The sequence below is a fragment of the Myodes glareolus genome, chromosome X (genome assembly GCF_982192425.1).
Source record: "Myodes glareolus chromosome X, mMyoGla1.1, whole genome shotgun sequence".
Classification (NCBI taxonomy): domain Eukaryota; kingdom Metazoa; phylum Chordata; class Mammalia; order Rodentia; family Cricetidae; genus Myodes; species Myodes glareolus.
In genome coordinates this window covers 89,658,431-89,730,519 of record NC_142053.1, presented here as the reverse complement: position 1 = coordinate 89,730,519, position 72,089 = coordinate 89,658,431, and the positions used below count along the sequence as shown (strand labels likewise).

General features: G+C 41.4%; 1 protein-coding gene across 1 annotated transcript; it reads right to left on the bottom strand.

Moving 5' to 3' along the window:
• Positions 1–30,368: 30,368 nt before the first annotated feature.
• Positions 30,369–37,352, bottom strand: LOC125410318 (melanoma-associated antigen D1). The gene is made up of 13 exons (XM_048449816.3): positions 37,129–37,352; positions 36,505–36,578; positions 35,115–35,816; positions 33,852–34,520; positions 33,692–33,755; positions 33,425–33,504; positions 33,169–33,260; positions 32,871–32,950; positions 32,736–32,778; positions 32,440–32,502; positions 31,817–31,931; positions 30,787–31,172; positions 30,369–30,577 (listed from the first exon to the last, which is right to left on the bottom strand). Exons 2-12 carry the CDS (start codon positions 36,547–36,549, stop codon positions 30,795–30,797), a joined length of 2,331 nt encoding a protein of 776 aa, XP_048305773.1. The 5' UTR covers positions 36,550–36,578; positions 37,129–37,352; the 3' UTR covers positions 30,369–30,577; positions 30,787–30,794.
• Positions 37,353–72,089: the final 34,737 nt, after the last annotated feature.

The following is a 72,089-nucleotide window of genomic DNA, read 5'->3' as shown; positions in this document are numbered from 1 at the left end:
TTGGACATGGCAAACCAAGAGAAGGAAAAGAGCCCAAGAAAGGATACAGGTATCAGAGAGCCACTCATTCGTATCTTCAGGAATCCCGTGAAAACACTGGAAGTCAAAATATACACACGGAGGACCTGGTGCGGACCCGTGCAGGTCCTGGGAATTCTGTTTCCATTTCTGTGAGTTCATATGAGTGTTTACCATGGTTTAGAGGCCCTTGTTTTCTTGGTGTCCTCTATCTTCTCTGGCTCTTACACTCTTTCTGCCACTTCTGTGGGGGTCGCTGAGCTCTGCGGGAAGGGATTTGATAGAGACTGCGTGTTCTATGGTCTCTCACTCTCTTCATAATGTCTGGCTGTGGGTCTCTGTGTTTGTTCCCATCTGCTGCAGGAGGAAGCTTCTCTGATGATGGCTGAACAAGGCACTGATCTCTGAGTATAGCAGGATGTCATTAGGAGTCATTTCAATTACTACATCCCAGTATGGTTTGGTTTTTACCCTATGTCCCTGAGCTATCTAGTCTCAGGCTCTTGGTCACCTAAGTAGTATCAGGTACGGGTTCCTCTTGGAGAGTAGGCTTTAAGTCAAATCAGATATTGGTTGGCTACTCTCACAAGCTTTGTAATCACCATTGCCCTAGCTTATCTTGCAGGCAGGACACCGTTGTACATCAAAGGGTTTGTGGCCGGGTTGGTATTTATGTTTTTCTTTTGGTAGGGTGGAGTGTAACTTTCTGTTTTTTGTTTTTGTTTTTTTTCCGAGACAGGGTTTCTCTGTGGCTTTGGAGCCTGTCCTGGAACTAGCACTTGTAGCCCAGGCTGGTCTCGAACTCACAGAGATCTGCCTGCTTCTGCCTCCCAAGTGCTGGGATTAAAGGCGGGCGCCACCACCGACCGGTGGAGTGTAACTTTCTGTACCAAAGATGCTAGAACATAGGAATGAAGGCTCTACATAGGCACCGGCTTGACTTCTCCATGTTTGCAGACCTGCGTGTGTACTGTCTTAAGCAGTGGGGTCTTCCCATCAGTTTTTGGACAGCAACATATAGTCTTGGCAACGGCCTAGATTGTTTAGTGATCTCCATGGGACTCCTTTGGCCAACAACTAAATTACATGTAACAATCCTGGTACTGGAAGCTTTGGTAACAAGACCTGGCCAGCTGGAGCTCTGTCTTCTCCATTATTTGATGATTTCATTTAGATCATATTAATACACACACACATATACACACACACGTGTGTGTGTGTGTGTGTGTATGAAGTTTCTACTGTGTTAAGTTTCCATGCTACCTCTCAAATGCCCCTTCGTTTTAGTTGTCTTTCCCTGTATTTCCTCTCATGACCCCTTATCCCCTTCCCATAATACTCTGCTGGGAAGCACAATGAGATGCAGAACTAGAAATTCCCTAAAACAGCCATCTGCAAGAATTTGAGGCACTGCAATGAACAGCCAGCTGCTCTCACTCACGTGCCAAGGCCTCCGGCTTCTCCACAGCTGCTTTTCTTGATGACGTTAGAAGGTGCACAGAGGTCAGGACAGCTACCGGAATGAGCTGATAGGCAAACCTCGGCTTCTGTTCTCTGAGTCTGCTTGTCACGGCTGAGTCTGCCGAGATTGGGCCTGTGCTGAGTGTTCACATCCTGAAACGTGGTGACTAACAGGTCTGGCCGGCAGGGTGGTGGGGGAAGGGTCATTTAAGAAACCAGCTGCCTTTCTACCATACCTCTCTGAGAGTTTCTAACCAGATGGGACAGCTGCTACACTAAATACCTACTGAGCGCCTTGTCAGCTCCAACTTTGCGATAAGGAAAGCTGGAAAAAGATAACACATTAATGAGGACGGGTGCCATCACTAACTGAAAGAACACCCCACTCATGAGTTGACTATGTCATCTTTGCTTTTGCCTGAATCTAGTCATAGACTGCTTTTGTGTATGTTGGAGGAGTACGGGGAGTGAGGGACGGAGGGAGGGAGGAAGAGAGGGAAGGAGGGAAGAAGAGTGCAACTTGCATATTACAGGATAGTCTATACTGGGGTTTGTTGCTCTCTCACAGAAACCCCGAAAGGCAGAGATCAGCGCTCTCATTCTACTTGCTAAGAAGCTGAGTCACAAATGCAATGTATGACCCCAAAGGCTACTGAACCACTAAGCAGAAAAGACAAAATGGGAGTCCGGATCTTTTGGCCTGCGGTTCACATATTCTACTAGTGCTGGTCTGGGGAGTAAGACACCCTCACCCACCACTGTATTGAAGCCACTGATTCCCTTACCCCAACATGTGCCCAAGTAAACCTGATTTTTGTTTTAGGGGGCCTAACCCATGCTCTGAGATGTATGTGGGCCCATCTAGATACGAGACTCCTCCTTTGGGATCTATTCTGCTCCCAATGACTAGCATCTTTCTAAGGAGTAAGAATGTCACGCTGCCTTTTAGGACTTCCGGGTGCTTTCTGAAGCTGCCAGAATCATCAGGTGGTTGTGTCTCAGCCACAGCGACCTCTGAGTCAGAGTAATTATCTGTCCATGCTCCCTTCAGCTCTACGCCTGAGGCAGCAATAGATAGGACTTAGCTGGGCTTCCAAGTTCCAGGGAAAGAATGCCTGTCTTATCTGATTGCTTGCTCAAGTCATTTGCCTTCTCTGAGCCTGGCTTACTCCTTACACAAAGTAAGAATCACAGAAAGTGGGTCCTGTCCAAGGACACAGAACCTGCTGTGTTTCCAAGATGGCTGAAGGAACAAACGCAGGAAAAAAAAAATGACACCCAGATACGAAGTGACTCAAACGAAACCCATACGGTTCCAAAATCCAAGGCAGCTTTGAGCGCATTTCCCATTTATTCTGGCGTCAGCTCCTGCCAGGAGCCTGCATATGAAAGAGGGCTAATGCTGGGAAGGACTGCAGCATTTAGTCCCCAAGGGCCAACATCAATTCTGCCAGGCTGGATGACTTCCCTCATCTGTTGCATAGCAACCTCCTCTGTCAGCTGCCTGTTTTTCCTCAGCACTTCCTCTGTAAAGCGTCTGCAGTGGGACGTGATCAGACTCGGGAAAGGAGGTCTGAGGTGCCATTTTATAGAGTATCTGCTTTCATGTCTGTATCTTCAGTCATGACCCAGACTCTGACTTTTACAGACTCCTCTCCCACTGCCCCCTCCCTTCTCCAGCTGGATATCTCCCAGTTCTCTGCAAATTAGCATCTTAGAATGTCTTTTCATAATGTATTCCTCTTACAAACGTCATGCCTTCTCTCACTTGATTTTTTTTCCACCTCAGTAAATACTACTAATATGTATTCTGATTTTTGAGTCAGGAACTTCTGAGTCATCCATCACCACCCCCTCTCCTTCCTTTTCTAGTCTGAAAGCACCACACTCCTGACTATGCTACCTCACCGTATCCCAACATCTTTTTCCCAGCATCCCTGCTTTGTCTACTATTGTCTCCCTTCCAGCGCACCCATGGTCTGGCCTCCCTCTTCAGATCTTTCTCCCACTACAGTAAGCTCTCGACTACTACTAAACTAATCTGAAAGTCTATAGCAAGTCGTCCTACCTCTCCACTTGTCTCGCCCATGTCTTTGAATGATGTTCACAATCAGAGTCATCCTCTTGACCCTGGTCACGTACGACTTGACCAGAACTTTGACTAATTGTTTTCTTCTTTCCTTTCCCTCACTGTTACTTTATTCAAACACTGTTAATATCATTATGGAAATGAGTTAATGTTCTTGAGTAGTCATAAGCATCTTTGTGAAGCAGTGATATTTTGTTGGCCTTTAACATGCATTTATAAATGAAATATGTACGCTTGCTTAGAAAAATAGAAATAGATTGCTGCAAATGATCTGTTACAACCATGCCAGTCTAAATACAAGGCCTCTCATCCCAGCATCCCTTTGTCACATCAGAAATTCTGGAAACCTGCATATTTGATACCTGCCTCGATCTGACTCTTCTCTACCAACTCTTCCATCCTCGAGCCATGTGTCACCGGTCTCCCTTCTCTGGTGACTAGAAACTTCTCTCCTCTCCTTTGACAGCCTCTGTATTCTGAGTAATTCTGACTGTCACTTGATTTTTCCTACTCCTCACCTAGCCAACTCTTAACCATCCCATAGAAGCGAATCTAATGGCGCTTGACCAGAGTGGTCGCCCTTGCCCATGGTGACCTGTTTACACTGGGACCTTTTCTTAGCCAGAGTGACTCATTTCCCAGTTTTTCTAGATAGCACTGGTCTGTACTTAGGTCATTAGTAAAACCACAAGGCTAGCACTTCAATTTCTCTCCACAGTGACAGGTCTAATGGAGGTCCTTTGTGTTCCAGAAAGCAGTAGACATGAGCAGACAATAGGAGGAAAGGAAATGACAGAACAGGGCAAGACGACACAAAAGTAGGAAAAGTGGAAGAATGCAGGCAGAGAAGCGATTATCAAAGATAACGATTGAGAACTTGAGAGAATAGGTTAAATGCAGAGAAAAAATGGGTTAGTTACTTTTCTATTGCTGTGCTAAGACACCATGACCGACCTAGGCAAATTACAGAAGGAAGGGTTAATTTAGGCTGCTGTTCTGGAAGGATCAGCGGCTCCCATGGCTGGGAAGTGTGGCAGCAGGCGTAGTGGCTGAACAGCTGAGAGCTCATGTCTCAAATAACAAGCAGGAAGCTTAAGACGTGCACTGGGAATGACACAGGGCTTGGAAACCTCAAAGCCCACTCAAAAGGCATATTTCCCCCAGCAAGGCCACACCGCCTATGCTTCCCAAACAGCTCTATCAGTTGGTAACCAGGTATTCAAATGCCCAAGACTATGGGCAACATTTCATTCAAACCACCACAGCAAGGCTGAGAAACAAGCGCAACCATAGGGAAGAGGAATAATAGTTGAGGAAGTTATATCTTTTGTTTAAATTTCTAAAATTTTACATACTAGCCCCAGTTCTCCCTCCCTCCCCTTCTCCCACTCACCTTCCCCCATCCCACCCCCCATCCACTCCTCAGAGGAGGTAAGGCCTCCCTTGGGGAGTCAACGAAGTCTGGTAAAGCAACTTGACCCAGTACCAAGCCCCTTTCCCCTATAGCAAGACTGAGCAAAGTATTTCACCATAGGGAAGAGCTCCAAAAAGCCAGCTCATTCACCCGGGATAAGTCCTGGCCCCACTGCTAGGGGCCCCCGACAGAACAAGCGACACAACTGTTGCCCACATTTAGAGGGCCTAGTTTGGTCCCATGCAGGTTCCCCAGCTGTCAGTCCAGTCAGTGAGCTCCCACTAGCTCGGCTCAGCTGTCTCTGGTTTTCCCCATCATGATCTTGACCCTCCCTTTGCTCATGTGATCCCTCCTCCCTCTCATCAACTGAACTCCAGGAGCTCGGCCCAGTGCTTGGCTGTGGATCTCTGCATCTGCTTCCATCAGTTACTGGATGTAGGTTCTACGATGACAGTTAGGGTAGTCATCAATCTGATTACAGGGGAAGGCCCTTCAGGCACCCTCTCCACTATTGCTAGGAGTTTTAGCTGGGATTATCCTTGTGGATTCCTGGGAATTTCCCTAGTGCCCGGTTTCTCCCTAACCCCATAATAGCTCCCTCTATCAAGATATCTCTTTCATTGTTCCCCTTCTCTATCCCTCCCAAAACTCGGCCATCTTGAGCCCTCATAGTCCCGTCCCCCATCCCCTCCCTTTTACTCCCCTTCTCAGTTTACCCAGAGATCTTAACTATTTCCCTTTCCTAGGGTCCTCCATGTGTGTCCCCCTTAGGGTCCTCCTTTAACCTAGCTTCTCAGGGTTGTGAATTGTAGCCTGGTTATCCTTTGCTTTATGTCTAACATTCTCTTATGAGTGAGTACATGCCGTGTTTGTCTTTCTGGGTCTGGGTTACTTCACTCAGGATGTTTTTTTTTCTAGTTCCATCCATTTGCCTGCAAATTTCAAGATGTCATTGTTTTTATCTCTGAGTAATACTCCATTATATAAATGTACCACATTTTCTTTATCCATTCTTCAGCTGAGGGGCATCTAGGTTGTTTACAGGTTCTGGCTATGACAAATAATGCTGCTATGAACATTGCTGATCAATGTCTTTGTGGGATGATTAGAGGATGTCATATCTTAACTGCGATGATTCCATTAAGGATTTACAGTCCGTTGGAAAGCAATCACAAGTATAATAGAAATAAGGCACTGTCCAGGACCTTAAGAGAAAATCACAGCCATAAATTGGCAAAGAACAATTCTGAATTGATGTGCGTGTGTTAAGAGGAGAAGACAATGTTTATTTACTTATTTTGATTTTTGAGCCCCAGTTTCTCTGGAACCCCCTATGTAGACCAGGTTGACCTTGAAGCCACATAGATCTGCCTGCCTCTGCCTCCTGGATGCTAGGGATAAAGGCGTTCATCACAACCCCTTGCAGAGCTGAAGGTAACCCTTAGGAGGACAGAGATGGGGATGTTAGGGAAATTCGGTCAGGATACATAAAGTTTTGTTACTTGTTTTCAATTTTCATGGATTGTATTTTTATTCTATTGTTTCCCATCTCTCCCCTCCCAGGCTCTCCCCACCTCCTGACCCATCCAATTTTATGTTCTTGTTCACTCTCTCTTTTAAAAGAAAAAAAAAACATGAAAATCAAAACTTTAAAAAAAACAAGATGAAAAATACTAAAACAAAGGAAAAAGACTGTGTGCAATCATGCCCATGTGTGCGCACACAAAACTCATGAAGTCTATTTTATGTTGGCCAACAACTTCTGGTCATGGGGCCTGGCCTGGAGTGTGCTTGATATACCCAGTGACATTCCACTGGAAGAAACAAAATTCTCTTTCCCAGTGGGTATTAATCGTGAGTAACTTCTTGGCTAGGGGTGGTACTTTATGTCCACTCCTGTCTCAGATTCTGTCTGGATCTAAGCACTGGGGGTCTTGGGCCTGCTGCCACAGTCTCCATGAGTTCATAAGAACATAGAAAGTTTTTAATCTTTATTTTATCTAAATAACATTTTTCATTTATTTTACATTCCAACCGCAGTTTCCTCTCCCTCCTCTCCTCCCAGTACCCCCCTCCACTTCCCATCTTCTGTTCTCTCCTTCCACTCCTTCTCTGTCTCCACTCAGAACGAGGCAAATCTCCCATGGGTTTGAGAAAAGCATGGCATGTCAAGTTTGGAAAGTCACATTTTATTTTTTTCTGTAGGTAATTATTGAAGGATATTTTTATATTTTATATACATGTTACTATATACAATAATAGGTTTCATTATGACATTTTAATACATATATATGTATTAAATTAAAAACTTTATATATATACATATTCATATATAAAATGGACTTTAATCATGTTTTCCCCACTGTTACCTTCCCTTGTCCCCCTCCCACTCTGGCTGATCTTCTTCTTTCCAAGTAGTCCCTTGCTGAAGAATGAATATTTGCACTAAACTAATGCTGACGGCACCATAGGAACTGACAACAGTAGTAAACGCCTCTTCTCTCACGTAGTGAATAGCAAACTATGGCACTTGTCACTGCTAAAATGTTTCTGTTGGGAATATTTTTCATGATGACATATCCATGTCCTTTTCTGAGATGCTGGCATGTCTGTTAATCCTCCCTCTTAGAAAACTATTTATGCTTATATTTTAATTCATTGAAAAAGGAATACATTAAACGGGGAATTTAGATGTAGGAATAATCAAAACACTACACTTCAGGCACAAATATATACTTATCACTCTGCTCTTTAAATGAGATAGCCTGGACACAAAACTGAAAGATGGCATTTATGTTTGCATGTTGTATTATAATTCAGCATGATCTACTATTATGTACACAGACTGGTAAGTTTCAAAGCTAAAAATTTCAGTATTCAAATGAATTAAAATGGAAAAGTACATCCTATCCTGAATCTATTTTACTTCATCAATTTTAACTGTGCCATGGGATTTTTTTAAATTCCTTTTTCCCTTTTCTAAGTGTGTATGAAGGAATTTTTACTTTTTGGTCATTCCAGTAGGGCTCATATTGAATGATAGTACAATGTGATGTGGGGTTTGGTCTTAACATCTGGGGATGGTAGAGGAATACAACTTTACTAGAGTTTATGGGAACACAGAATTGATTTTCCAGTGGTAGAGAAAATTTTATATAACAAATAGTTGAAGAATGATTACTGGACTATAAAGTAGACTACCTGCTCATAGGGGGGAATATTTGGAAACTGACCACCATATATAAATCTAATAATCCCATTTGATTGTGCTTATAATGTACATGACTTTCAAGAATGTGAATTTTTGTGTGAGAAAAAATGATAGCAGTGTTACAGGACAGAATTTCAAATAGATAACCTATTCAAAGATGAAAGACCCTTTTTTTCAAGAGGTTAGAAGATAGTCCTTATTTTAATGAAACTGTAAAATATGACATATATGAAATAACATCGTGTGCAAGAAAAACCAGTAATTAGGTAGATGATAATAATTATGAAAGATAAACTGAAATGACCAATTATAACTGCCAGACAAATAAGGAATGGAAGAAATCAGCAATTTTCTCTGGCATGTACTCAGTGATTTGGATGCTTGTCAAAGTCAAATTTGCAAGAGATAAAATGATATCTAAATGAATACAAATTGCTCACTGAAAGAACAGAATAGAACCAGAAACTAGTTTCAGAAACTGGTTTCAAGATGCAGAGTTCCAAGAAACACAAAAGGAAAAACACAGAGTTGGAAGGCTGCAAGAATTAAGGTTTCCTGTTAATCAACAGCTCATCCCTCTTTCTACTTACCTTGTTAGTAGATTGTTTTTGGGTCATCATAAACAAGGCATAGAACAATGGATTACTTCCTGATATGAAATCAAAAAGCCCAGAATGGTCAAAGAGTACAGAACTCCTAATGAGTGAATGAGCAAGAAGCAGAAAATTAAGAAAGGAGAGATGATTCTGCACATAGGTGAAATAATTAAGAAACATCGAAACTTACGTCGGTACACAGAATCCACTAATCATGCCTGCAAACATTCAGTGCTAATTTTGGATAGGGACTTTTCAAAACCTCAGGATATATTTATCTGAATCTGTAGTAAGAGAGATGTCAGTATTTGTAGTATTAGTAATGGGAACCTAGCAGGTGTTGGGTTAACATTTGTCTAGAGGTCCCAAGAATACCTCACTCCTGCCCCACACAGTTCTGTCACTCTGATTCCTCCAAGAACTTTCCATAAAGGATACATATACACAGGAAACATATTGATTATATTCTCAGCCGATTTTCAGTACCCCTTCAATATAGAGGCCTCGGGTCTAGCTGGGTTGAAGCACAGGCTGAGGCAGGAGAATGAAACAGAGTCTCTGATTTAGGACAGAGCTTCAAATCCCCAGTGAGAAGAATAAAAGACATGCCCAAGTCTTGACTTAACAGGCAGCATTGGTTTATCATATAATTTTGTATATTCCTTGTACCATTATTCTCATTATCCCCAAAATGGCTATTTCATTGTTATATATGCAAAGGAGATGAAATTTCCACCTTGTAAAGATATCTGCGCTCCTATCTTCCTTGTACCATTATTCCCATTATCCAAACTTGTTATGTCATTTAAGTAGCTGACAACTGTCAAATGCATAAAGAAATGCATATAAACAATATCACTAATACATATGCAAATTTAAACCTCAACATATTGGAACAATTAACATCACACAAACCATATTGTCTTACCAAAAAAAATAGTAACAGAAAATCAAATGGAAATATACCCATGCTTGAAAATTAAACAGCATAATTTTACACAGTCTGTGAATCTAAGAAGATATCTTAAATGAAGGAAAATGAAGTCAAAATATCCTAATGGGAGTACAATGCAAAACAGTGATGAAAGAAATGTTCATAAAAATAAATTCTTGTTTAAAAAGTAAAGATCTAAACCAGTTGTCTAAGTTACCATCTTAAGAAAGTTGAAAAATAGATCAAAGCAAAGAAAACAATAAAAATAAGGAAACAAGGATAAGAAAACTGTAATATTGAAAATAGAAAGTCAATGCAACAAGTGATTGTTAATATCAATTTTATTCACATTTATACTTCATTCTTATATCAATTAAATTGATAAAAGTATACATATATATGTAAACTGATAAAAGTATATATAAAATATAATTATAGCTCCTTCATAAAATATAACAAAGAATGTGACAAGTTAATGTTCATTAAATCTATACCTTAGGGGAAAATGGGTCCGATTTGGGAAACACAAGTCACCAAAAATCCAACTAAGATAAGAGAAATAGATAACTATTTGTAGAAGTGACTGTAACTTAAAGGCTCTTTAAAGAGAAATCTATGGGCCCAGATGGCTTCAAATGAGGCTATAACTAACTTTTCAAACAACTAATGCACATTTTACACACTCTCCTTTAGATCATGTAAGAATAAAAACCACTTTCAAGCTAATGATACGAGCCAACCATTTCCTTTAAGATCAGGAATAAGACAAAAATACCTCCTCCTCCAATCCTACATCTTCAACACGGTGTTAAAAGTCCTAACCAGGGCAACCAGGTAAAACCAAACCCAAACAAAAAGTAAAAGGCATCGGTACTGGAAATCAACAGAAATATCTTTTATCTTTCTTTACATGCACATTCTTATATGCAGAAAATTCTAAAGATCTCTCTCTCTCTCTCTCTCTCTCTCTCTCTCTCTCTCTCTCTCTCTCTCTCACACACACACACACACACACACACACACACACGAGAGAGAGAGAGAGAGAGTCCTGTTGTGGGTCAGAAATGAGGAGTGTTTAGTAGTGCATGCCTAGCATACACAGAGTCCTAGCTTGAATTCCCAGCATTGCATTAACCAGGCATGGTGGCACAGCCTGGAATTCCAGCACTTGGGAGGTAAAGGCAGGTGCATCAGAAATTCACAGCTAAGGCTGTCTTCAGCTACAAAGAGACTTGGAGGCTTGTTTGGCCTATAGGAGACCCTGTGTCACAAAACAAAACAAACAGATCTACTGTACTGGCCTAAACAAATTAATTAAAGTTGCAGGATACAGAGCCTATATATATATATTACATTTTTAAGTAATAACAATGAAAAATTAAAGAAATTAATAATTGCATTTATGGTGCAGAGAAAATAAAGTACTTAGGTTAGTCCTAATCAAAGTAGTGGAGGAAAATAAAAAAATATTAAAGAAATGACAGATACACACCAATGATGTTTTTCATGTTCATAGATCAAAAGAGTTAATGAGCTGGGCGGTGATGGCGGCACACACCTTTAAACCCAGCACTCAGGAGACAAAGGCAGGTGGATCTCTGTGAGTTCGAGGGCAGCCTGGTCTATAAGAGCTAGTTCCAGCAGGACTGGCTTCAAAGCTACAGAGAAATCCTGTCTCGAACTGCCCCTCCACAAAGTTATTGCATTTTTCCTTTTTTTATTTATTCTTTGTGTCTTTCTTGAGTTAATTAATGTATTTTCAGTGCTTTTAGTTTTGTCAAGTTCTTCATTAGTGTATATTAATTATACTTCAGTGGGGTTTATTCATGTTGCATTTTCAGATGTACATAAAATATAATTTGATCAATTTGACCCTTTCTTTCCCATGTCTCCCTTCTCTTCCCAAATAGTTCCCTTCTACTTTCAAATAAAAAAACAGTCAACAGATTCAACATAATCTCAACAACATTTTTTGCACAAATAGAAAACTATCGTTTTAAAAAACATGTGGAAATTCCAGGGACCTGAAACAGCCCAAGTGTGTGAGTGGCGGGGGGGGGGGGGGGGGGGGGGGGAAGCGGGGACAAAACAGGAAATCAGCTTTCCTGAATTCAAATGACTGCAGAAATCAGTGTTCAAGCAGGCAGGACAGTAGATGTCCAAAATCCCAGTACTTGGCAGGCACAGAAGAGGGCATTACAACCTCAAGGCTTTTCAAGCCTGTCTCCAAAATCTAAGCGCTGGGAATGCAACCGATGTTGTACAGTGTGGTTATTTAACAAATTCAAGGCCCCCGAGGCCATTCTCCGGAATCAGAAAAACACAAACACAGTGTGGTACTAGCGTGACGATAGACGCGCAGACTAAGGACACGGGTTAAAAAGTTTAATCACACTGTGGTTAAATGAGCCATGACACAGTGCTAAGATCACTCCGTAGAGAAAGCACAGTAGATACACACAAACGGGAAGTGGATTCTAATCCATACCATAGACAAAGTGGGTTAACAATGTAAGGGTGATACTTTAAAACGAAAAAAGCTTCGTGACTTTGGGTTTTGCAGTAAAGTTTTGGTTATGGTACCAAAAGCATGAGCAACAAAAACAAATGCTACTACACTGAACTTAAATATCTTTGTTCATGAAAGGACAAAGAACACAGCAGATCATCAACATAAAGAATGGAGAAATATACTTGAAAATCATCTATTGAATGATAGAACATATAAGGAAGTCCTACAACTCAGTCACAAGGTAAAATAAGCTGACTTAAAAAATGAACAAAAGATTTAAATATACATTTCTACAAAGAATATGCAAATGCCCAAAACATATTTAAAGTTGTTCAGTATCATTTATCTTCAGCAGAATGCAAATCAAAGCCACAGTGGAATATCACCTCATGTTCAAAAAAAGAGAAACTGACGAGGGAAGGATTGGAGCTTTTACTCAGCACTGGTAATGCTGCAAGTACTACGGAAAACAGTTTGATGGCTGCACTAAAACATTAGAATACAACTACCATGTGATTAAATAGTCTTGCCTCTTGGACATATTATTCACAGATGAATGGGTAAAAATGCAGTTTGTACATGAAACAGAATGTTGTTAATCTTTAAAAAATAATGGAATAATATTCAGATTTGGAAAATAATGGGGGATCAATCATTCAAGTTTTTAAAATTATTTTTGAGACTACCATAAAATGTGACCATATCTAGCCCCCATTTGGCCTTTCCAATTCCCTACATATTTTCCCCAAGACGTTCCCCCCAACTTCTTGTCTTTTTCTTATAACCGACTCAGTTCAGTTAGTGCTGTGCATGTGTGCACAGGTGTGGACACAGGTAAGCGATCAGTGGACACATCTTTGCAGATGATCTGATGGTGTGTGGAGAAAAATTCCAAAACTACTGCAAAAATACCTTGGAAAAAAATAATCAATGACTTAGCAAATTCATGGTATTAGATCAGAACCTCTGCTACTTCGGGGAGACTTGCAGACTCAGCCCCAACCACCCTCAACCTTTACTTTCCCAGATGCTCAGGCGCTGCTCTGTGTAACTTTCCTGATATGAGCATACACACTCGCTTTCATTCTGTCTTTCTCTTCTCACGGCTATCAAAGAGCTAACTGCTGCCTCCCTTCTGTGGCAGGACATTTCCAGACAGCAAACCCCAAATGGATGAGGGCTGCAAACATAGCAATCTCATCACATAATAGCTAGGCCCATTGTTCTTTCAGATTGCTCTATCTCCATGCACGCCCTTGGAACTCTATAAATGCCCGTTTCACCCAGAAGTACAATAAACATTATATCTCTAAGTCTGATTTGGTGAGGGAAGCTAACCTTGGACCTATTTTCTGGGTACAACGCCTTCTTCTGTCCTATTTTCTCCCAAGGGAACTTAACAGAAGTCCTTTTGCTCTGTCAATGTGTTAAAGTCCTTCCCTTACCCTGCTCTGGTCAGCTCTCTAATAAACCCCTTTCTAAAGGGGCTCTAGCTCTGCTTTTTTCTTGTATCCTCTTTCCCCTAAAACCTAACATTTTGCTACCCAAAACCCAGGAGAGAGATATCATTGAAATGGATCTGTCTGTGGGGTTTCTTCAGTCTTGCTTCTTCTCTCTCCATATCCAACACCACACCTTTGTCCTCCTGCAACACTGGACTTCAGTCCCTCTCTGACACTGGATCTTTGTCTTCCATTGCGTATTTCTGAGTTCTCTGCCTGATCCCCAAATCCTAGACTTGGATCTGTTTCCTTGGTCAGATCCGTCAAGTCCAGGGACAACTGTCATCAGCTGTGGTCCATTGTCAGTGGCCTCTCCATACTTCCAGAACAAAGCCAAGGAACTTCCTTTCTCTGGACCTGCTCAATTCACCAGGCTTCATGATGGGGAACACTCAAACTTACCCACAAACTCACTTCATCTCCTAATCTTCCCTAGAAATTAAGGAAGAAAATCTCCAAAAAACCTATAGGATCTCCCAATCCCTTCAGAAAGACTTCATTAAGTCACTCTTTAAGGTTTTTAATAGTAGAGACAACAAAAATGGAAAAGAGATCAGGTCAAATATCAATTAATTGCAGCCACTTTTAGGACAGTTGAAGAAAACGTATCTCTCCTGACAGGATTCCACCAGTATCTTGCTCAAGTGTGGCCAAGAGCAATACCTGACCAGAGCTTGCTCAAATCCACAAATTCCACTGGAACGCTGCCCAATATGTAAGGTTAAGGGACGTGGGACACCTGGCTATCCTCAAGCTATCGGTGGGGCCCCATTATTCTTAACTTTGAGCTGGGTTTTTCAATGCCTGAGCCCTCAGGATTTAGCCCTGAAGATTTATGCTCTGTCTACATTCAGAAGCTTCCATCAGCATCCCTAATGCCGAATCCATGGTAAACATCACAGTTGCAGGTGGGCTGATTGATTTCCTTTTAGGCATGAAACAGTCCAGTTTTGCCTTAAATGAATACCGAAGACCAATGTTCCAGTGTCCCACTTCTGTTACTGGGGTTGATGGCTTTATCCACAAGCTCGTTCAAAACCAGTCACTTTCCTATTGTTTTAGAAACACTAACCCCTCTCACTCCTACTAACTCTTCCTCCCTGACTCCACTTCTGGGATGATACGTTCTAAACTCCTTTCTGCCATCTCTGTTTACCTGCTCACAAGGCAGATAGGAGCAAACTCTCCTCCTCACTGTCCTGGCGCCACCCTCCCCAGCCCTCTCATCTCTAGCCCTGTTAACCGTCCAAGTCTAGGGGTACTAGATATCCCTTGATAGCCTCAAGCCACTCTTCTGGTAAAGTTGACCCAATAGCTCCTCTTCCAGGGCCTCCAACCAATCCACATTCCTCAACTCCAGACTTCTCAGGCCAGTCAGTTCCCAGCCCCCATAATAGGCCCAGCCTAACTAAAAACCAGAGACAAAAAAGCTGACAGCTGATAACTGTGCTTCCAGAGCTCGGGAGCACTAATGAAGCAGTTTTTACAAACTGGGTGTGTGGTTCCTAACCCTTTGCTCTGTCCCTGCCCAAGCTTCTCACTTTACGATGACTGACCTTAACGAGGCTTTCTTTCTTTCTTTCTTTCTTTCTTTCTTTCTTTCTTTCTTTCTTTCTTTCTTTCTTTCTTTCTTTCTCTCTTTCTTTCTTTCTTTCCTTTCTAAACCATTCTACCTGAGCCTTCTTCACAAAGCATCTTTGCCTCCGCCTGGACAGAGCTTCTACCAGGATGGCTCAACAGCTGAAAGGAGAGACCCTTCCTCAGAAGTTCTAAATCAGAACCCGCATCTTTGGGCAAGCTTAGGACTTTCCTACAGCTCTCTGACTCCTAGCGCTCACCTACAGAATTTTGGTGACCTTCCTAGCAGCCCCCTCTCCTCCCTATGTCCTGTGCTGCCCCCGTACCTAATTTCTTTTCCCAAGAAAGGATAAAGAGTTTCCCTTTTAAAGGGACAATCCCTTAAAACTGGAGTTATTTCATGGAGTTCCACGTAAAACCCCCTCACTGAGCCCTCACTCTGAAAATGGAGACAAGTGATTGCAGAAACACCTTCTCTCCAAAAGGAAACTTCTTTTTTCCTTATTAACTTTTGTGCCCCTGCATTTACAATTTCGGCACCCTCATCAGAACATAAAAGCAACTGGCCTCAGAGGACCTCACAAATCGCTTGACCTTGCTGTTCCTAACAGAGGGCTTTCTCGCTCCTTAGAAAAGATTGAATTTCTGCCTTTGCGCTCACTTTGTCTGGCCCATCTTAACTATTTAATCTTTCAATACATGCTCAAAGGTCTATCCATTGACTTCTGAGATAATGGCATGACCCTGATATGAGAGTGAGTATATGTTTTTCCACACAATTAAGACAACCCTAGGATGCTCTCCTTGCCTACAAAGTCTAGAGGCAAAAGCCCATCTGATCCATCTGATCCAAGAGACTTTTAAGCTGGTCTCTACCCACCATGACTGTAGGTCTCATACTTTCTAGGCTCTTTTGACTCACAAGAGATCTGATCCCTGTGGCTTCTCCTTCCTGCCTCCAGGCTGTCTGTGCCGCTCTCCTGCAGACTCTTGAGTCTCTTTCATCCAGGTCCCTTCCTTCTACCCATATCTCCCAGACCAGAAAACTCCTTCTCAGGATTTCTCTGAGAGATTGAATTAGTTCCTCTTTCCTAATCTCCCTGATTCCCTCTTTTCTGGTCTAAACCAAATATAGTTCAGATGAGAGTTCAGCCAAAATACAGGAATCCATCTGAACAGGATATGCTATAGTCGTCACATCAGACTACTTTCTCCAGGTGGGGTCCCTCCCACCTTTGAACACTTCACAGCAGGCTGAACTAATTGCAGGAACCAGATCATTAACCTTAGCCAAGGGATCATCAGTAAATATTTATACTGCCTCCAATTATGGCTTCCGCATTATCCATTCTTATGCTCCCATTTGGAGCACAAGAGCTTTCTGACATCTAAGAGGCTACCTATCATTAATAATACCTTAATCCTATAACTTACAGACTGCCTCCCAAACTCAGCAGGCAGCTGCTCTCCCTTGTAATGGCAACTCAAAGCAGGACTCCCTTATTGGCCTAGGAAATCACAAGGCTGGCAATGAGCCTAAATTCTACATTTTCTCTATGTTTTTACCATTTAACTCTTTTACTCATCTTAAGAAAAAGAAAAACTATCTCAAGAGAGTGACACCTTAACCAGGATTGATTCACAAAGGGAGAAAGATAACTTTACCTAAGAAAGAAAAGTTTGGCATCTTAACAATGCCTCGTGATTGTTGGCCATCACCCAAGAGCTAACCTCTTTCAACAAATTGAAGACGCCTTTCTTATCAGAGATCTCCAAGACTGTTACTCAATGCTGCCACATACATCAGAAGTTTTCACCCTGATGGCACACTAAGGCTTTGTTCTTCCAAACTCATCAAGCCAGAGGACAAATCCTGGCCAAGACTCACACATTGACTTGCCCATTAAGAAGACAAATATTTATTAGTCTTAGTAGATACTTTTTTTTGCATGGGTAGAGGCTTTTCCTGTATATCTGAAGGGGCAGGTATGAGAATTACATTTTAATCAAAGAAATAATACCAAAATTTGGACTTTCCACCTCCCTATAATCTAACAATGTGTTTGTATTCCTATTTAAAATTATATAGGGATCTTCAAACCCCTTTGTATCACTGAAAAGTTAAGCATCTTTTATAGGCACCAACAATAAGATAAAGTAGAGAAAATAAATGCCCTTATGAAAATCGTCTTACCAAATTAGAGACACAAACACAAGGTAACTGGATTAATCTTTTCCTTATCGCTTTTATGAGACTTTGTTCACTATCTCAGGTCTAAGTCTTTTTGAATTGATGAATGGAAAGGTTTTTGTGTCAGAAAATTTTTCTTTGCCCTCCAAAATCCTAGGTAATTATATCCCAGTTCGCTTCCACACACCAACATTCATTAAGACATTTGCTGGGTCTGGGGTGGCTCAGTGGTTAAGAGGCTTCTTTTCCAGATGACCTGGAATCAATTTTTAGCACACACGTGGTGGCTCACAACCTCTGTAACTCCGGTTCCAGGGGCCCTGATGCACTTTTCCGGCCTCTACAGGCACCAGGCATGCATGTGGTGCACAGACATACATAAAGACAAGACACCCATATACATAAAAAGTATAAATAAATAAAAAATTAAGACACATTGCTAATAAACTCCCATTAAGGCATCCCTTTCAGTCATATCTCCAAGTGTACCCAGGAGATTTAAAAACCCTAACCCTCAAACTCTTCCAGCTTCTGTGGTCCAGACACCTCCTGGTCTTTCTCATCATCCCCACTGCTGTTAAACTGCTGGATCTCAGCTCTTGGATTCATTTGTATAGGCTAAAGTCTGCTCATAGATTACAAGGACCTCTCTCCATACTTAAACCAGATACTGGCTCAACCCATAATCATCCCAGAGGATAGGACTTAGAGAGTCACTCTTTGGGCAATTCCACCCACTCTCGTGACCTCCTGGAGGACTTCAAACATCTATTCAAAAAACAACCAGTTATGAGCAGTTCCTTCGTTGTTCCCCAACCCCCGCCTCTGAGGTTGCTGTGTCTCAAGGCAGAGGACCTCCTTCGGCTACTTTCTCAATCCTCTTTTGCAACAAACTTCAGGCACCACAATTCCTGATAAAGGAGGACCTCACAGATTCCACATAACTGAGTTGAGTTCTTTGCATTTTTTGATTCTAGTTTTTTCTGACTGATAACATGTACGTTCTATTTCCTGATTTTCCTTCTCTACTCCGCTTTGCCTATTCAGCTCCAATGAGAGAAGTTTCTAATCTCTAAATTTCTAGAATATTTTTTTTGATTCCATCTATCACTTAATTAATAATCCCAACACCTCTGACCAAGACCTGATGGCTATCTTTTCCTTTCTGCTCTGCACATACTGAAGTCCCTACATCTCTGCTGGGTTGGGTCACTCTGGACCCCTCGACTTGAGGGACATACTTCCTTAATAGCATCATTCTTTATTGATTCTTTGGGAAATTCCCATCAGGCATCCTAGTCCTGCTCACTTCCCAATCCCTCCATATCCTCCCCTCATCCCTGCTGTATCTCCTCAAAAATGATTCCCAAATCAATTAAAAGCAAAACAAAGCAAAACAAAACATAAAAACCACTCCTTTCCTGTCTTTCCAACACCTCTTCATTCATCCTAGAGGCCTCAGCAGCTGTGGTGTGTCACACACACTTTTTGTCCAATCAGCCCCACCTGCAAAATGTTCATTGCAGTGAGTCATTGGTCTGGGTCAAGGGCTCTGGCACTCCATCATCACTGGACCCTCCCTGAAACTCCTCTCAGACATCCCACTGTTGCCCTGAATCATGAGATCCTTCTGCTATTGTTCCTCAGGACCAGTTCCTTCACACACTCCAGCAGGTCACAGATGGGGTAGGTGTGCTTTTACTGACAGGACAGACTCCACTACTCTGACAGGGCTTTCAAATTTTAAGGTACATACATCCAAAATATCTCTACATTTTCTAAACTTATGACATAGGATTCCCATCATTAGCCCCTTTACTATACCTCCTTGGTAACAGAAATCTCTGCTGTATGACACGGTCTTTACAGGGGACATACCAATGGGACAACTAGATCTAACTCACTGTGCAATTTCATCATGACTTTCAGACCCACCTCTGATAAACTCCCCTACCGTGTCAGCTGCTAAATCTTGCCCACTGCAAAAGGAAATACCTCCTACCAGTTCTTCCGTCGGGCCCTATGCCTACCTCACCATCCATCGGCATAATCAGGTTCAACCATTGACCTTTGCTTTTGATCATCAGTAAATAGAGTATCCACAAAAGCTTGGAAAAGGGTCTCTTCCCTCTCTAACACCTTGCACTGACTGGTTTTGTGTCAACTCGACATAAACTAGAGTCATCAGAGAGGAAGGAGCCTCAGTTGAGGGAATGCCTGCATAAGGCATTTTCTTAATTAGTGATTGATAGGGGAGGGCCCAGGCCACTGTGGGTGGTGCCATCCCTGGGCATCCTGGGGTCTAGAAGAAAGCAGGCTGAGCAAGCCATGGGGAGCAAACCAGTAAGCAGCACCCCTCCTTGGCCTCTGAATCAGCTCCTGCCTCCAGCTTCCTGTCCAGACTTCCTTCAATAATGAACAGCAACATGGAAGTGTAAGCCAAATAAACCCCTTTATCCCAACTTGTTTTTTGGTCATGGTATTTTGTCACAGCAATCAAAACCCTAACTAGGAACACCTCTTTCATTCTATTGTCTAGATGCATACATTTCCTGTTTCTCCAAGAAATTGCAAATCCCAGCCCCGCTTTCCTGCTTCTCTTTCAGTGTGTGAAATTGAACCTAGCAAAAAACGAGCAACTATTCCATCTCTCCCCCCTCCACTTTAGTACCTGTCTGTTCAAGTAGGGTGTCTTTCTCAATGGCACCCCAGCCTACCTGTGTCTTCCCACCGACTGGATTGGTATTCGTACCCCAATACACTTATGCCCAAACGTAGACGTGGCTCTCAATAACTGAAGCTTTTCAGTCCCCTTAATTGGTCACACATGCAACCAGATAATCTCCCTTCTTATCCCTCTACTTGTGGCTTTGGGGATACCAGCAGGCATTAGCACAGGAAAAGGAAGCTTAGCTGTATCCTTAACATACTATCATGTTTATCTCAGGATATACAAGAAAGTCTTGGTGAGATCTCTCAAAGCCAGATAAGAATTCAGGATTAGGTAGTCTCGTCAGCAGTGCTTATGATCCAAAATATGAGAGGCCTAACTCTCCTGACAGGAGAAAAGGGAGAACTTCGTCTCTTCTTGGAGGAGGAATGCCAAAGGCGCAGCAAAAATGCCAGCCAGCCTTGCTTTAAAAAGTCAGACAGCAGGCATCAGAATCACAGGCCAACGGCTTCAGAGCTTATCTTGGACTTTACAGTTCATGTCTATTGTTACCTCCTTGATATTAATGCTGATTCTTATATCCATGGAAACCTCCACAGTCTGCGCGCAGATCCCATTCATTTAGACTGCTGTCCAGCATGCTGTATGACTCAAATGCACAACATCCTCTGAACGGCTGCACTCAGATACCAGCCTCTGATGCAAACGCCAACTTCTGACTACTCTTCAAGCAAATTTAGGGAGGGGAACTCCTAGCTGAATAATGCCTTAATCCAGTGCAAAGAAGCCAGACTGGTTAATCCTTTAGGGCCCTCTAATCCCCCTTTCTATAAAAATCATCCCTCAGTCTTGTTTTTGTTCTATAAACAAAAAAACTAGAAATGTTAGGTAAAACAATTTCTCTAGCTGCGCCTCACTGACTCAGTGTCTCTCTGTCTGTCCGTCTCTGTCTCTCTCATGTGCTTCCAGGCAGGCTACCACAGCCCTCTGCAGTCTTCCTTTCTCCTTTCACTGTTCCCACAAGAGCACAGTGTTCCACCTTCCTCCTCCTCTCCTGACTGGGCATTTTCAGATAACAAACCCAAGGCGAAGGAGGGCTGGGAACAGAATCGCTTCACTGAATAATAACTAGGCCCATTGTCCTTTCAAGCACTTCTTATCTAGGGATGCCCTTGGGACTTCTTAATACCCATTTTAGTCAGAAATGCAAAAGTTATAATGTTTTAAATCTAACTCGGTGAGACGAGTCAAGCTTGGGCCCATTTCTTTGGGCACAACCTGCCTACTTTCGCTTGAGGGACTTTGAAAGAACTACCTCTGCGCTCTTTGAGCAGGCAAGAACTCTCTCTTTACCCCTGAAGCTCTGCCTGGCTCTCTACTAACTCTTTACCCAAAGGTTGCTTCTACTTGGCATTTCTTTCTTGGAACTCCTCCATGAAACCTAACAGACATGAAGCAAATTTTGTGCACAAAATCAACCAACTCATATGTAGAAATGGAAACCAGGAATGCAATATCATTTACTGTCAGTTCAAAGCAAAGGGAATAGTGAGGCAGGAACTAATAAATCATGCATATGTACATGGCAAAACTGTGAAATGTATCTGAGAAGATCCAAATAAATGGACAGAATGGGAGGAGGAACACTGTAACGATATACACCCCTTCAGATGATCTCTGGGTGCAGTGCAAATTTACATCTAAATCTAAGCTTTTTGTGGACAGGCTCAAATTTCAGTTTCTATGGATATGCTGGTTTACACTTCTACTAATGCCGTACAGATGCGCTGCTATTCTCCTCATCCTCATTACACTAATTACTGGAGTCATTTGAGCAAATGTGGTTGTGATTTTAGTTTACATTTCTCTGATAATTACTAATAATGGACTTTCAAAAGACATACATTTTCAATATTGAGAATTTCATATACACACATAATGTATTTTGATCACATTTGCCCCTGCTCATCTCCCAACTCCTCTCAGATCTACCTGCTTCATCCCTCCCATCTTCATGTCGTTTCTTTTTTTCTTTCTTTCCTTTTTTATGGTTATTTGAGACAGGATTTCCCTGCATAGCCTTGGCTGTCCTGGAACTCACTTTGTAGACCAGGCTGGCCTCAAATGCACAGAGATCTACCTGCCTCTGCATCTCTGCATCCCAGGTGCTGGGATTAAAGGCATATGCCACATACATAGCTTCTTTTCTTTCTTTCTTTCTTTCTTTCTTTCTTTCTTTCTTTCTTTCTTTCTTTCTTTCTTTCTTTCTCTCTCTCTCTCTCTCTTTCCTTTCTTCCTTTCTTCTCTTTCTTTCTTTTTGTATTTTTTAGGAGCTTGAGTCTCAGTATGTAACTCTGTCTATTCTGAAACTTACCTGTAGACCAGGCTGGCCTTGAACTCACAGAGATCTGCTTGCCTCTGCCTCCCAAGTGTTGGGATTAAAGGTGTGTACTACTACATCCTACTATGTTCCCATTTCTTTTCAATTATCCACAAGTCAAATTTGTGCCGTCCATATCCTCATGTGTGGGAGACCACCAGCTGGAGCATGGTCACCCTATCAGACCATCATACCCTTAAAGAGAACAAACACTCTCTCCCAGCAGCAGTCAGCTGTCAATAGTATCTCAGCCTTTCCACTACATTCTGGAATGTTGAACGGGTTGGTCTTGTGCAAGTAACTCCAGCTGCTGCGAGTTTATTGGTGCAGCAATCCTTCATGTCCAGAAGGCATTGTTCTTCCATGATTTATGGGTGTTACAATCTTTCTGCTTCCCGTCTTGCATTTTTCATGCTCCTTGAGAGGAAAGAGTGCTATCGATGTTTTTTTATGGATGAGCCCTCCATGGACACTTATTCTCTGTACTTCAACCAGCTGTGAATCTCTGTGTTGTCCAATGTCCACTGTTCGAAGAAATTTCTTTTGTGAGGAGTGAAATCTGTACTAAGCAATGGATAAAAAGACACAAATTTAAAGATTTTTTTGACACTATGTCTATTTAGCAAAATAACAGTAGTAGATTCATACCTGGGGTTTATAAGCTCTCCAGTCATGGCTTCTTAGTCAAATTTACTGAAACAGACATGTGTTTCTTCCTCAGGAGCAGATCTCAAATCAAACCAGACAGTAGACTACAGCCGATTACTCCAACAACATCCATGCCACTATTGCGCTCCTGAGTGTCTTTTGCTATGCTGGATAAGACTACTTATGACTTTTCTCCTCCAGCAGCCTGTATAGCGCCTTCTGGTATTATGAAAGCTAGCCAGTGGGGAGGAAGTTTTCTTGTCAGTACCAACTTGATTTCTCCATGTCTTGTGACCAAAGTTTGTAGTATCGTCAACAAGAGGGTCTTACCATCAGGTTCTGGTGGCCAAACAAGAGCACTGACAATAGCCTGTATTGATTTGGGGGTTTCTGAAACAACCGTGGTCAACAACTTGAGAGGAGAAATCCTACACCTGGTATGGATTTTTATTTGGCAACAGACGGCTGCTGGGAAGAGCATTATCCCCTGTGTGTCCCCTCATCAAGCTCTTTTATATGAATATATTATATATTAGTAGGTTTACATGTTGCTTTATCAAACATCCTTAGTGTTAATTATCCTTTCCCCCCACTTTTCCCTCTGCCCTAATCTCCTACTGCCTCCCTTACTTACCCTCCCATTCCATTAGCCCCCCTTTCCTCCTTGCGTCACATGCGTTTACTGTTTTTTGGTATTGAACTTTTTAAATGAAAAATGGTATAATGACTTACAAAAATTAAAAGAAGAACTTCCAGTAATCTGCCTTCTGTGAAAATGAATTAAATTTGTCCAGGTGATAGACATCTGTATGCCAATATCCACTGCAATATTATTCATAATAACACAAATCAACTGTGTTTCCATCAATACAAGAGTGCAGCCGGGCAGTGGTGTTGCACGCCTTTAATCCTAGCACTTGGGAGGTAGAGGCAGGCGGATCTCTGGGAGTTTGAGGCCAGCCTGGTCTATAAGAGCTAGTTCCAGGACAGGCTCCAAAGCTACAGAGAAACCCAGTCTCGAACCGCGCCCCCCCCCCCCAAAAAAAAGAATGGATAAAGAAAACACGGTACACAAACCCAGTAGAATATTAATCAGTTTTAAAATAAGGAAATCTTGGGCCAGTGAGGTGGCTTAGCAGGCAAAGGTGCCTGAGGCCGGTCTGAGAACCCAAGTTCTATCCTTGGAGCCCACATAGTGGAAGGAGAGAAGCAAGTCCTGTACTGTTCTCCGATCTGCATATTATTGTCACGAAGCGAGTGTACCCAAACATGTACTTTTGCACACAAACAGATGAATGTAAAAGAAAATGTAAGGAAATGTTGCTTTTTGCAATAGCATGGAGAGATTGAGAGAATATTATATAAAGTGAAGTGAGCCAGGCATAGGAAGGTAAGTACAACATGATCTCACTTAGATATCAAATCTTTAAAAAGTCAGATCCATAGAAGTAGAGAGTAGAAGGGGGTTTTCCAGGGCCTGAGTTTGTGGCGTGGGGGTGCAGGTGTTATCAATGAGTATGAATTTTCAGTTAATCAGGGTAAATAAGATTCTAGAGAACTAAAAGAGTAGATCTTAGATCCTAACTTTTCTCTTTTTGGGGGGCGGTTATTTGATTCACTCTTCCAGATCATAGTCCATCGTTGGAGGAAGTCAGGACAGGAACTGAATCAGGGCAGGAACCTGGAGGCAGGAGCTGCTGGCACAGAGGCCGTGGAGGAGTGCTGCTCACTGGCTTGCTTCCACTGGCTTGCTCAGCCTGCTTTTCTTATAGAACCCAGGGTCAGCAGCTGAGGGATGGCACCACCCACCCTGGGCTGGGCCTTCCCCCATTGATCACTAAATGAGAAAATGCCTTACAGCTGGATCTCACTGAAGCATTTTCTCAGCTGAGGCTCTTTCCTCTGATGACTCTAACTTATTTCATGTTGACACGCAAAATCAGCCAGTACAGCTGACCCTTGCCAACCTGACACATAAGCACATCACTATTGGGCCACAACTCTTCCTTTCTTATTCATCCCCAAGATCTCACATTAAAATTATAAATAGCTTCAAAAGTCCCACAGTCTTTACAAATTCAAACGCTTTAAAAATTTGAGTCTCTTTAAAATATCCAATCTCTCTTAAAAGTTCAAGTGGGCTCCTTTAAAATTAAAAATTAAGTTAAATACCTTCTTTAAGAGGGAGGAACCAGGGCACCATCACAATCTGAACCAAGCAAAACAAAACTCCAACAGTATAAATAACTCAATGTCCAATTATCTGGGATTTGCTCACAACCTTCTCAACTCTCCTCCAAAGGGCTTGGGTCACTTCTCCAGCTCCGTCCTCTGCAGCACACAGTTTGTCTTCTTGGCTCTAGTTGACTTCACTCCACTGCTGCTACTGTTCTTGATGGTCTTCCCATGGTACTAGCATCTCCAAAATGCCGGGGTCCCTTGCTGCAATGGGCTGCACTTTCCCCAATAGCCTCTCTTAGGCTCTCTTTATGGTGCCAAGCCTCAACTTCTTTGCCCGATCCTTTCAGTCCTGGGCCTTCAACTGCCACTGAGGCTGCACCTTCACCAATGACCTCTCCTAGTGCCAAGCTTCAAATGCTCTCCATGACCCCTTCATCCCTCCAAAACCAGAACCACAGGTGACGCTTACACATGACTGAGTCCTGCTGCCAGCATGAGGTACAACCATGGCCGCCTCTGGAACAGCTTCTCTGTGCTCTTAGAAAACACTTCCCAGAAGATTTCACCTCAATGATGCTGGTCTCTTATTAATCTTTGCTAATTTTTAAGCAGTGATTTCATGTATATGTACATACATACATACACACACATGTATACATATATATGGTGGTTAACACTGTAGTACATATAACTTAACAATTGTGCTTCAGTGAAGCTGGCGAAGAAAACAGAATGATAAAAGCTAAGAAGCATAGATCTGAATGCAGAATATTGCTTAATTGAGGTTGGGAACAGGATCTTCTTTGGGGTGGGTAAGAGGAGGTTGGATTTGATTAGAGCATGTTGGATGCATATGTGGAAATAGAATACCAAACTCTACTAAAATGTGCAATCAGTACGTGTTAATACTAAATTCAAAAATAATAAAATCAAAAGGAATTATTTGATTTCCAAATGATAAAAATGTGCTAAAATGCCTTTTCAAATTACTGTTTCTTCATGACTATTTTTTATTTTTTAAGTTTATTTTTGGGACTTTAACCCATGATAACACTGTATTCTCATGTGTAGTGCTGTGACAGAGACAGAGAAAGCGGAGGCCAGGCCCTGGGCTGAGAGATTACGTCAGTCCTTCCCTGTTTTCACCCATTCTGCAGCAGTCTCTCTCCATCAGGCCATCCAAACAGCCACCCAGACAACCCCTCCCAGGAGTGTGGTTGCCTCATGGTTTCCCTGTAGGTATCTTATCCTGGATGTACACTGGTCAGAAATGGTCTTAGGACCTCAGCACAATAGCAAAGAGAGTTAGGAAATAGAGGTGAGCTGACAGAAATTTAGTTTTTCCTAATGGCTTTAATCTACTTTTATAAACGGGTAAATGAGGATCAGAGAGGGCAAGACTCAAGTCATACCAACAGGCAAGGCAGAATTAGTATTAATGACTCTCTTTTTCTTTTCTTTTTTTTAAAAATATTTTTATGGTTTATTTAACTTTATTTTATGTGCATTGGTGTGAAGGTGTCAGATCCCCTGGAACTGGATCTTCAGACAGTTGTGAGCTACCATGTGGGTACTGGGAATTGAACTCAGGACCTTTGGAAGAGCAGTCAGTGCTCTTAACCACTGAGCCATCTCTCCAGCCCCAACTCCCTTTTCCTTATCTTTATAAATAAAATAATTGCATCAGAAAGATGTCAGAGGATCCCAAAACTGGGGGAAGATTGGAAAAGGTGACTTCAGAACCGGAAAGGAGCAAACCAAAGAGGAACAGTTTGAGGAAGACACTGTTCTGGGTATAAAATAACACAAACTATGGTTTTGTTCTTGTGCCAATCATTTAAGACTCAAAGGCCAAGCAAATATCTGGACAAGCCATTCACAAAGACTACATACTAGTTTTCTGTTAATGCATGACAGATGTTCTCGGACTCAGTAGCTAAAACAGCATCTAGTCCTCATTGCCCTACTTATTTGTGGGTCAGAAGTTCAGGAATGGTTTGACTGGGCTCTCTGTTCAAGAGAGACTAAAAATCAAGATGTTGGTAGGGCCTCTGGGTAAGGAACTAATTCCAGTTTCACTTTATTTTTGGCATTATTCTTGCCCCTGCTGCTGTAGATAACATACTATGTTTTTTTCCCCTTTGATGACCGTTAGCCATGCAGTTATTTGAACTCACAGAAGCTATGCATGTCTTAAAAAAACAAAAACAATAAAAACAAAACAAAACAAAACAAAAAAAACTAAGCAGCTCTTTAAAGCCAGGCAGACTCCTTTAGTCCCAGCACTCAGGAGGCAGAGGCAGGTGGATTTCTATGAGTTTGAGGCCAGCCATGAACTCATAGAAAAACCCTGTCTTGAAACGCAACAAACAAGCGAAAAACAAAGAAACAAAATTCTATGCATCTCTCTCATCTTCAAATACAGGAATGTAGAATTTCTTTCTGTGAAACAAATCTTTCTCATTTTTCAAATTTCTCTTAGAAAGAGTATAGACCCATCTGATATCTTACCTGGCTAGGCCTGCCCTCGCGTCCAGAACATTCTCTACATTCTCCCCCCCACTCCCTCCCTCTTTGTGTATGTGCATCTCCATCTCTCTCTGACACACATGGATTTTTTAAAAAATATTTTGAGACTAAGTTACAATTACATCCTGTTACAAAAAACATAAAAATAAGACCATTAATATTGAAGGCCTTATTCATGTCTTGCCCGCTGTACAACTGCACCAGGATATTGTGGACAGAGAAGGAAGAGAACCAAATCCAGTAGCCAACAGCATACATACATGCATACAGTTCCTGCACCTGGAGCTAAAGGGGCCACCAGCAAACACTGGGGTTGCTCTGCCCGTTCCAGGCCCCAGTGTCAGGCTTCTTAGAACTTCCTGGCAGCCTCCACACCTCATCGTCCTCTGAATCAATCTCTGTATGATGTGAGCACCCAGAAGAGCAGCCCAAGACTCATCTAGCACGGCTTAGAGGATCCACAGCCTTCTAACATTTTTTTTAAATTAACGATTTACTTTTATTTTATGTGTAGTGGTGTTTTGGCTGCACGTGTGACTGAGAGTGTTGGATGCCCTGGAAGTGGACTTAGAGAGTTGCGAGCTGCCGTGTGGGTGATGGGAATTAACCCAGGCCCTCTGGAAGCAGCAGCCAGTGCTCTTGACTGCTGAGCCATCTCTCCAGCCCCTTTCCTCCGTCAATTTCACATACATTAGATCACAGCCTTGGAGACAGGCAGAGTCTGGGGAGGTCTTTCTGCCCCCATGTACAGATGAGCTTCTGAAGCTGAGTGAACGGGTAGGGGAAGAGCTGTCTGACTTCACTGCGTGCTTTCGTGACCTGGAATCCTTTCCACATACCCTAAAGCTCCTCTGAGCTCCCCTCCCTCTAGGGCAGATAGAATCTGGAGAGTGTGGATCTGGGCTGTGGGCAGGGATGAGGGTGGTTGTAGTAACTTCAGGGAAAACCTGTGATTATCTTGAGGGTTTAAGGACATAAGTCGTGGGCTCCAGATGGCTGGAGCTGCAAAGCCACAGCCATTTACCTGGATGCGTAGGCTGGGAAGGCACAGCGCACAGCGCACCAGGCCTGAGGTAGGAGGGGTGCTCTGTCCCCAAACTGGCTGGGAACAAAGGGCACAGTGAAAGCATCCTCCCACACGGCCTGGCTGGCTCCAGGCCCACACATCCCGCTGTTTCGCATCACCCAGTCCTCAGAAATGCTAAGCACCACAACCCAGACTCAAAGAGTCTCAGGGCTGTCACAATCCCTGACAAAGAGGTATCAGGCTGATTCTCCAGGCCTACCTGAGAAGCGGGACGGGACACATGCCCAGCCTAAAAGAAAAAAAGCCTGAAGTAAGGCCAAGAGACAGCACAGGGATTAGAGCCCTATACTTCCTACTAGCCCTGGGCTCCCTTCTCAGCACGTGGGCATTAGCCATGGATCTAAAGAAGCCGTGGGCACTGTCTCTGACCATTATTGAGGCCTTCCCAAATTGTCTTTGCTTCTTTGCTCTTGCTTTTTTCCCCCTACCACCCACATTTTCTGCCCCTGCCATGCTCACATGCCCAGATACCGCAGTTTTTAAGTAAGTGATGGTCTAGGCCTGATTTTGTTCCTGGTGAGAAAACCTCATTAACTCAAGCAGGTCCACTTAGAGGTCAGAGTGGTTTTACTTCCTCAATCGGGGTTTTCTAACTCCTCTTTTTCCCTATGAGAGACTATTTTCTAAAAAAATATTTTTTTGAGATTTTAATTACCTCATTTTCCTCTCCCCCCAACCCTCCTCCCATATTCCCTTTCTTGTTTTTTTCCAAACTCACGGCCTCCTTTTTTCATTAATTATTGTTAACACTTTTGAGGTCTCTTTCATAAACTCTGTGTCTGTGATGAAGCTCCCCAATCCCATGTCAACGGGTCATTGTGATGACTTTTGGAGGGACAGATTGCATTTCCAGAGACGGTACAGGGGTGATCTATTAGCTCAGCCCTTTATGGGTAATGTGGCTATGGGTACTCTTACATCCGAGACTCTGGTACCTGGCTCCCGGGGCTTGTTCCTATGCTTGCCTCTTCCCTAATTATGCTGCTTTCCACACGGACACAAACATCCTGGAATCCTAAACCACTGACATCATCTTCCAGCCTCCAGTTTCAACACCACTGGGTGTTTTATTCCGTCTTCTTACATGGAATTGTTTTGACCACCACACCTCCCATCGCCATTGCATTTCTTATACAGTAGCATTGCCCATCACACGCATTACTTATGTGATATTTACTAAATAAACAATCACACCAGTTCTTAGATCTAATAAACACTTTTATTCACTCATTCCCTTCTTTGGTTCCCAATGTTAGTTGCATCTACCCATATTCCCATATATTGAAAGCTGATCTGCCCTTCAGGTTAGAGCCAGTAAATATGTTGATCCTTCTCTCTGGATATACACACAAAAAAGAGGAGCACATTTAATTCACTTTGCAATTTCAACATTTATTTCTGATACCAAAACTTGACAACACACAAGAAAAAAAAGTAATAGACAGAATAGCAAATAAATTTATCTTGCATGCCACTCAGTCAACAGGATGTGGCTCTCTAGATAGCTGTGTTCTGAAGGAATCTGAGGCTTCAGCCTCACTCAGAGGGAAAACTATTGCAAATGATGAGCAGTATCTGTGAATATAAGAAAAGGGGAAAATAATTCAGTAAGCTGTATCAAGTCATAAGGAACATAAACACCAAATAAGCAGTAGTTTTTTGTACTTCTTTTTTCTCCACCAAGGCTTGTATATCATTACTAGCTCAGGAATGTGACTACAATCCCCACTGACCATGTATTCCCCCAAGAATCCCTTTTGCCTAATTCAGAGTGATTTACTTACTTGACGTTTTACTCAACCCAGAAGAAGCCAATGGCACCGAAGTTGGCGGCGAAGTTGGCAGTAGCTGTACCACTGGGGCCGATAATGGGGCCAGTAAAGGCCTGAGGGAATCTGGAGCGGGCATTCTGGTGGTATCGGGCCCAGAAGGTAAAGGGGATTCTGGACCAAGGATCTCCAAAATCTCCTTCCTCATCCCAGGTCAGCAGCTCAAACTCGATGTCATCCCAGCTCCAGGGCCCAGACACAGCCTCATCTCCGATTCCCATGCGGGTTCTTGCTTCAGCGCGGGCCTCTGCCTCAGCTGCAGCAGCATCCAGAGCATCCAAGGCTTCATCTGCAGCTTCCATGAACTGTGCAGTCCAGTCACGAGGGTCTCTCTTCTGAACCTGCGATGAGGAACAGAAAACCAAATGAAACCTTTTACAGTAGCCAAGATATATAATCAGTGTAGTGCCCATCAATAGATGAATGGAAAAATATTGTTATTACACACAGTGGAATACTATTCAGTCTTCAAAAATGAAAATCCTACTGTTTGTGACGATATGGGTGAAACTGAAGGGCATTATACAGAGAGACTAGATGCAATCTAAATGGCAATCTATGACTGAACTCGTAGGAGTAGATTAGAATGCTGGTAGCCAGGGCTCAAGTGGATGAGGAACAGGGACATATTCATTAAAGGCATGAAGTTTAGTTAGATACAATGAGTAAGTTCTAGATATCTATTATGCACCAGAATGTCTTATAAGTTAATGACTACCACGTATTTTAAATTGCTAAGCTAGCTTCTCGTGTGTGTTCCTGTATGTGTGTGTGTGTGCACATACAAGTGCATGCATGGAGGCCAGAAGGCAACCTTGAGTGATGTTCCTCACGTACCATCCACCTTATTTGAAACAGTGTTTCTCGACAAGTAGGCTCTCCATCTCCCCAGGACTGGACTGTAAACACACACTACCACATGTGGCTTTTCTACACGGGTTCTGGGGACTGAACCCTATTAACCTATCATCAGTTCCTCCATTACCTCTGCAATGAATCTCAGCACTTTCATCTTGCTAGTCTCATGGTAGGAACGCAGGCCCCAGAGGAACTCATACTCAGGAGGGTTGCTGTTGGGCACTCGTCTGTAGTCCAGGTATCTGAGGTGGGGGAAAAAAAAAGGTCTGTGTTTATGGGCAGTCTGTGAAAAATACCTCACAATTCTGGATTTTGAAACGCTTTAATTCAAAGAGAACTCGTCTACTCCAGACTCACTTCTAAGCATAGTCAGGGTATCTACCCTTTAAGAATTCCTAGGCCAGTGATTTTATACCAGGCAACCACTCAGAGCTGCAAGGGACACTTGTATGGGGTCACAGGAAGGAAACACTCATTTTAACCTTTCTGCTAAAGTTGTTGCTTCAGGTTCTTATAATCCTGCCAACGAACCACCAATAGAGCCCTTCCGCGATTCCAACATGACCTACTGTTCCTGAGAATAGAGGAGAGGCTGCACTCACAACTATGCTGCAGAAATGTCCTACCTCAAAGCGTACCTTCAGTACCGCCTTCTGCGTAAAGACGCATTTCTGTGACCCTACATACGGTGTGCTGTAAGCAGTCTGCTTAGAAAGCCCTTTCTGATACAGACTGAGTGCATTCACTTACTTTTGCTTCACGAACTCGTAAGTAAGAAGTTTTCTCAGATCACCAAGGAGGGGGTGTCTGACCCTGATGGTAAAAAAAAGGAAACGACAATCAGAATTTTCCTGAAGAGAAGAGGGAGAGAATTCAAGATGGTTTTCCCATCTATTCAAATAACCTAAACATCCCCCAAAGCACCCCCCCACACACACACACATCCCGCCACTGCCACAAGACCATCATGTAATGCAATTCTGGAACCACCCTTGGCTGCCAAAGGATAATCCAAACAGACAGGAGATGAAAGAGCCTAATCATACCCAGGACGCAGTCCCATCTTGCGCAGCGCCTCCCAAAGGACAGCTGTAACAGGAGGCAAGGGGAGAGATAAGGCACAGAAAGTGAGCATGAGAATCAGGTTGTAGCAATCCCCAGCCGCAAGTCCAGCCGCTCACCCTCACTGGCGCGGTTGCCATTCATGAAGATAATGCCCAGAATCACCAAGAGGAGGCCAAGCTTGGGTGTATCTTTGGTCCTAGAGGACAAAAAGAATATATATACGTATATATAGTCAGCAGCCATTTGCATGAAAACCCCCAGCAAGCTTACCAATTTATCTTTTCCAGTATTCCTCAGTGGAGATCATTATGCCCCCACTCTGCCCATGACCTCCTATGTGAATGAATACTGACATTCTTAGAAAAAAAAGCCATCACTGAGAAAGGCCATATTCCACCTCCTTTCCCATCTTACGTTCCCAGTATGCCAGCCAGGGACTCAGGAGTACTGATGAGAATATACAGGTGCTCTTCTTTGTCAATTTCCTTCAGCTGAATTCCAAACTTCTACAGGGGCAAGAAAACAGATTATGAAATTACAGCAGTTAGTATACTCATCACATAGGCAGGCAGTCACAGCCCTGTTAAGCCTTGCCCTAAACTTTCAGGCAGGAATCTCATAAAACTGAGACTTTCCCCAGCATTCCAGCTTCTTAGATTTGGCTTTTTACCTTCTCCAGGACAAAGCAGGCGCGTTCGATGATTTCTGGATAAACATCAGTGTATTCTCGGATGATATCCCTCAGCATTTCTGTAGGAGACAAGGGGAAACCCTGGGACTGGGTGGGAGTACCGAGTAGCAGTCCCTTTGCCAGCCCTGGTGAGGGTAGCTGAGTCAGGATCTTCAAAGGTACGCACAGAAGCATCAGCTATGGAAGGGAAGGGATGGATGTATATGCAAAAGATGCCCAAAGAGCGCAGGGACGGGCAGGACCTACCTGAGCGCTTGATGGGCACCTTCGTGTAGTCTTTAAGCATCAGGTACTTGACCAACTTATTTGCCTGGGGAGAAAGAAATAATTAAAATTACGCTTGCAGCAAACGTGGCTGATTACAAACGGAAGGACAACAGCAAAAGACGAGAGGTGCAGCGCTTACTCTTTCCTGAAGAAGGGCCACATCTCGGGGCTGTGGTGCACCCTGGTTCTGTGAGGCACGAGAGTTGGGGGAGGATCTCAGATTAGGCGAGGGTCGTAAGTTCTGCCAGTCAGGTGGAATTGGCCAGTCGGCAGGGATCCAGTCAGGTGGAAAAGGCCAGTCGGTGGGAAAGGACCAGTCAGGAGGCAGTGACCAGTCATGGGGTAACTGCCAATCTGGAGGGCCTTGCCAATCTTGAGGGCCCTGCCAGCTGGGGGGAGCCTGCCAGCTGGGTGGGGTCTGCCATCCAGGTGTATTCTGCCAGGCCATTGGGTTTGGCCAGACAATTGGACCAGGCCAGACAATGGGATTTGGCCAGATCACTGGATTCTGCCAGATCACTGGGTTAGGCCAGATCACTGGATTCTGCCATGCAACTGGGTTCTGCCAAGCTGATGGTGTCTGCCTAGCTGGGGGACTCTGACGTGCTGGTGGGGTCTGCCTGGTTGTCTGGTTTTGCCAGCCCGACGGGTTCTGCCAAGCCAGTGGGGTCTGCCACAGCACATTCGGGGGTGCGCCAGGTGGGTTCTGAGTGGTCACTGGAACTGGAGCAGACCTCCAGTTCCCCGAAGCCAGCGAGGCCCGCCTCTGATCCCCACTGCTGTTCTCCTCCACATTTAAGTTATTGATCTGCATCGTAAGAGAAAAGAGAATTCCAGCTTCACTATTACATCCTGAGTCCTTCCAGTAGCTAACCTAGGATGTTAAAGCAAACATAGAGCGACCAATGGCTACTGCGGGGTCATTTTATGCTTCTTTTTCATTGTCTTTCAGGCAGGAGTTTCACCTCCAAACCAGACCAAGGACAATCATAAAGGGGGGGGGGCCCAGAGCGTGGCCTTTCCTATGTGACCACTGCTCCCACCCTGAACTTGAGTCTCATTTCTCCTTGATCGTGTTTTCTCTAGCGAGTGTGGAGACTCTTCAAGAGCCAATGATAACTCAGTGTGAGCCTGCCTCTCTTAAGACCTCACCCATGGTGCGTACTGTCAAAATGTAAAATGACCTATACACAGGGGGTTATGGTGATCCATATGGTCTGTGGCCTTGTATAGACTCACCATCAACCTGTGGCCAATCAGGGGTCAGGAATAAGCATTTACCTTAAACAGCCCCTAGAGTTTAGCCCAAATACAGGTATATACGCCCTTTATTTTGTTTGGAGCAAAGGTACTTCAAAAAAGGCGAGCACCCAGAGCAGACTGAAGCTAGCAGGGATCTCACCTTGCGGGTCCTTTTGCCCCGAATTATAGTCCGGGACTCCACATTCTGAGCCTGGGAGCCATCTGCTGAGGTCTGTGCAGCTGCGCCATCAGTTTCAGAGATACCTGGGCTGGTCCCTAGCTCAGCCATCTTGGCCTGGTTTACATTCTGGATCTGGGCATCAGCTGCAGAGACCTTAGTGGTATCATTCCAAGCCTTAGTAGCTGTCTTAGGCTGGTTGTTGCTCATCTCATTGGCACTGGGAGACTGAGAGAAATTGTACGTGGCACTGGGGCCTGCCTTAGTAGTGGTATTCTGGGCCTTAAAGGCCATTTCAGACTTTTTAGCTGCTGATTTGCCTGTGCTTGCTGCCTGGGAAAACTCAGAGGCAGCATTTGGGCCTTTAGCGGTGCCATTCTGTGACTTAAAGGCCACCTTAGACTGGTTCTTGGGCATCTCCTTGGTATTACGTGTCTGAGAGAAATCATTTGGACCCTTGGTGGTGGTATTCTGGGCTTTAAAGCCTGTCTTAGGCCTAGCAGCAGCTGTTGAAACCTCAGTATCAGCCACCTCATTGGCAGTTGGGGGCTGTGAACTCTGGGGACTAGCATTCTGCCCACTGGCAGCTGCCATGGCCTGGTTGGTGGGTGGAGCCTCGGAGATCTGGATGGCTTCCATCAAGGTCTGCACAAGCAAGGCGCCGTCTTCGACAGAGGCCTCAGCCTGCAAATAGAGGAGGGGGACATTTCAACCTCTGGGCCTTCTAAGCCAGATCAGAAGGAGGGGCACACGCAGCAGGGGAGCTGTAGACAAGAGTCACAGTCCACAGATCTAGGGGCAGAGGAGGGTCAAAGGGGGGCGGGGCGGGAACAAAATTTGGTTAAGGGTAGAGGGGGCAGGGCAAGGTGAAGGCAGTCTGAGGCAGCAGGGGCTGGTGAGGAGCGTGGTGCGACCACTGAACCCCAAGCGTGTTTAGAGCCGGACAGCTTAGGCTTGCGGTGGGGAGCTCAAGACCTGAGGAGAAGGAATGGAGGAAGATAAGCACAGAGGGTGGAGGGGGAGTCTCGCTGCGTGGAGAAAGGGAGGGTGGAGGCGAGAGGTTGGGGGATGGGGCGATAGACGGCTCTACACGCGTCAGGGTTATGGAAAAAAAATGGTTCCTTACCCAACCCGCATTCTCTGGGCAGGATGCCCTGACTAACAGGGTCTCCCCTTTCTCTAAGCAGGGACCGATGGCTGAAAAGGGACGCCCCTCCCCCCATTCGATAAACGCTAGAAATTTGAGAGCCAGCGGAGTCTAGGCCGGAAGAAGGGCAAAATCAGATCCTGGCATTTGCGCCACCTAAGGGGCCGGGGGTGGGCGTCATCTGTCAGCAGGGAAAATGGAGGAATAGGGACCAGGGAATCTCACCTGGAAGCCGCGGAGGCCTGCACCGCCGTCCGGTTTCTGAGCCATAGCTCTTGTCTCGGTGGCAGGGGCAGAGCCTAGGGGGGTGTGGGAGAGGAACGAGGCATTATACTACAGAAGAAAAATACGCAGGACCGAATTGTGTGTGCGTGCGTGGTTTGATTCTGGGGGCGGGGGAGGTGCGGGGTACGGGGAGAAACAGGCCTAACCGGAGCGGGAAAAGTAAACGGCCGTCCCGATGGACAATCTAAAATTTCCAGACGCTGACAGCGAAAACGGTTCAAATCCGCGTTCTGGAATCCGCTAAGAGCTCCGAATGCGGTAATTTTCGGGGGGCGGGGGAGAGGGAAGGGGAAAGATTCGCTCCTGGGAAGTTGAATTACGGTTTGGAATCAAGAGGCATCGTATAACGGATCAAGGTCGGGAAAGATGAGGATTCCGCGAAGGAATTAGATAAGGATTCAGAGAAGGAACGGGGTTCTAAATAAAAAGGGATCGGGAGCGGGGAATGAATCGGGGCTCGAGCAGGACGGGGTTTCTAAATCCAGGGTAAAGGGATTGGGATAAAAGGATGGGGGAGGGGCGCCGCACCAGGGGGCAGATGCCCGCTCTGGGGGTTCATCTCACCTTGCCTCAGGCCCCAACTCCAGCCCCCTCGCTGCCTTCCTTCTTCACGACTCAGAGGATCAGGACTGCTGGGCTCGGCTCTCTGCACCCGCACTCTCTCCGTGTCCAGGAGAAAATGCCAGCGCGGCAGCTCGGGCGACCCCGCCTCTTCGCCTAATATACCACCCACCGCCTCAGGAAGGTCCGCGCCTGCGCACCAGCGAGCTATCCAAATAAGAGTCCCGCTTGCTTTCCCAACAAAAGCTTCATCCCGGAGCCCTTGTGGCGCATGTGCACTTGGAGGAGATCCCGCCTCTTTGCCAGCACACTCTCCCACCGCCAACCAGGTTGACAGTGGACGGAGGTTCCTCCCCCTTCTTCTTACGCACCCACCCCTCCAACAGATGCGCAGCGCCTTTTGGTCCCACCCCCTGGCCCAGCACACCAGCCCCCTACCTTTATCCGCAATGCGTCTCTCCTCAGTCCCTCCCTTTTTCCCTAGGACTCTCTAGCCAGGTCCGCCACTACCGCCCACCCCTCGCTCAGGGCCTCCTAGGTCGGCCTCTGCGGGGGGTCTCTTATTTCGACACGAGCTAGGGCCTCCGCTGAGTTCACCCACTTCGCAACGCAGGAACCTTAAAGGCTTGGGTGGGGGTGGGGGATGCTTTACAGGAGGCTGCGAAGCCAGTGTCGGCTAGGGCAATCTATAGATTGCCTCGGACTCGACTCGGGGAAATTAGCTTTTCTCTTGCCCTTTTTGCAGTTTTGCCATGGAAACGTTTCCTGAGGGGTGGGTCAGACCGGGAGGAGAAAGGCGGAGGGCCATGGGATCCCCCCCCCGCCCCCAGCTTGTTTATCTCCAACAGCAGCCCTAGGAGAGGGATGCGGGGGCGGGGGGCAACATCCTCATTTTACACGCAGGTGGCTAAGTCATAAACCCACTGTCTGAGCCAGGGCACTGAGCTGGTAACAAACAGAAAAGGCAAGATTTGGCACAGCACGGTGGTGCACACTGCTAATTCCAGCACTCTGGAGACTGATTGAGGAAAGCCACGAGTTCCAGGCCAGCGGTAGAACTCTGAGACTTGATCCAAACAACAAACATCCATGTAGGGCCTGGCTTTTCCAGACTGCAGAATCTATATAGTATTAGTGCTGATCTGAGAACTGAGGCACTCCTTAATTTTCCATTGAAATGAAAAGCCTTCCTCTTCCCAATATACGTTCCAAGTGGACAAGGCCTGTATTCTAGGAGGCCCTCGTGTGTGTGTGTGTGTGTGTGTGTGTGTGTGTGTGTGTGTGTGTTCCCGCTGTGCTCCTAGTGGCAGGCACTTCCCAGGAGTGAGACCCCAGGAGTTGGTGCTTGCTGGAGCAACCAGAGCACTCAGGTGTGTCTGTCCTGTTCTTGCAGACTGAAGCTGCGCTGGGTTTTAGACTTTACTGGTTCGTCCATCTGTCCGTGGCTGCCTGAGCCCCTGAGAACATAGTCACTTTAGTGGATTTCTCTGAGCCTGGCTTACTCCCTACACAAAGTAAGAATCACAGAAAGTGGGTCCTGTCCAAGGACACAGAACCTGCTGTGTTTCCAAGATGGCTGAAGGAACAAACGCAGGGAAAAAAAAAAATGACACCCAGATACGAAGTGACTCAAACGAAACCCATACGGTTCCAAAATCCAAGGCAGCTTTGAGCGCATTTCCCATTTATTCTGGCGTCAGCTCCTGCCAGGAGCCTGCATATGAAAGAGGGCTAATGCTAGGAAGGACTGCAGCATTTAGTCCCCAAGGGCCAACATCAATTCTGCCAGGCTGGATGACTTCCCTCATCTGTTGCATAGCAACCTCCTCTGTCAGCTGCCTGTTTTTCCTCAGCACTTCCTCTGTAAAGCGTCTGCAGTGGGACGTGATCAGACTCGGGAAAGGAGGTCTGAGGTGCCATTTTATAGAGTATCTGCTTTCATGTCTGTATCTTCAGTCATGACCCAGACTCTGACTTTTACAGACTCCTCTCCCACTGCCCCCTCCCTTCTCCAGCTGGATATCTCTTGATAGTCTCCAAATTATTATTCCCAAATTTATTCTCTTATGTTTTCCCTCCTCACTACTATTTCCTTTAGTTATGCTCTTTTTGCCATATTAGAATGAAGGTTTCTTTAGGGACATGGACTGTTGTCTGTTTTATTCATTGTTGAATCCTCAGCGTGAAGAACAATGCCTAGTACATATATTTTCAATAAATAATTGTTTGATGAATGAATTAAGGTACCTACCACATTGCTAAAAGCAGAGACTTGAAAGGAATTTTTGCTTGACAAATTCACTTATTTTTTTTTGTCATACACAGACACATATACATCCTCATTACAGGAACAGTTTATATATCATTAAAGATTGAAATACTATATAAATGCTATAGAAGTTAAATAATCATTTGCTAATCTTCACTGTCTTGAGCCACTGGCTAAGGTTTTTATGCTACCTTTCATATAGCATTTTAAGTGCACACACAGCTCTTCTTACATCAATAGGATGACATGCATGTGGAAAATATTTTGAATTACACTCTTTTGCTTAATACTTCACATTCTTTCAGTTCTGTGAGAGGTACATTGTTAACATGATCTTTCTATCCTTGCTTGATCAAACATTCTTGTTTTGATCATTTGACAAGAACTAAGAGCATATGTAATTTTTTGCATCTGATTTACTTATCAAAAATCTAACTCTGAGTCATTCTTCAAAAAAAATTAATATTCATTTTTGTTTATGTTTGTTCACGTTGTCACACGGATCCTGGTGTTAACTGAGCCCACTTTGCGGAACAGGCAAACGACTGACTGTCCAGGAAAGACAAAAGACTCCAACGCAGGAAAAGTCTTTACCAGTGGGTTTGCAGGCTCCTTCCGCGGGACTCAGACGGGAAAGGTGGGAGCCTGAGGGGCGGGGCATGACTCTATTGTCCAGATGTTCGTCCCTGAGCAAGCCTGTCTTTCTAACTTTCCCTCAAAATGTCTGTGGGTTTGTCCCTCTGCGTGTACGCCGCATATGTGCTGGCTTTTGGATGGACTCCCTGGAGCTAGAGTTATATAGGTGGTTGTGTGCCACCTGGTGTGGGTGCTGGGAACTGAACTCATAAAGGTTCAAACTGCTTGCCCATCTCTAGCCCCTAATTTCTTTTCTTTTCCTTTTTTAACGTGTGTGTGTGTGTGTGTGTGTGTGTGTGTGTGTGTGTGTGTGTGTAAACAGATTTCCATTCCTTTGAGTTAAATGTCCAACGGTACAATTTCTGGGTCTTATAGTGTATGGTAGTTTTACAAGGAAGCTATAGATCTTTCCATTTTCCATTCATTAACCACACATGAGCGGTCCAATTTCTCCAAATCTTTGGTGGTATCTGTCGTCAGAAGTTTTAGCAATAGCGTGTAGTAATAGTTCACCATGATTTTAATGTACATTTATCTGATGGTTAACCATACCTAATTTTTGTGTGATAATTTCACACCCATATCTCCTTTCTAATAAAATGTCTATTTTATCCATTTTGGATAAATATAGATTAAATCCAATAAATATAATTGGATTGTTTTATTGCTTTTATAAAATATGCTGGATCTTGGTAAGAGCACTGCCGTGCAAGCGTGATAATTTGAGTTAAAAATCTCTAGCACCCATGTAAAGAGCTGTATGTGGCTATGCACACCTGTTATCCGAATGGAGACAGGAGGATTGCTGGATCTTCCTGTTTGTAGGTTCACTGCAAGACTTTGCCTGGGAATAAAGCAGAAAGCACCTGGCATCATCCTTTGGCTTCTGTGAGCACATGGATGTATGTACCTACACACTAAGGAACACATATACTGCACACATTTGCCATACTTACACTCACACACATATACTCACATACAAAGAAGTAATGAACTTAAGTAATCTTAAAAGTTGAATATTGACTTTTTTCCAGTTTATTCATGAGTTTTCAGGTATGTGGTTTGCATTTTTTTCTGTTTATAGCTTATCCTAGCCTCATTAAAAAAATTATTTCCTTCCTCCCTCCCTCTGTGCCTCCCTCTCTCTCTCCCTCCCTTGCTCCTTCCTTCCTTCCTTCCTTCCTTCCTTCCTTCCTTCCTTCCTTCCTTCCTTCCTTTCTTCCTTCCTTGTGAAGGTTCCTGTGAGTGCTGGAAGAGGATGTCTGGTCCCTTGAAGCTGTGTTCACAGATGGCTCACATGGGTGCTTTGAACCAACCTGATTCGGCTGGAAGAGCAGCAAGCACTGACTGCGGAGCAGTCTCTTCAGCCCCCTTTTTATTCTTATAGTAGAGTCTTTTGCAAAGCAAAAATTTGGATCTCGTGAAAGTCCAATTTGTTGAATATTTTTAAAGGATTGTAGTTTTCTGTGTGAGATACGTACATGTTTATAATTCCAGTATTCAAGAGGTGAGATTAGAGAAGGGAAAATTCAAGACTAGCTAGGGCTACATGGTGAGACTGTGACTCAAACGAACATATAAAATCAAGCGAAAGATGGGTGTTTTATGTCATTTCTAAGAGCTCTTCAACAATATCGAGGGTAGGAAGAATTTTTCCTCTTATCTTCCAGTTTTAATTAGAATGCTTGTCATCCATTAAGCAACGGTCCATCCACCTCCTAAAGGTTCCCTAACCTTCCCAAACAGCGCCACCAACTGGGGACCAAGTCCACAAACAGGAGACAAGAAAAATAGGAGACAGCACAGACCACAGCACCCAGAAAGCACGGAAACAGGATCTAGTCTGAACTTTTGTTTGAAGTATGAACTTTAGGTTGAGGTTTGGTTTTCCCTTAGCTTGGGGGAAGTTAGAGCTAATAAACACAGTTTATTTAAAGTTACTTTCTATTGTCTCGGTTTTACAGTTTGTCAAAAATCAACTGACTTTATTGGTATGAAGCTATGTCTCTGTCCTTCATCCTATGCCATTGTTCTGTGTTTACTCAAAACAGAATCATTTCTCTCAGTTTATTTTTCTTCTTTCCCCAAATTATCCTATTGTTCTATCCTTTTATCTTTTTTGCATATTTTGGAAAAATATTGTCAATATATAAAAACCATCTTGCTTGACTTTTGATAGAAATTTCACTCAAACTGTGTATAAATTTACATGAAATTAATATTTTAATTATTCAGTGCTTCTAATCTGTAACCCAATATGTTACTTCATTTTGCTACATTCTCCTTTCATTTCTATATTAAGATTTCATGGGGGTATTACTATAGAAGTCCTGTACATATTGTTAATTGACACATATACTTTACATTTTAATCACTATAAATACTATTCTATCATTAATTTTGGTTTCCACGAGTTGATTACACACACACACACACACACACACACACACACACTTTTTTAACAAGAATGAAGGAGGCAAAGTGCTATGCTTATTTACTGTTCACATTATTTTATTTATTTTAATTTTTCTAGACAGAGTTTCTTTGTGTAGCTCTAGCTGTCCTGAAACTAGTTCTGTAGACCAGGCTGACCTCAAATTCAGAAATCTGCATGTCTTTGCCTCCCAAGTGCTGGGACTAAAGGAGTGCTTTACCTTGCCCTGTTTAAAATTTACATTATTGATGTACTCTATAGCTATATCAAATGCATTTGGGCAATGATTTAAATCAATATCAGTGAACACTCTACTAGTAAGTAAAGGTTGTCAGAAGACGCGAAGAGAAGAAACCTGCAAGCAGAACCTCAATGCACAAAGTTGGGATGCAATTTTTCTATCTTACTAGATGATCTTATCATATGGTCTTATGACATTTTATAAAACACACTCTGTCTTCCATATGTCCATGAAATCTCCCTCCCTCCCCCCCACTCTCTCATCTATCCATTCATCCTCAGATATTTGTAATATGATTAAAGACCATTAGTGTTCTCACAATGAAAGTTAAAACTTATAACCCACTTAATTTGACAAGGATGGAACATTAATTTTTAATTAATGTGTAGGTGAATTCAGAAAAGTAATCACACACTCAAACATATAACATGTCTAGATTTAATTTTATGGACAGAAAACATCTAAAGATATGGAAGGAATTTTTCTTTTTTAATTGAAAATAGATTTGTTTTCATACAATATATTCTGATTATGGTTTCCCTCCCCCAGCACCCCTCAGATCCTCCTCATCTTCCCACCCACTCACATTCACAAACTCTCTCTCTAGCTCTCTGTTTAGAAAAAAAGCAAGCATCTAAAAAAATAAGTCAAAATAAAAAGGAACAAATCAGAATAGGACAAAACGAACAGAAAGAAGAGACAAATAGTACGATAAACAAATATAGACACAGAGCCACATACATTTACACACTCAGAAATCCCATAAAAGGGACTGGAGAGATGACTCAATGGTTCAGAGCACTGACTGCTCTTCCAGAGGACCTGGGTTTAATTTTCAGCACCCACATGGCAGCTCACAACTGTCTGTAACTTCAATATCTTTTACCGTAACACAGCATACAAGCAGGCAAAATGCCAATACACATAAAAAATAAGTAAAAAAGAAATCCCATAAAACACAAAACAGAAAGACATAATATATGTGCAAAATATCTGTAAAGTTTAAAAAAGAAGCCCAGATAATACACTATGAGTAAAAAAAAAAAAAAAAACAAAAAAACCAAAACCCAATAAAACCCAAAGAAAACAACAACCAAAAAGAAAAAAAAAACCTTAAAAATATCTCTACATTTGTTTTGTGTTGTTTATCTACTATTAGACATGGGGTATGACCGTAAGTGTGATCTGTATGCCCAATTAGACTCCACCGGAGAAAACGAAATTTTCCTTTGTGAGTGGTTATCACTTGGAGATAGCGTCTGGGTTAGGGATGGTGTTTGTGTCTGCTTCCCCTCAGTCATCCAACTCAGTCATCACATACATGCATACAAACACACACAATTTTAAGTAATATAAGTCATTCAAGACTTGCTATTATCACAACATTCTATTACAATTATTTTCACATAGCATTTTTTTGTGCCAAATTCCTTTTTCTAAGGAACTCAGAAAAATATATTTAGGGACTAAAGCATTTATAATTAGACTTGTTTATAAATTCTTTATTTGGAAAATTGTAAAACATTACATTCTTTTCTACTATTATTTTTCCATTGTTTTTAATGCTAGAGATAGTCTTTGATATCCAAAAGCCAAATATATATTAATTCTTTTCCTGGAGGCTATTCAGAAATGAGTAATTAACATATAAAATTATGTGTTCTTTCCCAGTAATTTACCTTTGAGAACTATGCAGTGGAGTCTTACTTATACCCCAATTACGTGCACTGAGGTTATTCAGGCTTTCTCCTTGTCTCTTCTCATAACCTTTTTTTGTTTTGTTTTGTTTTCTTGTTTTTCGAGACAGGGTTTCTCTGTGTAGCTTTGGAGCCTGTCCTGGAACTAGCTCTTGTAGACCAGGCTGGCCTCGAACTCACAGAGATCCACCTTCCTCTGCCCTCCAAGTGCTGGAATTAAAGGCATGTATCACCACCGCCCGGCTTCTTCTCATAACCTTTGTTAATTAGTGGAATGTTCACTGATGTTTAAGTCACTACCCAAACACATTTGATATAATTATAAAATGTATCAGATAATATAACTCATAAATAACACTTTATTTGCTTTCTTATTCACATTGTCACAGAAATTACATATATTATATAATTAATATGCAAATATCTGAGTATAAAATATACTCAGATAATTAATTAATATATTATATAAAATTATATTACTTTAATTTATTCTACAAATTTATCGCGAATATATATTACATTAAATATATAAATAAATAATATATATTTGCAGTGAACTTGTAGAAGCCAAATTAGTGATAAAATAGTATTTATAATGACCAAGGTGACTCAGGATGTTTCTAAAAACAGACACAGACTTTTATTGAAATACTAAGAAAACACATTTTCAGTAAAATATTGAAAGGATTTTTTAGGGTTTCCTCAGAATTTTGGTTTAAACCACATACCTTTTTGTTTTTGCTTTGTTTTTTCAAGATTTATTTTTATTGTTTTTATTGAGCTATATATTTTTCTCTGCTCCCCTCCCTTCCTTCCCATTTCCTTTCTACTCTCTCCCATGATTCCCCCACTCCCAATTTATTCAGGAGATCTTGTCTTTTACTACTTCCCATGTAGATTAGATCTATGTGTGTCTCTCTTAGGGTCTTCATTGTTGTCTAGGTTCTCTGGGATTGTGAACTGTAGGCAGGCTTTTCTTTACTTTATGTCTAAAAGTCACTTATGAGTGAGTACATATTATATTTGTCTTTCTGGGTCTGAGGTACCTCACTCAATATGATGTTTTCTAGATCCACCCATTTGCCTACAAATTTCAAAATGTCATTTTTTTCCCTCTGAGTAGTACTCCAATGTATAAATGCACCACATTTTCTTTATCCATTCTTTGGTTGAGGGGCATTTATATTGTTTCCAGGTTCTGGCTATGACAAACAATGCTGCTGTGAACATAGTTGAGCACATGGTCTTGTGGTATGATTAAGCATCCTTTGGGTATATACCCAAAAGTGGTATTGCTGGGTCTTGAGGTAAGTTGTTTCCTAATTTTCTGAGAAATCACCATACTGATATCCAAAAGGGCTGTACCAGTTTTCACTCCCACCAGCAATGGAAGAGTGTTCCCTTTACCCCATATCCTCTCCAGCATAAGCTGTCATCAGTGTTTTTGATTTTGGTTATACTGACAGGTGTAAGATGGAATCTCATAATTGCTTTGATTTGCATTTCTCTGATAACTAGTGATGTTGAGCATTTCCTTAAGTGTCTTTCAGTCATTCTAAATTTGTCTGTTGAGAGTTCTCTGTTTAGGTTTGTATCACATTTTTATTGGATTATTTATTCTTTTGATGACCAGATTCTTGAGTTCTTTGTATATTTTGGAGATCAGCCCTCTCTCTAATGTGGGATTGGTGAAGAACTTTTCCCATTCTGTAGGCTGCCATTTTGTCTTGTTGACCATGCCCTTTGCTTTACAGAAGCTTCTCAGTTTTAGGAGGTCCCATTTATTAATTGTTGCTCTCAGTGTCTGTGCTACTGGGGTTATATTTAGAACGTGATCTCCTGTGCCAATGCATTCAAGTGTACTTCCCACTTTCTCTTCTATCAGGTTCAGTGTGGTTGGTTTTATGTTGAGGTCTTTGATCCATTTGGACTTGAGTTTTGTGCATGGCGATAGATATGGATCTATTTTCATTCTTCTACATGTTGATATCTAGTTTTGCCAGCACCATTTGTTGAATCTGCTTTCTTTTTTCCATTTTATATTATTTGCTTCTTTGTCAAAAATCAGGTGTTCATAGGTGTGTGGATTGATATCCAGGTCTTTAGTTTGATTCTTTTGGTCCTCCTGTCTGTTTTTATGACAACACCAGGTTGTTTTCATTACTGTAGCTCTGTAGGAGAGTTTGTCCCTCCTTTGTACAGATGATAAATGGACTGAGAAAGAAATCAGAGAAGCATCACCCTTCACAATAGCCACAAATAACATAAAATATCTCAGAGTAACTCTAACCAAACAAGTGGAAGACCTGTATGATAAGAATTTTAAGTCTTTGAAGAAAGAAATTGAAGAAGACACCAGAAATTGAAAGGATCTCCCATGCTCTTGGGTAGGTAAAATTACACAGTAAAAATGGCAATCTTATCAAAAGCATTCTACAGATTCAATTTAATCCCCATCAAATCCCAGCAAAATTCTTCACAGACTTAGAAAGAACAATACTTAACTTCATATGGAAAAGCAAAAAACCCAGGATAGCCAAAACAATCCTATACAATAAAGGAACTTCTGGAGGCATCACAATCCTTGACTTCAAACTATACTACAGAGCTACCTTTTTTGTTTTAAATGAGCAATTACTTCCATGTTCTTTTTGTTTTCCCCATTCTTTCTTTCTATCTATCTATCTATCTATCTATCTATCTATCTATCTATCTATCTATCTATCTTCTATCTATCTATCTATCTATCTATCTATCTATCTATCTATCTATCTATCTATCTATTCCTCCTACTCCTCCCAGATCCTTCCCACCTCCACACTCACCCAACTTAATGTTCTCCCTCTCTAAAAAAGAAAACCCAAACCAAACAAAAGACTAAAGCCCAAGCAAATAAAAAAAAGTAAGACAAAAATTACTAAAAACGCAAACCAACCAAATTAAAGCAAATCAAATCAAACCAAAAAGTATCCCCCTACCAAAAAAAAAATACCCACCACATTCAATCGTTTTGTGGTGATCAACTTCTCCTGGGTTTGGAGTCCGTCCTGAAGTTTGTTGATATACTGAGGGAAACTCCACTTGGAAAAGGCTATCTTCCCTTTCCCAGAAGACATCAATTGTAAATAGTCTCTTGGTTAGGGGTGAGACTTCGTGTGCACTTCCTTTCCTCAGTACTGGGAGTTTGTTTGGTTTGAACCTGAGTGGGTCTTGTGCATGTTCCTATGTGTATCACCCCTTCTGTGCCTCGAGCTGTTTCCTATTGGCCATCCACAACCTCTGGTTATCTCTGACGGTCTTTCTGCTTCCTCTTTCACATAGATCCCTGAAGCCTGAAGAGAGAGATTTAAAGCTGACATAGTTTCTCACTCTCTATACATAGTACACTTGTGGGTGTCTGTATTAATCCTCCTCTATTGCAACAAGAAGCTTCTTTGATGAGGGTTGAGGGCTTGAATGATACACTCATCTATGGATGTAATAATATGCCATTAGGAGTAATTTTATTGCTATTTTTCTTTAGCAGAATCATTTAGTAGGTTTCCCCTAGACTTATGACCTATCTAGTCTCAGGCTCTTGGTCACTTTATCATTGTTAGGTATGGGTTCCATCTCATGGAATAGGTTCTAAATACACTAAAAAAGTGTTTTATTACTCCCACAACATTTCTGTCATGGTTTCACCAGTATATCTTGCAGGTAGGTTGTAGGTCACAGGATTCAGAATTAGGTGATATTGATGAATACATTTTTCTTCTGGTAACATGCAGAGGACCTTCCAGCAGCATGAACACTAATCAGTAGGGGTGAAACGTATAGTGAGATACCAGCTCAATTTATGCATGTTCAATGACACAAGTTAGTGGTGTCTTCAACAACAGGGCCTTACCAATAGGTTGTGGAAAACAACCAATAGTTAGGGGGTGGTGGTCATGGTAACATCTTGACCAATGACTCAACAATATGTAACCCATTTCTAGCACTAGAGGTTTACCTGGTGGCATATAACCAGTTGTGGCATTGTCTCCCTTATTAAATGCCGACTTCATTTAAACTCCTGTCATATATGTGCATATTCAAGTTCCTTTCGTATACATATATATTTGAAAAGATTACACATTAGTAGGTTCCCACATGGCCTTTCAAAAGGCCCTTAATGTTAGTTGTCCCTTCCCCATAATCCCTTTCTTACCCTGATCTCATATTTCTCTCTTCATTTAATTCTCTCGTTCTCATTTCCTCCTTATCTCTTTATAACACTGTATCATGTTTCCTCTTCCTTGAAAGATTTCCCTTTCCCTCCTGATCTTTTACTATGTATCTATCTTCTGTGCTTATTCAGATTGAAGCAAACATGTCTAAAACTTAAAAGCTAACACCCACATGTAAGTGAAATCTAGCTCCATCCATTTACCTGAAAATTTCATAATTTTACTTTTTCTTAACTGTTGAATAATGTCCCATTGTGTAGATGTGCCAGATTTTCATTATCCATTCATCAGTTGGTGGACATCCAGGTTGTTCCCGATTTCTGACTATTAAGGATAGTGCCGCAACAAACATGGATGAGCAAGTATCTCTGTATTAATATGTAGAGTCCTTTGGGCATATGCCCAAGAGTGGTATGTATATCTGGATACTTATTTAGACCATTTTAAAGCCACATGTACAGCTATGATTCTTCAAAAGATCAAGGCAAACTGGTCAGAATCTTGTTTGTGTAGAAGATATGACATGTGATAACATACTTAAAAGAAGGACTATAAAAACCTTGATGGGGAAAAGGAGTCTAATACATTTCTTTTCTGCAGAAATTTGTTGCATGTCCAATATTACCATTTGCATCTCTGAGGGTTATCTAAAGGCATAGAAGCAATAGAATGCGTATGTATATGAAAAGGGGACTTATTAGACCAGTTTAAAGGGTGTGTCTGGGTAGCCCAACAATAGCTGTCTCATGACAGAAAAGCTTAAATCCAGTCATTGTTTAGTCCGTGAGGCTTCATCTCTCTATAGTCCCAAGCTGGTGTCAGAATTCTGAAGGATTCCCAGGGAGCTGCTGCTTTGTAGTCTAGATTGGAATCCTGAAGAAGTTGGATTTTTAATACCAGCTACATCCACAAGCTAGATAGACTTGCCAGCAAGAGGGCAGGCAGGCGAAAAGCAGTCTCCATATAGTTTTATGTGGGCTGCCACCAGATTTAGGGTGTGTCTTTCTGCTTCAAATATTCTGAAATATCCCTCACAAGAGCACTCCGCAGTTTGGGTTTTAGCTGATTCCAGATGCAGTCAAACTGACAACCAAGATTAGCCATCACACCACTTACAAGAATAATGCTACTAATGATAAAGGTTTTTTAGTGCAATGACTAAGAAAAGGCTCAGCCACGTGCCTGTGATACGTGGAAATTCCTGAGGAGAAAGAACATTACAGTATAATTTATGTGACCAGAGCTTTTGCAAATGTTTTAGGAGAATTTCTGATGGGAAGTCTTTTATGTATGATCAACGTCTGAGAGGTTTTTGTCAAGAGTCAAAGTGGAATCCTTGGCGTCCTCAGAGTTAAGAAAATACCTAAAGTGAATACAAAGACATTCGCAGTCATGATGCGAGTCCCACCTGACACGCAAGGACTCGTGCTTGAGCATTTACTGGTCCATTATGGCTGTAAAAGTGTGGAAAACCTCTACATTTTCTTTCAACCTTAGACATTTCACAGAGGAGATTTTTTTTTCAGTGTAGTGGAAATTGCAGTCAGTGGTCAAGCTTTTTCAACAATGCAAAAAATGATGATAAGAAACACTGTGAATGTATTGGTGGTGGGAAAGTCTTCAGAATAATTTAGACTTTTTAAGCATGAGAGACTTCATTGAAGAGAAACATGGCATCCTTCTAATGTATGAAAGAAAGCATTCACCTCCACATCAGAACTTACTAAGCATGGGGGAGTTCAAAGTGGAGGTAAACTGCACAATAATGAATATGGGAAAGGCTTCTGGGTGCATTTATCTTAATGGAACACCAGAAAATTTATAGAAGTAAACAGATCCTTTCAATGTAATCGATATTATAATGCTTTTATCTAGATCAAATTATATTAATCATCAGATAATCTTTTGTAAGGACTATATGAAAACTCTCAAACGGAAATCAATCTTTGCTCATCATCTGTAAATTCATAATGGAGAGAAACACTGTGCCTGTAATGAATAAGCTTTCAATTAGAGACTGAATTTTATCCATCATCGGAGGATTCATAAAGACAAGATCCATTATGTACGTAAAATGGTGGGTATGCTGTCAGCACTATTTCATCTTTATTTGACATCAGTGGGTCCATAGTAGGGGAAAATCTTTTACATGTAGTGATTAAAAAAAGTATTTCAATATGAAGTTTAATCTTACTCAACATCAGTCAAATCACAGTGGCAAGAATCATAATATTATGGTAGTGATATGGTAGTCTTTTGAGAAATTCAGACCTTGGTAAAAATGATAACTTCTCCATGCAAAGTTAATTAAAATACTTTTATTCATTTAATGTGCACCCCCCCCCCCCCCCGTTACCAAGCACCAGACTATCAGCACAGACTTTATTCCAAGAAAAGTCATTCAGGATTCTATACCACTATTTATCACATTTGAAGAAACAAACACAAAAAACATAAGGTGTAGTTATTTTTCCAAGATTCTGTCAGTGGAAGTGTAGAATCCTAAGGCAGTTTAAATTTTCAGGGCTTAGAGTGGCGATGTGTGTTAAAAACACAGGGAGTGTTAACTGTTGTTAATTATTAAGTAACTTCCTCCAGAAAGCACAGTCTCCTGCCTTGGAACATCATACTGCACGTTCAAAACACAATTAAAAGTTAGCCCCTTCCCTGAAAACATTTCCTACTAACTCAATTGGGTTGACTCTTTGATGTAAGTTTACATACCAAACCTCACAGCCCGCTTTCATACCAAACCTCACAGCCCAGTTTCACCGGAGGAATCCCATAGACTGCCGCCAGATCCTATCTAGCACAAGACTTTGTGTCTGACATTCTCTCTTCAGGTCAAGGTTGGTGATCCTTTTTCTTTTATTAGGCTTTTTCTCACAGCTTAAAAATATAAAGACACAAATATACGTTGCTTAGTTTGTATGCGTTCATGGTAATTTTTTTCATGTAATTGTTTATGTGTCATTTTGTCTGTTGGTCAGCTGCTAGTTCATATCTATGATTTAGCATATATGTTGTCCACCTTTAAACAAATGTTATATGGTAAGTTTGTATTGTAAGACCCCGCAAAAGAGATTAAATCAAATTGATTTATAAATAGACAAGAGTATGCGCATGATTAGTTCCGATTCCTTTTAATTAATAAGATAGAGCTATTTAATTCTGAAAAGAAATTTATGTGTATGGATGTTTGGCCTGTACACATGTATGTATGTGTACCACATGCAGCACTGCTTCTGGAGGCCGGAAAAGACTGTTGAAAACCCTGGAACTGGAGCTGCAGACAGTTGTGAGCCACCATGTGGGTGCTGAGAATTGAACCTGGGTCCTCTGGAACAGCAGCAAGAGTTCTTAACCATTGAGGTATCTCTCCAGCTCCAAGACGTGAACATTACTAACAAATTTTAAATTTATGGAAAAGTTACCATGGCATTATAAAAACAATGTCGTCAGAAAATTTAAGCTATTTGTTAACTTTTAACCAATAAAATTTAAACTCTAATCCCATTCCTGGACTCAATACTGAGTCTCCAGCATACAACACCGTGTTCTTTTCCTCTTCTCTTGGTCCTCCAGGAAGTGTAGCCATTGGCTATCCTGCTCAGCCCTTCAGGGACACAAATGTCGTTTGTGTCCAGTACTATAACAATAGGGCTAATGCATAAAGATTTGTGGCCCTCTATTTTCTCTCCTGTTTTTTCTTGCTTTCAAGATAGTTCACTTTCCAAGGTCCTTGGAAGTTTAATCATCATGGCCAGTTTTGCTAAACTATAACATTCAATAACTTCCAGATATTTCTGAGACCTTGAGAAGAGTATGCGAAAGAAAGAGCCTTTTAAAAAATAAAGTCTGCTGAAATCTTCCAAGGACAGGAACTAATTTTAAAATGCACAGGCAAGTAACCTTAGGTTGTACTATGTCATAGATGTAAATTGAATTAAATTCGCTTTTAGCAGGCTGGTAAAAATTGTTTGCTATGTCCCCTAATATTAAGAGAGGAAATCAAATAAAAAGGAATCAATAATGTTTAGAAGTATATAAATTTAAGAGTACCTTTTCGTAATGAAAGGATAAAAAAGAAAGTGCTTTTTGGTTATAAAATATATTAGGTCCTACTTACGCCCTAAAATAAAAGATTTTTTTTTATTTAAAAAAAAAAAGGGTAAGACAAACCAAAAAGTGTAAACATGCTTCAGAGAATCTGAGTAAGTTACAAAGGGTTTATAAGAAATAAGACTTTAAGAAAAAGATGGTAAACTGACTATACTTAAAAAATCTAAGGTCAGATATTTGAGGGGAGTACCAAATCAAACAAATACTGTAAGTTAACTTTTAAATTTGACTTTGGGAATTTTAAACAACAAAGATAAAATGGAAACAATTCCAAGACCCAGGAAAAAAGAATATAGGCAAGATAATACGTCCAACTGATAAAACAGCTTTAGTCCTTGGGAATGATGTATTTTCTTCCGAGGTAGATAATGACCCAGTGCCTTAGAGAAAGCACAGGCTAATGAGATTTTTAAAGGGGCAATGCTTGCCACAGACTGTTGGAAACCAGGGCACTAGGAACCTGGTAAAAGGTAATCAATGGGTACCTCGTAATCCCCGACTGTGGCTGGCTGATAAAAATGTTAACTTTTCAATATGGGAGCTTAATTCCCTGTATTAGTTGATAAGGACTTTTTTAATAAACAAATTTAAGTAATAATATGTCCTTGAGAGACTGACCCAAACCCCCAAATTCATAGTTTTGTATGTTTTAGCCTTGGAGATTTCTGACTAGCTAAGACAGACAGGATAGTTTCAATTCATAACAGTTTATTGTAATAATCTAATAGTGCATACAGATAGGCTTGCTTCTGTTACCAGGTAACTCATGATAAAAGAGCTGTATAGGGTTCTATAGAGGAACAGAAGCCAACAGAATAAATACATATTAAAAGGGGATTTGTTATATAATATGATCTGGGTGGTTCAATGATAACTCTCTTCACATCGGAGAAGCTATGCTCAGTCTACAAGGCTGGATGCTTCCCCACTCCCAATCTGACACTGAAGGTCTGGAGGGTTCTTGGAGAGACATTGGTTTTCAGTCCACATTGACAGGCTGAAGAAGCTGGGTTCTAACGTCAGTGAAGGACAGCATCAGCAGTAGCAACATGGTAGATGAACCCACAAACCTAGAGAGCAGTGGTTCTCAGCCTTCTCAAAGCTGTGATCCTTTAATACAGTTCATGCTATGGTGACCCCATAAAATAATTTTTTGTTCCTACTTCATAACTGTAAGTTTGCTACTGTTATGAATTGTAATGTAAATATCTCATGTCCAGGATATCTGATATGTGACCCCAAAAGGGTTGCAACCTGCTGGTGTAGATGCCCTTGCCAGTAGAGATGTAAAGGCAAACAGGCAAAAGGCAGCATGTCTTGGCTGCTGCAGGAAAGTGCTACCCACACTAAGGGTAAATCTTCCACTTCACTCAATGTAATTAAGAAGATGCCTTACCAGTATGCTTAGAGGTTAATCTACTGTAGATAATCCCTCACATATGTGTCTAAAGGCTTGTCTCCTAGGTGATTCTAGATCTTCTCAAGTTGATAATTAATATAAAACATCACAGAGGCCTCCATGTTTTGGTGCCAATTTTAGTAATAATCTGCTCTGTGCTTTGTTTTATACGTATTTTGATGTTTAGAGTAAGGGCATCCTTTCTTCTAGGCTTCGTTCTAATAATGACCATCTGATCTCCCAGTTCAGACTTCTCATGCTCCCCTTAATTAAGATTAGACAAGGTGAATCTCTTGATACCTGGGTAAGGAGGGTTTGTATTACCATTTTACAGAACATTGACATTTTGTCCTTAGAAACCATGAAGATTAAGGTTCAAAATCTCAAAGAGGAGAAATTGAAACAGGAAAAAAAAAGATTAAAAAAAGGACAGGAGTAGGGAATGGAGTCTTTCACTCTGGGGTCTCATTTAAGTTTCTTGCTAAAAGCAAGACAAAAAGTTTCATACAATTAACATGTAAAGATTTTCTCTCTTTTACCTACACATCTTCAATTTAAGGATCCATTCAATATTCGAGGCCCTGCATGGTCTAAGACCTTTCAAATTTATGTATGGAAGGCCCTTCACGTTGGGAGATTTCTTTATTCCTAGCACCCATTGGAGCTATGTCTGCCACGTTCTCATACTTGTCATTTCATGAGACTCTGTTTCACTAAAGTGGATCCTCTCTTTTTCATGATTAATTTGCCTAAAGTTTTGTCAGTCTTATTAATTTTTCCAAAGAACCAACTCTTCCTTCATTTCATTATTTTTTTACTGTGTTTGTTTGCTTCTATTTCATTAATCTCCACACTGAGATTATTTTTCCCATATCCTCTATTTGGATGCTGTATGTTCTTGATTTTCTAAAACTTTCAGTATATCATTAAGTTATTAACACGCAATTTCTTCAGCTTTATGTAGGTATTTAATGCTATAAGTTTTCATCTTAGAACTGCTTACAGATGCCTCACAATTTTTATGTTTATATTTTTATTCAAGTCTAGGAAGCTTTAGCATCCCTTCTTGATTTTTTTCTTCACCCAATTTTAGTTTAGTAGCATGTTGTTTAGTTTGCAGATATTTGCGTCATTTTTGACATTTATATTGTTGCTATCCAGATCTATTTCTTTGTGGTTAGATAGGAAGCAGGATATTATTTCAATTTCCCTATATTTGTTGAGTTTGATGTCCTAATATGTGGTCAATTTTGAATAAAGGTCCATCGACTACAGAAAAAATTTAGCTTTGGGATGGAATGTTCCACAAACATAAATTAAATCTATTTGTTATGAAGTCATTTAACTCCACGATTTCTGTGTTTAGTTTTTTTTCTCAGATAGCTTGTCTATTGGTGAGAGTATGGTATTGAAGTTACCCACTGTCATGGTGTTTAGGTCAGTCTGTGGTTTGATTGAATAATATTTCTCTTATGAAATTTGGTGCCCCTGTGTTTTATGCATGTATGCTTAGGATTATAATATCTTGTTAGTGGATTGTTTTATTTGATGAATATTACACCCCTCTTTATTTCCTCCAACTAGTTTTTGTTTGAGGTCTATTCTTTCAAATACTAGAATAGTATGCCTTCTTGTTTTTTAGTTGCATTTCCTTGAATATATTTTCTCATTCTTTTAGTTTTAGGTTGTGTTTATCAATGGTGGGGAGGTGTGTTTCTGGAAGTCAGCAAAAAGATAGATCCTCTTTTCTTTTTTTCTTTTCTTTTCCCTTCTTTTCTTTTCTCTCTTCTTTTTCTTTCCTACAACCTCTCTTTTTCTTGACAGGGTTTCTCTTTATAACAGCCCTGGCCATCTTGGAACTCTCTTTGTAGATCAGGCTGGCCTAGAACTCACAGAGATTGGCTTGCCTCTGCCTTCCAAGTGCTGGCACTGAAGGCCTGTGCTACCACCACCCAGTGGATCCTGTTTTCTAGTCCAATTCATTACTCTGTGTCTTTTCATTGGGGGATTGACACTATTAATGTTGAGGGTTATTGTTGAACAGTGTTTATTAATTCCTGTTATTTTGTTTTTGAGGTATTGTTTTCTTAGACCTTGTTTGTTCAGTGTTCTAGGATTATGGGAGCATTTGGAGGACAGAAAGGAAAGGGAGAAATGTTGTAACTATATAATAATCTCAAAAATAAAAGTTCTTGGCTATTCATACCAACTCAAGTGTCAGGCTTCACTCTGTGGGTAGATATCCCCTTTGAAAACTTTGTATACTTTGCAAACTTTGTAAACCCTCAAGGTGCTTTAGGAGAACTCAGGCTCCACCCCAAGACTTCCCTAAGAGATGTAATGGCTATTCCTAGTCCCAAGACTGGAGAGTGGCCAGACCCCACCCTACAAGAAAAAAATCCCACAAATTCCAGAATTGTCCCATAATCTCTCCAAGCTCAGGCCACCCTGGAAAGCTCCCCCCAAGAAACACTATATAAATCCTGCCAGTTCTCTCTGCTCCTTCTTGCTTGAGCAGAGGCAGCCACCCTCCTGGGTTTTTACATTTCCAATAAATCTCATGTGTGAGGTTTGTTATGTGGTGTGACTTTGTGGTATTCCTTGGCTCCTGAATCCCAGGATACCTTTCTATCTGAGCTGTAATGCTTACATTAAAGTATAAAAATTAATCTATAGAAGCAACATTAGTTGAAAAAAATGAAAGAAAAAATTTCATATTTATGTCAATAAAAATAAAATCCCACACTGAGTTCTACAATAAAACCCTGCAAATTTGTTTGTGACAAGAGACTAAAATATAGAGAAAGGGAAAGGAATTGAGAGAGTGAGGTAGGTAACACATTGCTGTTGCTTCCAAGTCAAGCTTTTGTTTTAAACTACTAGACTTTTGTCTTCAGTCAGGAGGGTGAATAAAAAGTTGCCTTCTTGGAAATTCACCATATTTATTACCTAGATATGGCCCCTGTCTGTCTGCCTATCAGGGATCTGTCTCTCACTCTCTCAACATTACAAGCTGGCCAGCACATGACAACCCACTAAACAAACATGTAATATGATTGCATTTAACCATTGAGAAGGGCAAAAGATAGGATGAAGGTCTACATCTGGTCAGAAAATGCAAACATTTTTGATAAAGACAGCACATGGATTTGCTGTGGGACAATGGTTTTGTACCCTGTAAAGATTTACTATTTGTATTGGTTTAATAAAATGCTGATTGGCCAGTAGCCAGACAGGAAATAGACAACTAGAACAGGAGAATTCTGGGAAGAGGAATGGCTCAATCTGCAGTCATCACCCAGACATAGAGGATGCAAGATGAGAATGCCTCACTGATAAAAGTACAAAGCCACCTGTCTAACACAGACAAGAGTTATAGGTTAATTTAAGATGTAAGATTGAATTAATAAAAGGCCTGAGGTAATAGGCGAACCAGTTTATAAATAATGTCGGTTTATTTTCTTTTTTAATTAATTAATTTATTTGTTTATAAAAATTTCCACTTCCTCCCCTGCTCCTCATACCCTCCCATTCTCCCCACTCCCTTTCCTCCTCCCCCTCCTCCCTCTCCTCCTCCCTCTCCAGTCAGGGTTTCCTGCCCTGTGGGAAGTTCAAGTTCCTCCCCTCTCCCTCCAGGTCTAGGAAGGTAAGCATCCAACCAGACTAGGATCCCAAAAAGCCAGTACATGCAGACAAAACAAGACCCAGTGCCATTGTCAATGGTTTCTCAGTCAGCCCCCATGTCAGCCACATTCAGAAAATCCGATTTGATCACATGCTTGTTCAGTCCCAGTCCAGCTGGCCTTGTTGAGCTCTCATTCGATCAGTCCCCTTGTATCAGAGGGTGAACGCACCCCTCTTGGTCCTGATTTCCTTTTTCATGTCCTCCCTCCTTCTGCTCCTCATTTGGACCTTGGGGGCTCAGTCCAGTGCTCCAATGTGGGTCTCCGTCTCTATCTCCATCTATCGTCAGATGAAGGTTCCCTCTGGTCCTGCCTTTTTTGCTCACGTTCTCCCTCCTTCTGCTTCTCATTTGGACCTAGGGAGTTAAGTCCAGTGTTCCAATATGTGTCTCTGTCTCTATCTCCATCCATTGTTAGATGAAGGTTCTATGGTGATATGCAAAATATTCATCATTATGGTTATGGGCCAAGGCCGGTTCAGGCATCCTCTCCGCTGCCCAGGGAACAATCTGGGGACCTCTCTTTGGGCCTGGGAACCCCTCCAGAATCAAGTCTCTTGCAAACCCTAAAATGGCTCCCTTATTTGAGATATATACTTCCCTGCTCCCATATCCATCCTTCCTCCCTTCCCCCCATCCCATTCCCCCAAGCCATCCCCAATCCTCCCCTTCTCCCTTCTCTCTAACCATCTCCCCTTACTTCCACCCTCACCTTCCGTGCACCCAAGTTTGCCTGGCAATCTTGTCTACTTCCAATATCCAGAAGGATAACTATATGATTTTCTTCAGGTTCACCTTCTTATTTAGCTTCTCTAGGATCACGAATAATAGGCTCAAAGACCTTTAACTATGGCTAGAATCCACTTATGAGTGAGTACATACCATATTCCTCTTTTTGGTTCTGGGTTACCTCACTCAGTAAAGCGTTTTCTATTTCCATCCATTTGCATGCAAAATTCAAGATGTCTTTGTTTTTTTACCGCTGAGTAAAACTCTAATGTGTATATGTTCCATACCTTTTTTTTTTTTAACCATTCTTCTATTGAGGGGCACCTAGGTTGTTTCCATGTTCTGGCTGGTACAAATAGTGCTGCTATGAACATAGTTGAACAAATGCTTTTGTAGTATGTATGTTTCTTTGGGACTGAATGGCTGTGGGACCGGGTGGGACAGAAACCTCTGTCAATAGGAACTGATTGATCCAAGCAGTATTCAGTTCCCAAGGTGTGGAGAAAATGAGAAAGAGGAGGTGAAAAAATGATCTTTGGGAAAAGCAGCTCTGAAAGACACTCATATCTGTCACCCTGACTGAACTGGAAGGGCTTTGAGTCACGTCTTGGAGGCTTCAGGGTTGTCTAGATATGATTCACTGTGAGAATTGGTGCAGAGAGTCAGAGGGTAAGAATAAATAACTCTCTATGTGGTCTGAATGTGGGGGAGCATTATGAAGGACAGTGCATCCTACTAGAGGTAGAATGACAGACAGAGACTTTAGGTGGAAAACATTATAGATGCTATGGGAACATTAAAAGAGAGCATGAAGTAAGAAGAAAAGTAGGCACTATGGACAATATGTCAGAGGGACCTAAAGAGTAATAAGAAAGGAAAAGATAACACATAAGAGCACATGATGGAGAAAAAGAACTTCCCCTTATAGCTTTTCTCCAGAGGATGGGGAGCCATAACTCATGTTGCTGAGCAGGCAGAGATCAGGGACAACATATGTTTACAAGTTTCCCACCATATCCATAGGACATAGAGGCACAAAGATAAGGAAAAATATTGTTTACAAATTCCTGAGGAAGGATGTCTGGGCTTGCCTTCCTGTCAGAGCAGAGGGCCTGTCAATTCTCTCTCTCAAGAACCTGACCAGAGGGACAAGTGTGGCTTGACTTTCCTAAACTGTGGATTTGGTCTTAAAGTGGTCAGTCCCCAAGCTAATCCTATGACTGACTACAAGACAAAACCCTGGACACCAAGGTTCAGGAGTGACTTCTTCCTTGACAAACATGAACATGAACAAAATATTTGATAGCTTAGGAAGCTTAATCCATGAATATAATTTTTTTGAGTCCTTATAGCAAATAATCAAGCTTGAGACTGCTCCTGTGGACAACCTGTACTAGAACATACTATAAATGAAGTATAAGAAACTTTTGTAAAAAAAAAAAAGCAAGCAAACAAACAAAAATCACAAACACATTTTACATTTTAGTAGTTTTATTGACATATAATTCAAAAATAGCAATTTTTGATATATTCACATGATTACAAATATGTGAAATAATTATCATTTAATGTTAGAAAATTCTTGTCAATCAAAAAAGGGAAAAAACACCATATGCTTTGACTTTCCCTTCTTACCGCAATAAATGATCACTAGTGAACTTTTGCCTTTGCAAAAAGAGAAGAAAGAAACTTTTGGGAGAAAGCAAAATGTTCCCAGGAGGAAGTTCGCTTCGCTTTGATGTGTCTTGATATGAAATGTAAACAAAGCCCCCTTGACTGCATCTTCCGGCCTTTTTGTTAACTGGTAACCACCTATGCTTTTCACATGACTTCCTAAGTTCTAAGGGCGGCATTCATGACACTTAATGGAAAGAGAATTATATCAGTTTCTCCCATCTCTTTCCTCCCTCTAATGTCCTATTTTACATTCCAGCCACAGTTTCTCCTCTCCTCTCCTTCTGTTCCCTCCCCTCAACCTCTCCTCTGCCCCCCTCATCCACTCTTCTGTTTCTGTTCAGAAAGGGACAGACCTTCCATGGGTGTTGTGAAGTTTTAGTTTAAGATGTGTTACATTTGTTTATGCTATAGAATTTTGTTTTTGTTTAATATTTGTTTAATGATGCAAAATGTGTTGCATTGTTTTATATTGTATTTGCTTCATTCTGTAAAGTTGTGTTACTTTGCTTGTCTAAAACATTTAATTGATCTAATAAAGAGCTGAACAGCCAGTAGCTAGGCAGAAGAAAGACAGGTGTGGTGTGGGAGAATTGTCTGAATTCTGTCAATCATATTTTAATAAAACGCTGATTGGCCAGGCAGGCAGTATAGGCGAGAAAGCCAGACAGGAAGTAGGGGTGGAGCAAAGAGACTGGGAGTATTCTGGGAAGCAGGAAGCTCCCTCCACCACTCCTGTGCAGACCACCGAAGATGCAACATGTAAGCTGACAGCTGAGAAAGGTACTGAGCCATGTGGCTAATGTAGATAAGGATAATGGGGTAACATAAGTTATAAGAGCTAATAAGAAGCCTGACCTAATGGGCCAATCAGTTTATAATCTTAAGGAGTCTGTGTGATTTCTCTGGGATATGCCGGCTGTGGGGTACCGGGCGGGAACAGATATCCCAACAAGCCAGCCCTCATGTTACACAGGTGGGGCTGGCAGGCAGGGGAAATAAATAGGAGGAGAAATCTAGAGAAGAGAGAGAGGAGGGAGGAGCAAGAAAAGGAGGAAAGGATGATGCCAGGGGCCACCCACCCAGCAACCCAGTCACACAGCTAGCCACAGAGTAAGAAGTAAAGAAAGATATATAGACTAAAGAAAGGTAAAAATCCCAGAGGCAAAACAGTTAAAGAGCAATGGGATAATTTAAGTTAGGCGTGCTGGCCAGAAACAAGCCAAGCTAAGGTTGGGTATTCATAAGTAAGAACAAGCCTCTGTGTATTTATTCGGGAGCTGGGTGGCAAGCCCCCAAAAAGTAAAATTATCAACTACACATGGGTGTCAATATCAAGTTGAGGTAGAATTAAGCTACTCCCTGTATTGAGCTACTCCCTGTGTATTGAGACTGGGCAAGGCAGTCAAGTATGAGGAATAAGGTTCACAAAAGCCAGCCCAAGTGTTAGGTACAGGCCCCGATCCCAAGAAATTCCACAAATAGACAACGTTTCATAACATATGTAGAGGGTCTAGGTCAGTTATGTAGCCTTTTCTATGAGAGGCTGTTTCACAGCAGACTTTCTGGTATTCTGACTCTTAAACTCTCTCTGTCTCCTCTTGTGCTATGTTTGCTCCCTCAGCCATAGATGCAGTACTTGTGATGTAGATGTATCCCCTGGGCACGGGCTCCCCATGGTTTGCATTATGTGAAATTGTGGCTTGCTGTGATATTCTCTATTTGTTGAAATGAATGGCTTCTTTGATGAGGGGTGGTAGCTATGCATCTGTATGGTTATAAGGCTAAGATTCAGAATGTAGTATGGAGCTATGCTAGTCTAGCAAAGTGGGTGGCTGTAGTAGATCCTTTTCTAAAGTCCCTGACCTCACTAGATCTAGGAAGCTGGCTAGGTTCTAGTAGTAGGCATGATTTCCCTCCTGTTGAATGGCCCTTGCATTCCAGCTGTTGGTTGCCACTGATGTGAGTGACACTTACTGCACATTTGTGCCTACCTTGCAATGCCAGCGATTACCATGGTTCACAGGTATTGCAACTAGATAGGACTGCTTAGCTGTGGCCCTCCCTTGACAGCTTGCATAGTATTTTCTGGAACCATAAAAGCTAAACTATAGGAAAGAGGCTTACAGGTCAAATGCAGGTCAAATCATGGGAGTTGTGTATCCTAGGTGTATGGTGTCTTCAGCAATAGGGGCCCACCCCCAACCCGAGAGGCAGTAAAGGGCCACATCAATAATCTACATTGTTTTTGAAGTCACTTGTACTACGCTGGCAATCATTCAAAAGAACCTTTCTTGTGCCCAGTTCTAGGTTTTCTGTTAATCTATGCTTCTTCTGGGGATGACTGTCATCTCAAGTGGCTTAACTTCATAAATATGCAGTGATTCCACTTAAGGCAAGAATGTTTCTGGTCTTGAGCTGGGTCTCAACTCCTTGGAAATTTTAAACAAGACTATTTTCCCCCACAACCCCGTGATCTTATCAACCATAAACCTGTTAGGTATACTCAAGAACCATGTTGTGATTATATTTATCTTCCTTAATAGCTGTCAAATGTAATAACCTTAAAATCCACCTAAACCCTATATAAAATTCTCGTGAAGACAATGAAAAACAACTTTCCCCCCGAGAAACCCATACCCACACTTAAATATACATTACTTTGTGAGATGCTCTTTAGAAAACCTCACACTCATACTTTTGTGTGTTTTACTTTCTGAGAACCTCTTTTTTCTCACAACCCTCAAGTTTAATTCTATATCAAAATACCTTTACTAATGCCCCAACTCCATTTCATACCATTAGTTCATGAATCCAATACTGAACTAAATTGAGGTGTCAAATGATTGGGGGAACTGCCTGGGCTGCTGTGGGCAACAGAATACAATTGTTATGTTTTCCTCACCTTCTTTGACAGTTTCAGTTATGGGCAAGCAATTACAGTCTCATACTACATGGGGAGTTTTAGAAATAAGTTGAGTCTCATTCTGAGTAATTTGATGAAATCTCATGCTGTCTCTATTCATTATTACTGGTGTGGCATGAAGCATCACTTTGTTTAGCATACACACACACACACACACACACACACACACACACGTATGATAGCATATATAGCACGTTCTATATGCTACCCACTCCTTAGTTACTTAGGGTCTAGATTATCAGAATCACTGTGTGGCAGTGCTTGTAAGGAGGACTCAGTATTATTCATAGTTTGAGCACCCACTAGTGGTCTTGGAAGGTAGCATCTGGGGCAGGATAGAAAGAAAATTATGAGGACATGTGAAAAAAAGGGGACTCTGGTTAAAACTTCTCAACAGATAAAACTAAAGAGTTGCAACCTAACAAACAACATTTGCTAGCATTGAGACAATGTTTATTTAAAGAATTTTAAAGGGCTGGCAAGATGGCGAAGAGATACCTGACGACCTGAGTTTCATTCCTGAATCTGACCAAGGTTTCAAGACATAACAGATTCCTGAGATGGTTGCCCTCTGACCTCCAGAGGCAACACACACTTACACAAAGTGAAAGAATGTTAAAAAATATCAAATCTGGGGTATTATGCCCTTTTGTGGACATTTTTTGGGAGCATCACAAATGCCACGATTTAGCCACAACCTGGGTTCAAGTCTGGAGATGGGGAAAAAAGCATCAGAGTGAAGAAATGAACTGTTCAACCACGAGCTAAGTTTCACGCAAGTGACTGGCCTGAATTGCTTCAGCTGTCTTTATTTATACATCAAAACAAGCATGGTTTTTTCATAATAACAAACATGTTTTTCCCATCCTCCAAAGTTAACCTCTGGCAAAAAAACAAATATGTTTTTCCCAACTTTTACATCAAAACATCTTTAAAAACAAAACAACACTTATCATTTTGGTATCTTGGACCAGGTACATCCTGTCTTTACAAAACTAAAAGGTGATTGACATAGGCGCACATTTTCAAGAACAACAATCCTGTTGAAAACATATTTACAGAAATAGGGGTGATCTGCCTCCCATCCTGTCAGCAGTGAATTAAAACAGCTCCCAGGGTCTGAAGTGATAGCTGGCATCCCTAGACAAGAAACCTAAGAAGCATCAGTTCCCAAAGAATTTTAGGGACATATGTTCAACAAAAATGGGGTTTCCAGGAATGATCATATATGTCTCATGCATAATTAACAAAATGACACTAAAACCACTAAGAGAACCATCAATATTATGAGAGAGAAGAGAACGTGCAGGCCGGGTGGTCCCAGCAGTATTCTGCGCTGTCCTGAAGTCCACTAGTTCTTGCCAGGTGAGAATGTCCCCATGGGATTTTGCCTCATCTGGAGACTCATTGGACAAGTACTCATATACTGGTCTGAAACTAGGCCACACAGCTTCCAACATACAAACAATAATATTATCCTTTGTTTTATAGTGAAGATATCCTAAGTTCTTGTATTCTGGTGGTATGGAGTTATATCTATCAATTATTATCCTGCCAAGCACAACTTCAGGCACTACCTTATGATCTTACTTAAGTGTCTTATCAACACTTGTGAAATAATGACTTTGGAACTCACCCAAATCCTACATATGACTATTGTCAAGACAGAAGCAGGACTGTCCTTTGAGAAGCCTGCACCCATGATTTCAGAAATGCCAAATTTTAATCCTACTTTTAAGCTACTGTGGTGTTTTAAAAGAGATGTTTCTCATAAGTCTTGGGTATTTGAATAATTGGTCTCCAGCTGGCACTTTGAGGAGGCTTAGGAGTTGTGGTCTTGCTAGCTGGAGCCAGATGAATTGGTACAGAATTCTACCAGACATTCAAACTAATACCATTATTCCGCAAATGATTCCATAAAACAGAAAAAGAAGGGTATTTTCCATGAAGCCAGCATTACACTGATAATAAAACAAGGCAAAGATCCAACAAAAAGAGAACTATATACCAATATACTTGATGAAATCAATATCAAAATTATCAACAAAATATTTGCAGTTTCAAAACACACCAAAAAGATTATCCACAATAATAAAGTTGTGTTGATGGAGGTTTCCATCCTGCCTTGTCCTGCAATAAACACACAGAAACCATATTATTTGCAATACTGTTTGGCCAGTACCTTAAGCATATTTCAAGCTAGCTCTTATATCCTAAACTAACCCATATCCATTAATCTGTGCATCACTGAAGAAGGACACTAAGAAAGAAATCACACACTAGCTCAGAATTGAGTAGAATAGAGGGTTATTTGTTTAGGGGTAGACTCACAGATCACAATCCTCTGCTGGAACAGGGAACAGCAACTAAATCCCATAGCCAGAAAAGAGGCCAGACTTGTGCTTTACATTGGCATATATAGTATAAGAGACCATGCTCAAGTGGGTGGGTAACTTAAAGGCTACTGGCAGCAGGAATTCCTACAGCACCTCCCCCTTTTGTTTAAATAAGAGAGTTCTAAGCCTAATACAAAGTTATATACATTAAGAGCAAATAGCACATATAAAAATTAGAATTACAACCAGCATAAACAATATCAAGCAAGAAACATAAGATAAATGTTTCAAAAATTATCGTATCCTAATGAGTTCAAGTCTTGTATAATAAATAACTTGGCCAAATCATGAGAGGAAAGTAACTACAACTATCTAGTCTTCAACCTCAAGTAAGACCCGAGAAGGGAAATAATATTACTTGAGTAAGCAGGAAATGCAATCAAGCAACTTCCAAAATGTGCAACAAATGACAGAGACAACTGGCTACCTGGGCAATCACCCAAAGTTTCATTTGCAATGTTGGAACAACCAACTTTGGCTAAGGACTAGAGTAACTGACAGACCATTTTCAGAGGCAGAAAATTTTTCAAAACTGTCTTACCCTGTCTTGGCAAGATTTGACAGTCTTTTTTCTTGTATCCTGCTTGTCCTGTCCGGACATCATGCATTTTGTCAGTGGTCGAGGCATGGGCAGTTCCTTGCCCAAAGACCAGTTTTGCCAAGAAGAAAACAAGCTCCAAGTGTAGTGTCTTTTGTGCTCAACATTCTCTCGGGAATAGAGAGTTCCCACAGTGCTGCCAAGAGTAATTGTGTCTCACTTCAACAGAACCTTAAGGAAGGGAGAAGGGAAGGAAGGAGGAGAACTTGAGGGAATGGGATAGTTGAGATGGAGGAAGGACAGAGATGAGAGCAAGGAAAGAGATATTTTGATTGAGGGAGCCATTACGGGGCTAACAAGAAACCTGGCACTAGAGAAATTCCTAGGTATCAACAAGGATTAACCCCCAGCTAAGACCCTAAGCAATAGAGGACAGGGTGTCTGAAATGGCTTTGCCTTGTAGTCAAGTTGATGGATATCTTAAATGTCAGCACAGAACCTTTATTCAGCAACTGATGGAAACAGAGGCAAAGGCTTGCAGTGGAGCACTGGGCTGAGCTCCCAAAGTCCAGTTGAAGAGTGGGAGGAATGAGAATATGAGCCAAGAGGTCAAGACCACGATGGGTTCACCACTGAAACAGTTTACCTGAACTAATGAGAGGTCACCAACGCCAGCCAGACTGAGAAGGAACAAGCATAGGACTAAACTAGTCCCTCTGAATGTGGGTGACAGTTGTATGGTTGAGGCAGACTGAGGGGCTACAGGCAGTGGCACCAGGATTTATCCCTACTGCTTGTACTGGCTTTTTGGGAACCCATTCTCTTTGGATGAATATCTTGCTCCGGCTAGATACAGTAGGGAGGGTCTTGGACATTCCCCAAAGTGATGTGCTTTACCCTCTCTGAGAAGTGGATGGGGGAAATGTGGAGGGAAAGAGAGGAGGGAAGGGAGTGGGAACTGGGATTGGTATGTAAAATGAAAAAAGATGGGTTGTTTTCTTTTTAAATAAAATGAAATAACGGTAGGAGAAAAAAGAGTAGTTTGTTTCCCCAATAAGACGTCCTTATAGAAAGCTAAATTTTCATCTGAAAGTGGTTATCAATTGGAGAGAGCTTCTGAGTTAAGAATGAGGGCATGTGTGTCTACTTCTCCTTTCAGCTCTAGGACCCCATGTGGTGCAGACCTGCGTATACTGCCTCAGCCTCTGTGAATTCATATGCGCATCAATCCTGTTGATTTAGAGGGGCTTGTTTCCTTGGTGTCCCCCATTGACTTTGGCTCTTATATACTTTCTGCCTCCTCTTCCACAGGATTCCATGAACCCTGAGGGGAGGGATTTGATGGTGACATCCTGTTTAGTGCTGAGTGGTCCCAAGATCTCTCACTCTCTTCACATTGTCTGACTGTGGGTCTCTGTATTCACTTCCATCTCCTGCAAGAGTAAGCCTCTTTGGTGATGACTGAGCAAGGTGCTGATCTGTGAGTACAGCAGAATAGCCTTAGGAGATTTTTATTGCTATGCTCTTTTAGTAGAACAGAAAGTAGTATCCGGTTCATGGTCACCCAAGTAGTGTCAGGTATAGTTTTCATCTCATGGAGTGGGCCTTAAGCCAAATTACATATTGGTTGGTTACTCTCACAAGCTCTGTGCCACCATTGCATTAGCATATTTTGTAGGCAGGACACAATTGTAGATCAAAAGGTTTGTGGCTGGGTTGGTATTTACATTTCTCCTTTTGTAGAGCAACGAGTACCTTCTTATACCAAAGACGCTAGCATGTAGGGGTGAAGACTCTGTGTGGGCACCAGCTTGACTTCTCCATTTTCAATGAGTTATATAGGTGTTGTCCTCAGCATTAGAGCTTTACCATCAGTTTTTAGACAGCAACCGCTAGTATTGGCAACAGCCTGAATTGTTTGAAGTTCCCATGGGTCCCCTTTGGTCAGTAACTAATTAGATCTAACCCATTCCTGGTACTGGAAGTTTCATTTGGTGGCAAGAGATGTCCAGTTGGACCTCTGCTTCCCCCATTATTTGGCAATTTTATTTAGATCATCTTCATATATGTACGTATTTTTGGAAGCTTCTACTGTATTAGATTTCCATACTACCTTTCAAATTATCCTTAATTTTAGCTATCTCTCCCTCTATTCCCTCCCTTGTCCCCCTCTTTCCTTCTCCTTCCAATCTAATTCTCCCATTCTAGTACCTCCAACCCCATCTTTCCATAACTATTTACCCTGTTTCCCTTTCCTAGAGAGAGCTATCTGTCCCCCCTAGTATATACCTAGTCTTACTCTATATCTAACCTCTGTGGTTCTAGGGATTGTAGCTTGGTCATCATTTATTTAGCAATTAATATCCATATAAAAGTGAATACATACCATATTTGTATTTCTGGGTCTGGGATACCTCACTCAGGATGATCTTTTCTAGTTCCATCCATTTACTTGCAAATTTCATGATGTCATTTTACTGGCTGAGTAATATTCTAGTGTAAATGTACCACATTTTTGTTGTCCATTCATATGTTGGGGACATCTGGGTTGTTTTAATTTTTGGCTATTGTGAATAGAGCAGCAATGAGCATGGTAGAGCAAGTGTCCTTGTAGAATTTAGCGTCCTTTGGGTGTATGCACAAGAGTGGTACAGCTGTATTGATTCATTACTCTACATCCTCACCAGCATGAGGATGTATTTTATTGATTTTAGTCATTTTTTATTGATCTTAGCCATTCTAACAGGTGTAAAATGAAATCTCATAGTCATTTTGATTTGCATTTACTTAATATCTAAGGATGTTGAACATTTCTTTAAGTGTTTCTCAGTCATTTGAGTTTCCTCATGAGTAGATCTTCATTTCATTTTTAAAATTATCTGTTTTTGTCAGAAGTTTCTGTCCTGCCTGGTTTTTGCAGTCATTAAGTCTGAAAGAAATCATACAGAGGTCTACATTAATTATAAACTGATTGGCCTAGTAGCTCAGACTTCTTATGAATTTTTACATCTTACATTAACCCATTATTCTTATCTGTGTTAGCCACGTGGCTCGGTACCTTATTTGGTGAAGCAATCACATCTTGCTTCTTTTGTGGCTGGGTCATGACCACAGACTGTGCTTCCCTCTTCCCAAAATTCTCGTTGCCCTGCCCCTACTTCCTGCCTGGTCACCCTGTCTATACTTTTTGCCTGGCTATTGGCCAATCGGCATTTATTTAAAATATAAGTGACAAAAGGGGGGGAGTGCTGTGGGACAATGGTTTGTACCCTGTCAATCATATTTTAATAAAACGCTGATTGGCCAGTTGTCAGACAGAAAGTATAGGCAGGAAAACCAGGCAGGAAGTAGAGGCAGGGAAATGAGAACAGAATAATTCTTTATAGAGGGAAGCTCAGTCTCTGGTCATGACCCAGTGACAGAAGAAGGAAGATGTGACTGCATCGCCAAATAAGGTACTGAGCCATGTGACTAACACAGACAAGTATACTGGGCTAATATAAGTTATAAGAGTTAATAAGAAGTCTGAGTTACTAGGCCAATCAGTTTATAATTGATGTAGACCTCTGTGTGATTTCTTTGGGACTGAATGACTGCAGGACCAGGTAGGACAAAAACCTCTGACAGCAATTTGTTTTCCAGATATCTAGGCTTTTGAGTTCTTTTGTAGTTTGGATATTACCCCTGTATTGGATGTATAGTTGAAAATTTTTTTTGAAAGTAATTTTATTAAATTATAAAAGTTTCCATTTCCGCCCCTCTTCCCAACACCCTCCCACTGCCCCCACTCCCTCTCCTCCTCCCTCTTCGTCCCTTAGGGCAGTCAGGGTTTCCTGCCCTGTGGGAAGTTCAAGTTTAGTTGAAATTTTTTTTCTCATTTTGTAGGCTTCCACTTGGTCAAATGACAGTATTCTTTGCCATGCATAAGCTTTTCAGCTGCATGGTGTCTGATTTATCTCAGTGCCTGTGCCAAAGCTATTCTGTTCAGAAGTCTTTCCCTGTGTTAATGAGCTCAAGGCTATTCCCCACTTTTTCTTCTATCAGATTCAGTGTATCTGGTTTTATGTTGATATCTTTAGTCCATTTGTAGCTGAGTTTTACATATGATGATAACTATAGACTTATTTGGATTCTTCTACATTCAGTTGTGCAGTTTGAGCAGGACCATTTATTGAAGATGCTGTCATTTTTCACAGCATGTCTCTCTGGCTTCTTTAAAAAGAATCAGGTGTCTATGTGTGCGGACTTTTGTCTGGGTCTTCAATTCAATTCTATTGATCAATATTTTTATTACTACAGCTGAGTCATATAACTTGAAATCAGGGCTGGTGATACATACAGCAGTTCATTTATTATTCAGGATATATTTTTTAGTTATCCAGGGTTTTGTGTTCCCATATGAAGCTTAAAATTGTCCTTTCAATAATGTTAAATCTTAAAAATAATATGAATCAAAAGTAAAAAATTATTGTTGTACTGGGAAAATGCCAATCTTTGAAATATCGGCACAGAAGGAGGAAAATTCCACGCCAAAGAGAAAATATTCTGAATAAAACTTACTGATGAAAATTTCCCAAAATTATGGATAGTGATTCCCATTCAAATATAAGATGCAAAAAGAATACCAAGCAGAGTTAGAAAAGAAATTACCAATACCATATTACAGTCAAAACAAGAAATATTTAGAATAAGCAGAAGTATTACAAGTGTTGAAAGAGACTTGCCAAGGCACATATAAAGGCAGACCTGATAGAATAACAGCAGATTTTCAATTAAAACTCTAAGAGTCAGAATGGTATGGAAGGATGTATTATATATTTTAAAGATCACAACTACAGGAAAAAGCCTCATAAAATACATAAATTCCTAGATTAACTACTGAATAATTACTTGATTGTTGAAACAATAAAGAATGAAATAAAAGAGTTCCTAGAATGAAATGAAAATGAAAACATAATATATCAAGACCTATAGGATAAAATAAAGCCAGACAATACAATGGAATAAAATCCCATAGGACACAGTAAAGGGAAGTTTATAGTGCTAAGTGTCCACATTATGAAGTTACTGATGCACTTTGAGGCATTGGCAAAACAAGAACAAACAAAAACCCAAACTAGTAAGGAGAATTAGGTAGTTATAAAAAGGAAACAAAATCAATGAAAGAGGAATTTTAAAAAATGAAAAGAGCAGATAAAATGAAGAGATTATTTTTTAAACCCCCCCACCAATATTGACAAACCCTTAGCCAAATTAACCAAAAGAAATCAAGAAAAGACTCAATTTAATAAGATATGACATGAAAAAAAGGAAATAGTACAGTTGATACCAATGAGATCTAGAAAATCATGAGGACTTATCTCCAAAACAAATTGGGAAAAATCTAAAGAAAATGGATAAATTTCTAGATGCATATGACCAATGTTAAAACAAAATGAAGTAAGTAGCTTAAGTAGCCTCACAAAAAACAACAAGACTGATGTAATAAAAAAAACCTGCCTGACAATAAAACAAAACAAACAAAAACAAAACAAACCCAGGTCCAGATTGAGTATAGCAGAATACCATAAGATTTTTAAGGAAGAACTGATTTTAGTAATTTGTAATTTATTAATTTAGTAAAGCTTAATTGATTTTACATAATCAGTTACTTAGATTATTCCATGAAAGAGTAAAGGAAAGTATGTTCCCAAATTCCTGTAACAATACCAGCATTTATCTGATACAAAGTCCAGGTAGCATGCAACAAAAAAGAAACTTATAGACCAATTTCTCTTTTAGACATAAATGTAAAAATTAAGAGCATAATAAGATACATGTAAGCCATATTCAAGAACACACAAAAATTAGTCACCATGATCAAAGTGACTTAATTCCAACACATATAATATATATGTAATATCTATTTATATATAAATTATGAATTTATATATAATATATGCACTAGTTTAAAACACTGCAGAAATGATTAAGGAAGAAAATAGGAGACAGGGAAAATTATGTATTGAAA

Excerpts from the sequence above, each read along its gene's own strand:
- LOC125410318 (XM_048449816.3), bottom strand. The coding sequence starts at position 36,549 with ATGGCTCAGAAACCGGACGGCGGTGCAGGCCTCCGCGGCTTCCAG. Across the intron at positions 35,817-36,504 it reads CAGGCCTCCGCGGCTTCCAG|GCTGAGGCCTCTGTCGAAGA; the intron begins GTGAGATTCCCT and ends CTCTATTTGCAG. Across the intron at positions 33,261-33,424 it reads CCTGCTTTGTCCTGGAGAAG|AAGTTTGGAATTCAGCTGAA; the intron begins GTAAAAAGCCAA and ends TTGCCCCTGTAG.